Source organism: Camellia sinensis, chromosome 9 (genome assembly GCF_055761805.1).
Source record: "Camellia sinensis isolate YWXY chromosome 9, ASM5576180v1, whole genome shotgun sequence".
In the NCBI taxonomy this organism is placed as follows: Eukaryota; Viridiplantae; Streptophyta; class Magnoliopsida; order Ericales; family Theaceae; genus Camellia; species Camellia sinensis.
In genome coordinates, this window is record NC_138969.1 from 91,361,669 (window position 1) to 91,433,757 (window position 72,089).

The window sequence follows — 72,089 nt, forward strand, 5'->3', positions numbered from 1 at the left end:
AGAGAGAGAATTGAGCTTTTGGATTTTTTTCTAACCTAAAAACATAAGGTATGGTCCTCTATATATAGAAGAACTGGTTGTTATCTCGAAAATATCTATATTGAGCCAGTTTGTGAAGTCCATGCGCATGGGGGTGTAGCTGGCAACAAATATCTGTTCAACCAGAAGACTTGGCCGGCCGGCCAGGTGGGGAACGGCCGTCCACTAATTTCTGGCCAACTGGCTAGTAGCCTCTAGATGGTCAGGCTTGGAGAAAAAAAAAAAAGGTTTTGGTCTAAAGGTGGTTTAAGATTCTAGGCTCTGAAACTCGAGAATCGAGGCTTCTTGCTGAGAAAATTGAGCGTATGTACAACATAGTATTTCATCATCGGGTGATCAACCTGAGGCACCCAAGTCTTAAGGGTAGTAAAAAATGGGGTGTCTACACTGTGCCACTTCCAGTGCCGGGGTGTCAGACTAGTGATTGTACTATTGCATTGACCAAGGAATTCAAGAAGATGAAACCGCCCTTGTTTTATAGGGGGATGGAACCACTTAAAGCTGAAGCCTGAGTACTTAGAATATAAAAACTATTTGAGATGTTTCCTTATATTAAGACTTAGAAAGTCTTGTAGCTGCATTCACCGTAGAAGATGAAGCAAGGTGTTGGTGGATGTTAGTGCGTGAAGAAAATAGAGATATCAGTTGGGCTTGATTCCTAGAAATTTTCTACGAGAAGTACTTTCCTCAGTGTGTCAGAGATAAAAAAAGTGTCGGAGTTTGAAAAGTTAAAGCAAGGAAACAAGTCAGTGGCTGAGTATGAGGCCCAATTCTCAGCCCAATTTATAGAATTGGCCCGTTTTACACCACATATGATGGACACCGACTACAAAAAAGGCAAGGAAGTTTGAGGGAGGCCTATGTGATTCAATCCGGGAGAGGGTTAATGTGCTCAAATTGCCAAATTATGTGGATGTACTAGATAGGGCATTGATGTCAGAAGTAAACATGGCCAACCATAATCAGAAGTTTGAATGGTGAGGCAAAAGACAGAATTTTAATAAGGGAACAACGTCAACATACAAGAAGTCAAAGTCTGGGGCTTCTACTAACTTTGGGTCAAACCAAAGTGGCAACTCAATACCTACTTGTGCCATGTACGGGAAGAAGCACCAAGGTATTTGTTATCATACTACAGAGGCCTGCTATCAATGTGGAAAGTTCAGGCATATAACAAAAGATTGTACACAGCCACATCAGGGTAGTAACTAAGGTGCTACTAGTTTCACCGAGTCCATTCCAACAGAGAAACCAGCTGCAACACTTCCCACAACAAGAAATGATTTAAGACAAGGAAAAGTTTTTGATCTTGTACTGGAGGATGCTCAAAACACAGAGGCAGTAATGTCAGGTACAATTTCTGTTTGTGATCAGCCTATATATGTCTTAATTGGTTCAGGGTCTTCACGTTTGTTTGTTTCTATGGTGTTTGCTGAAACTCTAAATAGACCTACGGAAACATTGAGATATTTATTGTGTTGCATCACCTATTGGGGGATTTATGTTATGTTCATCTGTACATGCTACATGTGAATTATTACTCAGGAATGCTGTTTTGTATGCTGATTTAATACTTTTAGACGTGAGACAATTTGATGTTATATTGGGTATGGATTGGCTATGTAAATACCATGCACACATTGATTGTGTTTTTAAAATGAGTGATATTCCGACCTCTCAAACAAGATGAATTTTATTTTGAGGGGAAAGGGTGTAGTTCCACAACCATATCTTCTATTTGCTATAAAAGCTCAAAAATTTATTAGTAAGGGTTGTCAAGGGTATTTATGTAGTGTAACGATTCAACAAATCGTGAAAATTACCCTAGACAATATACCAGTGGTAAGAGACTTTCCTGATGTATTTCCGAATGAGTTACCCGGACAATTAGTCGATAGGGAGATTGAATTGACAATTGATGTAATAACGGGTATACAACCAATATCTAAAACTCCCTACTGCATGTCTACTACAGAAATGAAAGAATTGAAAATTCAGTTGCAGTGATTGCTTGACAAAGGATTTATTCGCCCAAGTACATCACCGTGGAGTGCACCAGTCTTTTTTGTGAAAAAGAAAGATGGTACTCTTCGTCTATGCATCGACTATCGAGAACTCAATAAGGTAACCGTGAAGAATAAATATCCATTGCCATGTATTAACAATTTATTTGATTAGTTGCAGGGGGCTTAGATATTTTCAAAAATTGACTTGAGATCGGGATATCATTAGTTGAAGGTAAGGGCTGAAGATATTGAGACGACTGTCTTTCGAACCTGGTACGAACATTATGAGTTTTTAGTCATGCCTTTTGGAGTCACAAATGCACCCGCAACATTCATGGATTTGATTAATAGAATTTTTAAACCCTTTTTAGATGAATTCATTATTGTGTTTATTGATGACATTTTGATCTGCTCAAAAAGTAGAAATGACCATGAACAACAGTTGAGAATGACTTTTCAGACACTTAAAGAAAAACAATTGTATGCGAAATTAAAAAATTGTGAATTCTAGTTAGATAAGATTGCATTTCTAGTACATGTCACTGTAGCTGGTTTTGGTGCTCCTCAAAGGGGTTTAGTCTCCTTGGATGCGATTCCCTACACTTCAAACTCCAATGGTTCTGAATATGGTTCCACAAGTGCAATGTGAAACAAAAAAACAAATGAGAGTCCAAATCCAATAAATCTTTAGAAAATCAATTAATCACAGGGGATGCCAAAAATAGTCCGCATTGTTAGATTTTAGAGTTGCCACCTAATATTTTTGGAAAAATTAGGAAACCCGTGACTCGTGCCAAAGGCCACTTGTCCGTCATAACCAAAGTGCCTCAATTTAGAAACTTAGGTATGAGAGGGAAATGTCATAAATTGAGCACCCTACTCACCCGATCAAATATTGGCCTTTACTAAATCATGACGTGAAACTTATAGACATTATATGCTCATATTGATTATTAATTTTACTAACATTACTATGTGAATCAAACAAGTATAGACCACGTCACTTATTTTGGAATGCTTTGATCTTATGAGATTTTGAAAGAGTTTAGAAATGAAAACAAAGAGCTCATATATACAACAATCAAAGTAATTTTGATTTAAGCAATATAGCCTCCATCCACAGGCATTCAAAGAGATATTTACATTTATGACATGCCTAAGCAAAAATGCTCACCTAGTACTCAATCATGGCAAGCCAAAGAAAAAAAAAGATACTTAGACAAAATGCATTATCCTAATATGCAAAATGGCTAATGCAACGCATACAAAAATCCACCTACTAGATTCGGCTACTAACATAATATGTGAATCAAGTCAAAGCATGAGGTTGTTCACATAATCAAGTAGGAAATGATAATGACATCAAGTACAATGAGCTGAATTTTAATGCATGCAAAAATGGATTCAAGGCATGGAAATGATATGAAACGAAAATATGGTGTTTTGTACAACCACGGTAAGCATATAAATAAAAGCGAGAAAGAAATGAAGATTGGAAGACACACATCAAGTGTTACAAATTTGCCCCCTTACAAGAGGGTCTGAATGCCCGAATTAACTAATTATTACTCCCACAAATCTCAAAGCGACTAATCTAAAGGAATTGAAAGACAGGCGAGGAATCGTGTGCGCACTAGCAAGAACATCCTCCGGAAACCTCTCTGATTGCTTCCAGAAATTGCCATGTTCGCAGTAAGAAAACAGTTTTGTTTTGACCTCAAGATCTACTCTGCTTTAATTTAAAGAAAAACCACCATTGTCGTACAAACAAGGTGGTCGGCCGGCTTGATGAACTGGTTGGTCGTACATGATGGAGGCAGGTTGGCCACTGCTTTTGGAGAAAGACCTGTTGCAATAGAACTAGAACAGAGGAAAACTAGAGGGTTTCCAAAGGATGTTCATCCTTCATGTTCCCTCATGTCATGAAGATTTTCAAGGAGAGAGTAGGTTTGTTTCACAAGTCATCAAACATTCTAAGGGTATTTAGATGATGATTAATGAAGCAATGAGATGGAAATCAATGAATACAAAGCCAAGGAAAATTAAAAAGAGGAAGCATTCAATGAGATGGCATGAAACTTACTCTATTTCATGGAAAATAAGAGTAAGTAAGTACTCAAATTTAAAGAGAATAGGTTTAGCCATTCTTGAAAACAAAGCTTACAAACAAGAGATTCCATCATTAAGGAAAGCAAAGAGACTCTTTTTCCTACTCATGGAAGATGGATTGAAATCCATTTCCATGCGTCAGAAAGGAACTAGAAGAGAGTCTCTATTCTTCTGATAAAAGAGCTCTCATATGGTTTCAAAGCAAAATCAAAACAAGACTAAGCAAATGAATGAAAGCTATGAGGAGTTGTTGTATGTTTATCTTCATACCTATGGAATAAGGATGAGACATCCATTTCCATGCTTCAAAGAAGAAACTAGAAGAGAGCTTACACCAACTTTGAAGAAAGAGAGAGAATGAAGAATCAAGCTATCTATTTAAAGCTTTAAACATATATATTCAGTCCATATTCATACACTAACTAAAACAGTGCTGAAATTAATCTAAAAGTGAAGAAAAATGAGCAATAGTATTGAGAAAACAAAGAGAGCTCAACTATGGATAAGCCTATGGAAGGGTGGCTAACCCTCCCACCTTTAACAAGGTTTAAATCACACTTTTAACCCTAAAAACAACTTTAAAACAGAGGAATTACAACGGAGTAAGAGAAAAGGTAATGAAAAGTGTTCAAAGATTAACCTCTTGAAGAGAGAAAGAGCTTCTTGATTCACAAACCTCAATCCAAACACTCTCAAGTGTCTGAAATAAGTTTTAAAATTTCGGCAAAAAGCTTCAGGTTTGAGCTTTAATGGTGTATCTATATTCAAGAAGGTAGAGAATGCTTTCTATGCCTTTGGAAATGCTTGCTCACTAAGTTTTCTAACCCTAAACTCTGAGGGGAGGTGATGTATTTATAGAACTTTGTCATCTCACATCAGAAATATCTTATCTCCAAAAAAGATAGCTGGTCCAAATCCCGTGCATGGGAGTCGCCTTCTACTGTAGAAATATCTTCTACACTGAACATGGTCGGCCAGTTAAGAGGATGTACGGCTTGCCTTATAAATGTGGCTGGTCAGTCAACTTTTGGTCTTGCTGCTCTTTGAGTGGTCAGGCTAGAAAAATAGGTTTTGGTCCAAATGAGGTGCAAGGTTAAAGTTTGAAGCTCAAAACTAAATTCCTTTGCTAAAGATTTGAAAATTTGCACAACGTAATGTTTTATCATCGAGTGTTCAGAATGAAGTGCCCAAGTCTTAAGAGCGGTCAAAATGGGGTGTCCACAGTTGCCCCTCTTTGACAAAGCTCGAAGCCATTTCAGGACATGAGTGAATGTCAAAGCCTGAGGATGACCCATTTGACAAGGTCGTAAGACTTGAGCAGACAAACAAAATGCAAATGCAATGAGGGTTGCCTACATATCCCTTTGTAAGCAATCAAACCAGCGTAGTTCAGGCCCAAGATACAAACAATACACAATGTAATGAAATAATTAAACCACAAGCAGTGCCTACCACACGAATATCATAAAGGAATGGGGATGCAAAACCAAACTACGTTTTATATAAAAGAAATGGGCATGAGCCAGACGACGCCTAAAATAGGCTAAGTGCCTACACCTTCAATACTGGCCTCAGCACAGCATGGGTGCTTATACATAACAGAACCATGTTTTAACGTGAAAGGGGTGTGAGCACATACATAACTATGTCTTTCACAGAAAGAGTACAAGTGATTGGGTGGTACAATATTGGGGAGGAATGATCTGCTGGGAAATAGCAATGCAATGGGATGATAATAATCCTAAATGCATTTACACAAAAAGGATGAATGCAACAAGATGGAGTACGATGCAATGGATAAAATGGATAGGGGGCGTAGGCTGAACTATGTCTTACCTAGAAACGGCATGGACACAAAACAAGCCACATCAAACACAGAAAAGGTGCCGACACCCTCAGACCGTGATTCTTGTAGAATAGGTGCGTACACATGCAAAGCTATGTTTTAACGTGAAAAGTATGAGCACATGCCAAGCTAAGCTTAACATGGAAATGATGCAGGCAATGAGATGGTATAATGTAATGGATGTAATAGATAGTGTATTAGATGCATGCAATAGATGCTAGATCCAATGCGATAGAGGTACTAGATAACAGATATGATGTAGCAGCTAGAGAGCGGCGCCTTAGAAAGCACCTTACTGTGGTAATTGGTGATGTCTCACCTTATTCTGTTGGGGATCTTCCTCTTCTTCTTGGTTTTAAGGCTTATTCCTTCATCTTGCGCTTCTAAACAAAGAAAACAATCTGAAGGACCCAAAATGCTCAATAAAGGTAGATAAGCAAAAACCACGGGCACTACTTTTGTCCCTGGCCATGTTTGCAACTTTCCATATTCTCTAACAAGGTGACAGACTAGATTGGTTAAGTATCCAGAATTAAGGAGCCTACAAACTACCTCAACGTATGGGGCTTCCATACAGATTTCAAGCCGAGGATGTTTTGAAATAATCTCCACACCTTTGGGTATTTAAAATAGACTTTAGTCTTGGAAATTCCAAACCTTTGTGTTCTAAGCCTTGGCCATTCAAACTCTAGTTTCCACCATCTCAGTTGGTCTCCTAGGAACTCACTACAAACATAGTCAGGTGGCTACACCGGACCGCCTGAACTCGTTTGGGGACGACAAACACCAAAGGAATTGCACCTTTAGAGGATTTAAGGTCTCCTAGACCCACGCTGGGGATTAATGCTCTTCGAACATTAAAGGGAAAAATGGGTTTTTGGAACTTGGTGCTTGGAGCCATCTTGTTTTGGGGTTTGGTATCGATTAGAAATTGGACTTACGCATACCATGCTGCCAGAAAGTTTGAAAAGTGATTATGCAAATGATGATATATAGCATTATGCAATGGGGTGATGTTAGAGATACGAAGGGGGCAATATGTGGGTGGAGGTGCACAAGATAGTGTGGGTGAGGTGCATAAGATAGTACGATGCAGGGTGCACAAGATAGTGCGATCTAGATGCACAAGACGGTGTATGCGGGGTGCATGCACAAGATAATGTGATGCAGGTGCACAAGACAGTACTGTGTAAGTGCACAAGATAGTGCAATGTGGATGCACAAGACCATGCACACGGGGTGAATGCACAAGATAGTGCGATGCAGGTACACAAGATAGTGTAATGTGGATGCACAAGACAGTGCATGCGGGGTGCACAAGATAGTGCGAAGCAAGTGCACAAGACAGTGCGATACAGGGTGCACAAGATAGTGTGATGCAAGTGCACAAGACAGTGCATCATGTGAAAGATGTATGGTATGTAGAGTGAAATGAGTAGTACATAGAGTAGTGCATCATGTAACTTATGAAATGAGTGCAGGGCAACTTGCCGCAACTTATTGAAATGTAACTAAAAAAACACCAAGAGAGACAACTCCATGAAACTCTATTATTACAAGTACATAACAAAGTTAACAGCAAGTGCAACCAATCATGCAGTTCAAATCAGCCAAAGTGTATGAGCATGCATGCATAATCCAAAGCACATGTATTAATCAAAGGGAAAAGGGTAACCCCTAAGAGGGTTTTGAAATGGTGGAAGACAACTTTCGAAAGCTGAATCATATAAGAATCATCATGGGGGTGAGCTTACCCTAACCGAGGGGAAAGTGTCCAACAAATGGCTTTGAGCGGACTGAGAGAAAGGTTAGGTTTATGTCCCTTGTTCAATTGATGGCCCGATCAGATGTACTGAAAATTGCCCCTAGTGTCCAGTCACTGGCCACCTTTTTTTAACATTATGCAGGTACGTGTGATGGGGATGATTAGATCCTAGAACAGTTGCCAACCAATTAGACTCATGCTTCTCTTCTGTCCTAGCATGTTGAGAACTTCTTCCAGTCCCCTCTAAAGTAGTGATAGATTCCTCACATACACCTTGCAATGATCATGGACTCGATGCCCCTTGTATGGGCACTCTCAGCTCATTTATAAATTCCACGCATGGACTTGTTTTTGAGTTTAGAGTGAACATTCATGTATTGAATTTTGACCATGCCACTCTGTTGAACTTTGAGCGACAGACATGCTATGCTGACTCGATGAAGAGCTCAAACCGAGACAAACACTAGGCATGGCACAACAGAACTCACAACTAACCCAAAAACAGAAAAAGACTCAAGGTGATTGATCATTCAAAGTGCCCCTAGTATTACTTATGTTCCCTTTAGAACTCAATTTTACAAAACCCGAGTTTCGATTCCTTTTTTGTTGCTTAAGTTAGAGATTCCACTGACAAGTTCAAGTATTGAAAATTTCTCCACTTGTTAATTCAAACTAGTTCTTCCTTACCCAACACAAGTATGATATGCGCAGTAGTCAATGTAGCTCATGGATTTATGCAAAGCTTACAATATGAATTGAGCAAGGTTATGGGGTCGAGATGGATGAGATGGATATGGTTGAGATGAAACTTCATAATGAAGTTGCCTACGTATGCCAAGAATGGAAATCAGGCCAATGCAGTTCATAGATGAGGTTCACTCGAGTGTTGACACTCTTCTTTTGCGTTTGAACTTCTGCCAAAGTTTCCCTTTTGGGTTTTCAACCTTGTGAGCTCTATTTGTTTGATTTCTGATTTTTCATGCTCTAACTTTTGCCTAGGTCACCCTTTTGAGTTGTCGGCCTAGCGAGCATCTCAAGGATAGCGTTACAACATTTGCGGTGAATTTGATCAATAGTCATCCTTGTCCTAACACTGAAACTGGCTTCACTTTCATTTGAGCTTGGTTCTCCATTCTCTTATACATGTCTTCTTCCTTTCCTTTGCTCCATTTTCAAAGTTAGTTCTTCTGGAAATGTGGTACCTTCTCGCATTGGCTTCCCCAAATTCAAACAAAGGTTCCTTTCTTCACAGTTGATTGGATTTCATTCCAATGGATACCCCTGACTTGATGGTTGACTTCTTTTCCCTTATCTTTTTTTTTTCTTTTTCTTTTTCTTTTTGGTTTCTTTTATCCTTTTCTCTTTGAAGTAATGAAAACACCAGGGGGAGAAATTCTATGATTGTGAGGTTCAAAAGCCGTCTTGTGCTTGCCAAAATGATCGCCTAAAGGTGAAGAGAATCCCCAAGATAGTGTAGAATACCACGCATAACTCTGAATCTATCTTTGTAAGTTTTGCAAAAGAAACAGCTTAAAATTTTGAAATCATGAAGGACTTTAAGATGATAATTCAGAATCTACTTGAACCATTTGGGGGATCCTTCTCAACACTCGAGTTTATTAACGGAATCTCATTCAAAAGACAAATTCAAAACTTTTCTATTTTCAAAAGGTCACACATGAATTACTGTAGGCATAATAAAATGATCAAAAACTTGACTCTTGTTTTCTTATTGGAAAAAAACAAAGACATAAGGATACATGAGAGTGACTCAAAGCAAAAGACTCAACTGACGCAATGACGCAAGAAAAAGACAAAAAATAAAACTCACAACTCAACTATTTACATGACACAACTTAAAACAAAATTAGCATCTTTGAGTCAAAAGGGGTTTTTACTCTCCAATTCTATTGGCAGAATTCAAGAAAAACTTCAAGTAGCCCACGGGAGGGGCAAACCTACCTTCAATTCAGCAATACTAACATCCACACCCAGTAGGATTGATTTCAAACTTTCAAATTGCGTCTCGCAGATTGAGCCCCATAATTACCTTGGTAGTGTCCACACATCTGCTTGACCGTGCTGGCTAGGGTCAAGGTTGGTTGTTGGCAAGCCATGGATAGGATTTATGTTATGGAGTGGCAATCTATTGAAATCAGGGAGAGGTTCATTGACAATTTTGAGATTTTTAGGTGAGGTGATGACCTTATTGTCAATCAAGTCTTGAATTTTGTGGCGAAGGTGAAAGCAACGGTTAGTATGATGACCATGTTGTTGATGGAATGTGCAATATTAGGTAGGGTCATGTCTAAGTGGGAGAAGGTTAGGGAGAGGTCGAGGATTGGGGAGTTCGAGATATCCTTTCTCCATCAGTAGCTTCAAGGCGCTGGTTGGGCTCATATGGAGATAGGCGAAGGTTCGTTTTTGGGTGTAAGAAGCACTAGTTTTAGAAACATTGGCAAATGGGTTGGCGGATGCTGGCTGGGTATTCATGGGCTTGTAACTAGAATTAGGATGGGTATTTCTAGTAAAGCATCTCTCCTCATTGTTTGGCCTAACCTTGTTTGCCAACCTATGATTCAAAGTACTCGAAACTTGGTTTTTCTCATTGAATTTATCCATAGTAACCCCCACTTGAGCATTGGTGTGTTGAGTGGCGAACGTTTCATCCATAACCTATTTAATAATTGCAAGGACCTGCCATTTGTTCAAGGCTTTGGTCTTTAGAGCTTCAACAACCCATCGAAGATGTACACAAGGGTCAATAGTCTACCAGACTCATTCTTGTTACTTGCTTTAACCCTGTCAAAGAGTTGGATGGCTCTATCTGGGTTGAACATTGTGTCTAATTGGGCTACCCTTCTATTATCACTACTAGTCTTCACCTTAATTTCAATTTTGGGTTAGCCCATTCCTCTTTTAGCTTGTCCAAAGATTGGAGAATTCTTCGGTACAAAATCCCCATCATGAGGTGTGGTAAATAACGGGGTCGAAACCCTAAAGGTTAAATCTTCCACCATTCCTTGAAGGTCTTCAATCATTCTCAACATCTCAGTAATAGTGGGTTCGGCCATTTGGCGCTCTTGGTGTATCCGAACTGGATTGGGTGTATCCATCATACATAAATTGGTGTTTTTGAAAATGAACACCTCTAGCATTGGTAGATGGGATGGAGTGATATATATACTAGGGTCGAATATAGGTGGCAGTGTATAAATTAGGTTAAGGTGAGGTGGAGGTACTTGGTTATGGATGGGAAGTGGATTAGTGGTAACATTGGGTTCTTGAGGTGGAGCTGTTGTTTGGTTGTCTATGAGATTCTGAACCTCATGACGAATGCGGTAGCAACGATTGGTTTCATGACCATACTGCTGATGGTACGCACAGTATTTGGTGGGGTTATGTCTAGCAGAGAGTGGGTCAGGAAGAGGTTTGGGATCTAGAGATTTGACATACCCACTTTCTATCAAAACTTTTAGTGCGCAGGTTAGGCTCATATGGAGGGAGTTGAAGGTTCTGCCTTAAGCTCGGGTCAGGTCGATTGTTTTTGGGCTGTTATTGGCAAAGGGGTTGGTTATTTTGGTATTGGTGGCGACGGTATTGATTTCAGTGGGTTTTGGAATAGTGCTGCTGCTAGCATTGGTACTTCTGGAAAACACCCTCCTTGTCGATTCGCTCATTCTAGGTATAATCCCTTTGTTATATGCGCTCTCAATCTGAACCCCCAATTCATGCAAATCTTGAATGTGAACAGTGGAGCAACTATTAACTTTTGTAACATATCAGGCTTAAGGTTTTGTACCACTATTTGAACTTGGTCCCTCTCAGAAGGTCGATCTGTCATTTGTGTTGCCTTTGCTCTCCACCTTGCAACAAATTCCACAAAAAGCATTCTGGTGGGTTGATTCAAGTTCTCAGGTCGTCATTTCAATTTGTGTGTTGTAAGAATGCTGATTGACAAATACCACAGCCAAGTCTTCCCAGTTCTACTTCACTTTATCCTCCAACTTGGCGTACCAAGTGGCCGCTATACCCAACAAGGTTCTTCCATACAGAGAGTTTCTGAGGCCTAGTTAGACCCATCGGTTTCAAGACGTCTGAGAAAAGCCAGATATGTACCATAGGATCTCCAGACCTGTCAAAACGGTCAATGTGTGGCATTTTGAATCTGTCTGGGAGCTTTACGGCAGCCTCTATGTACCCATCCTCAACGTCCAGAATGGAGTTGATCCCCTATGTCTTTTTGAACTACTTCTTAAGTTTGGCAATTTTTAGCAAGGCCGGGTCAAGATTATTTATATCAAGGGGAAAAAGTCCCTCGTTAGGCTACACTGGGAGTCTGAAAAACCAAGCTTAAGCCAACCCTTCTAGAGGATTTGGACCCTGCAAATCTTCAGCTGGCAGAGGTGGGTCAAAGTTTGGCTGGGGTCCCGAGATGGGATGGACAGTAGATGTCCTAGATGGGTGGTACAATTTAGCAATGCTCTCCTCCTGAGTAGTGATTCTATTGTTCAGCGTATCCATGGGCTTTTGAAATGCTGTCATCATGGCCACAACTTCTTCTAGACTCTGTGCCATCACGGGTCTGTTGAGTTTGGAAATTGGGGAAATGGATGGGTGTAACTTGAGAGCTGAATAAAAAGGATTTTTGAACCAGTTATGTTTGATATATCTGAACTGGATTAGTCTAGACGGATTTGACTGAATTGGACCTTTCAGAATGGATATTTTGGGATTGGATGGACCTTTCTAAGATGGTTTTAGATGGGCTGGACCTTTGTTGGGTGGGTTTTTTGGGGATTGGATGGACTGTGATAGGTTTAAGTTCTTCCATGTTGGATTAGGCTGGGCCTTTACTGAATTGGGTGCTGCATCTTCTTGGTGACCCACCAAAATATATAGGATCAAACTCTTTCGGCTCAGACAAACCTAGCATTAAAAACAAATGCTCCATCAGATCAGGGTACTGGGTATGCCGGTCAAAACAAAGCAAGATACAATTTTTTGCCCTGATTCTGATCTTGCTAAAAATTTACCCATTCAGATACAATCCCCAAATCCTGATATTTTTCCCACCATATCAAATGTAAACCCCTGGATTTTGATCCAAATTCTGAATCTGATATGACCTTTTAGTTTGAAAGGAATCTCCTCAAGATTAAAACACTCCAAGGATTACATCACACATTTTCAAAGATTTCATATCTTTGCATAAAAGCATTCAAAACACCCCTATGAGAGGTTAGGGTTTCCGTATCCTAGCTTTGGAGTGATCTACAGCTCTACTATTCAAAACAAGCGGTATCACAACATCTTAAATATGGGAGAGCATCCTATCCTAATTTGAAAGGTCACTAGAGATTTACTATATGCACTAGGTCAATTGGACAAAAAAAGGGTACCTCAGCAAGATTACCTAATATACCTCTCACACCTAACATTGAAAAGTGAAAGGAGGATCAAACGGTACTGCAGTAACCTAGATCCAAGGGTTGTGTTCCCAATATGACATTGCCTACATCCGACTAGCCTTTTGGCAAGCCTCTAGCAAGCCGTCCAGGATATCAAATAGTAAACACAATGACTTAAGAGCACCATGCAAATGCAATGCAAAGAACATATATATGTAGATAAAAGTTCACATCATGAAATTCAAGTCAAGTTCTCTGATATCCCCAGCAGAGTCGCTAGAAACTGTAGATGGTTTTTTGCACTCCTCAAAGGGGTGTAGTCTCCTCGAATGCGATTCCCTACAGTTCGGACTCCCATGGTTTTGAATTTGGTTCCACAAGTGCAATATGAAATAGAAAAAAGAATGAAAGTTCAGATCCAACAAATCTTTAGAATATGCATTAATCACAAAAGATGCCAAAAATGGACTGCATTGCCAGATTTCAGAGTCGCCACCTAATATTTTTGAGAAAATTAGAAACCTGTGACTCGTGCCAAAGGCCATTTGTCCGTCATAACCAAAGTGTCTCGGTTTAGAAACTTACGTATGATAGGGAAAGTCATGAATTGAGCACCCCACTCACTCGATCAAAGATCGACCTCTACTAAATCATGATGTGAATCTTATAGACATTATATGCTCATATTCTAAGTATTAAATATACTAACATTATTATTTGAAGCAAACAAGTATAGACCGCGTCACTTATTTTGGAATGCTTTGATCTTATGCGATTTTGAAAGAGTTTAAAAATGAAAAAAGAGCTCATATATACAACAATCTAAGTCATTCCAATTTAAGCAATATAGCCTCCATCCATAAGCATTCAAAGAGATATTTTAACTAAGCAAGTAGCGTCATGGTAGTATGCTCGACACGGTAACACAAACACATATATGATATGCTTAAGAAAAAATCCTCACCTACTACTCAACCGTGGCAAGCCAAAGAAAAGAAGATAGTTAAAGAAAATGGATTATCCTAATATGCAAAATGGCTAATGCAACGCATATCAAAATGCAACTACTAGATTCGACTATTAACATGATATGTAAATCAACTCAAAGCATGGGGTTGCCCACATAATCAAGTAGGAAATGATAGCAACTTCAAGTATGATGAGCCGAATCTTAATGCATGCAAAAATGGATACAAGCCATGGAAATGATACGAATTGAAAACATGATATTTTGTACAACCACGGCAAGCATATAAATGAATTCGAGAAAGAAATAGAGGTTAGAAGACATACATCAAGTGTTACAAATTCGCTCTCTTACAAGATGGTCCGAATGCCCTAATTAACTAATTATTAGAAACACAAATTTGAAAATGACTAATCTAAAGGAATTGAATGAGAGACGAGGAATCGTTCTGAAAACCTCTCTACATCTTGTCAGAAATTGCCCTGGTTGCTATCAGAAAACAGTTCTGTTTTGACCTCAGGATTTGCTCTGCTTTAACTAGAAAGAACAGAAAAAAAAAAACCACCACTGTAGTAAAAACAAGGTTCAGTTGGCCTAATGAACTGGTCGGCCGTACAAGATGGTGGCTGGCCGGCCACTGCTTCTAAAGAAAGACCTGTTGCAACAGAACTGGAACAAAGCAAAAACAGAGGGTTTCCAAATGATGTTCATCCTTTCTATTCACTCATGTCATGAAGATTTTCAAGGAGAGTAGGTTTGCTTCACAAATCATCAAACATCCCAAGGGTATTTAGATAATGATTAATGAAGCAACATGATGGAAATCAATGAACACAAAGCTAAGGCAAATTAAGAAGAGGAAGCATTCAATGAAATGGCATGAAACTTACTCTATCTCATGGAAAATAAGAGTAAGTGAGTACTCAAATTTAGAGACAATAGGATTAGCCATTCTTGAAAACAAAGCTTACAAACAAGAGATTACATCATTGAGGAAAACAAAGAGACTCTTTTTCCTACTCATGGAAGATGGATTGAAATCCATTTCTATGCTTCAGAAAGGAACAAGAAGAGAGTCTCTATACTTCCGATGAAAGAGCTCTTATATGGCTTCAAAGCAAAATCAAAACAAGACTAAGCAAATGAATGAAACCTATAAGAAGTTGTTGTATGCTCATCTTCCTACTCATATAATAAGGATGAGACATCTATTTCCATGCTTCAAAGATGGAATTAGAAGAGAGCCTACGATAACTTTGAAGAAAAGAGAGAGAATCAATAATCAAGCTATCTATTTAAAGCTTTAAACACATATTCAACCATATTCATACAAAAAACTAACTAAAACAGTGCCGAAATCAATCTAAAAGTGAAGAAAAATGAGCAAAAGTATAAAGAAAACAAAGAGAACACAACTATGGATAAGCTTATGGAACGGTGGCTAACCCTTCCACCTTCAACAAGGTTTAAATCACATTTTTAAGCCTAAAAACAACTCTGAAAATCAGTAAACAAAGGATGAAGAACAAAGGAGTAAGAGAAAAGGTAATGAAAAATGTTCAAAGATTAACCTCTTAAAGAGATAAAGAGCTTCTTGATTCACAAACCTCAATCCAAACACTCTCAAGTATCTGAAAAAAGGTTTAAAACTTCGGCAAAAAGCCTCAAGTTTGAGCTTCAATGGTGTATCTATAGTGAATGCTTTGTATGCCTTTGGAAATGCTTGCTCACTAAGTTTTCTAATCCTAAACTTTGAGGGGAGGTGCTGTATTTATAGGAGCAGTTTGCTGCTACAGTCTGATGCTGCAGAAATATCTTCTGCGCTGAACATGGCCGGCCTACCAGTCGACTTTTGGTCTTGCTGCTCTTTGAGTAGTCAGGCTAAAAAAGTAGGTTTTGGTCCAAATGGGGTGCAAGGGTTGGGTTTGAAGCTTAAAATTGAATTCCTTTGCTGAAGTTTCGAAAATTACATAGCACAATGTTTCATTATCAAGTGTTCGGAATGATGCACTCAAGTCTTATGGGCGGTCAAAATGGGGTGTCTACAGTCATCGATAAAGATGGTATCTCTGTTGACCCTCAAAAGATAGAAGAAATTATTGATTGGCCTACCCCGACTAACGTGACCGAGGTCCGCAATTTTATGGGATTTGCAGGTTATTATTAGAGATTTGTTAAAAACTTCTCATAAATTATTGTACCGTTGACGTAATTGACTCAAAGAGGGGAACCATTTGTGTGGATAGAACACAGGGAATCGACTTTTCAAGAACTGAAAACAAGATTGACCACAACTTCAATCCTTACTATACCCTCAGGTACCGAAGGATTTGTAATTTATAGAGATGCATCTTACAAGGGTTTGGGTTGTGTTTTAATGCAAAATGGCGCAATGATTGCATATGCCTCTCGACAGTTGAGACCATATGAGAAGAATTACTCAACATATGACTTAGAGCTTCCCACAGTTGTGTTTGCATTGAAAATGTGGCAACATTACTTGTTTGGGGTTAAATGTGAAGGTACATAGATCATAAAAGCTTGAAGTACTTTTTCAAGCAGAAGGAATTAAAAATGCGATAGAGGTGATGGCTTGAATTGATCAAGGACTATGATTCATTACCACCCAGGCAAGGCTAATACCATGATAGATGCACTTAGCAGAAAGAATCTGGGAGGTTTAGCCTGTTTGCTTACAGATCAGAAAGAGCTTCTACAAGAATTTGAAAAGTTTGAAATAGAAGTGGTGTCTTTTGAACAAAATGGTTTGATAGCCGCAATGTCTTCACAACCAGCAATTATTGAAGGGATCAAACAAAAGCAAATGAATGATGAGTTTCTGAAGAAGATTTGTGATGAGTTTGAAGCTAAACCTAAATTGGGATTCACAATTAAAGAGTTAGTGTTAAAATTTCAGGAGAGACTTTGTGTTCCTAAGATACAGAACTAAAGATAAGAATTCTAGAAGAAGCTCATAAGTCAATGTTTGCTATGCACCCTAGGAATACCAAAATGTATCAAGATTTAAAGTTAGTGTATTGGTGGCCCAATATGAAAAGAGAGATCGCAAAATTCAACTCCAAGTGCTTATAATGTCAACAAGTAAAAGCAGAGCATCAGAAACCGATAGGCTTGCTTCAGTCCCTCCCTTTTCCGAAATGGAAATGTGAACACATAACCATGAACTTCATCGTCGGTCTACCTCGAACATCTAGAGGTATGAATGCAACTTGGGCTATAGTTGATAGGTTGACAAAATCTGCTCATTTTCTTACTATGAATACCTCATTTAATGACTATAGACTTGCCACCATTTACATTGATGAGATTATCCGTTAACATCTGGTTCCAGTGTTTATTGTATCAGATACGATCCTAAATTTGTTTCTAGGTTTTGGCATAGTCTACAGAATGCAATGGGAACAGAGTTAAGGTTCAACACATCTTTTCATCCGCAAACTGACGGACAAACATAGAGAAACTTTAGAGAACATGGTTCATATGTGTGTGTTGGAATTCCAAGGCGGCTCCATTAGCTAAATTTGTTTATAATAACAGTTTCCATGCTAGCATTAGTATGGCGCCATATGAGGCATTGAATGGTAGAAAGTATAGATCTCTAGTTTATTGGACTAAGGTTGGTGATAGGGCCATATATGGGATAGAACTTGTGCAGCAAACAACTGAAAAGATAAAGATCATTCAACAACAGCTCAAAACTACACAAAGACAATAGAAGAGTTACACGGATCAGCGAAGAAGATATTTAGAGTATGAAATGGGAGATCATGTGTTTATCAAAGTAACACCGATGAAAGGGCAGACAAGATTCGGTAGAAAAGAGAAACTGACTCCTCAATACATTGTACCATTCTAGATCCTTGAAAGAATGGGTCCTATTGCTTACCGAATTGCCTTACCATCGGGAATGCAACAGATACACAACGGATTTAATGTGCCTATGCTTCGAGGCTATCTTGGATGTTACATTTTTCTATGTATGCACCATTTTTTAATTAGATTATTAAATTCACATAAAAATTGAAAAAAAATTGTGAATAATTTGTGTAAAATTAGAGATTAGTGAAGAAAGATTTAAACAAAGAGAAGTTCATAGTGTGTGGTTTGGTTTATTTTTTCATTTTTTTTTTCATTTTTTTGGTTTTCATGTTTTTTGTCTTTGCCATTGATTTTTTTAATAACACTTTTATTTTCTTTTTAAATTCACTTAATTTAATATTTTTAATTTTTTAATTTAACTTTTAGATTGAGATTCACTTAATCTAAATACACGTAGAAATAATTTGTTGTATATTCTTTTTGGAAAAAAATTATTATTATGAAATAATAATAATAATAATAATAATAAATAGTGCATGTTTGAATTAATAAATTTACCAGTATTGTACTTTTTAACTCTATTTAGATTATTAGATATTAGATTTTTATGTAAACGTATAATTTAAATATAAAATATGAAAAAATTCTAGTACCTTTAATCACCAAAATTGAGAAAATATGAAATATCAAAAACTGAAAAACAGATTTAAAAAATAAAACTAACAAAAGTGGTTGTTATTTAAAATTTGGACATCATATCTTAGTTATTAAAGTATCATGAAAAATATTACAGTTCATAAAATATAATTTAAATAACAAAAAAAAAAGTGTGAAGGTAATCTGCGATTTTTTGAGATGCAGCACAAAAAAACGCATGCACTTTCCTTTGTCTAGATTCGAACGAATGCATACAATTTTAAAATTCAACCAAATTTCATCCATAATAGACAATTGTAAATATTATGTATATTAGTATAGAAATAGACACAGGAAATAAAAAAAGAGTAATTATTTTTTGTTCTTCAATCATCATCAATGTAAAAAAATAGGGTGATGTTTTTTTTTTTTTTTCCGATTAGAAGGGAGATGATTTGTTATATTGATATAGGACTTTTGGAAGCAGATGTATCATTTTGAATATTTAACTCCAAAAATAAATAGATAGTTGATTTATATAGGACTCTTTATGATTTTTAAAAAAATATAATAGATTTGAGAGAATAAAATTGAGATTTAAAAAAAAATAAATTAAAAGGCATGACAGGCTTTTCACATTTTTATAATAGTAGTGGATAGGAATAATTTCATTTTTGAGAATAAACAGTCGGTTGTTGAGGTTGCATCTTTTGCTGTAAAGTATATCCAGGAGTTTGTTCAGGCCTAGACCTCAAGTCAAATTCATGTGATGCCCGCTCGACAAAAGAGATGGCTTGTACCCCAACAAGGTGTGTATAAGCTGAATTTTGATGGTTCGGTACGTAAGGATCAGGTAGTTGTTGGTATTGGGGTCCTTGTCAGGGATTTTAATGGGGGCGGTAATTGCATCCATGGTTGATCAGATTCATTATGTTTCTGATGTTGATTGTGTTGAAGCTCTTGGTGTAGTTAAAGCTTTTCAATTTGGACGGGATCTAGCGATTGGGGATATTTAGCTTAAGGGGGCTCCTTTAATGTCATTTCTGTCATTCTGGGAATGATGGAGAATTTATCTTGTTGCGAACACCCACTACAAGGATTTACACATTTGGCGACCACTTTTGCCGACTAAAAAAATTTTGGTCGCAAAAAAATGGCATTTGGCGACCAAATATTAATTAGTCGCGAATGATCATTATTTTTGGCGACCAAATATTATTGGTCGCAAAAGAATATATTTTGGCGACCAAAAAATAAGTTGGTCGCAGAAAGTGGTATGCTTTTGCCGACCAACTATAAATTTGGTCGCGAAAGGCCACATTTTTTTTGGCGACCAAAATTTTGGTCGCCAAAAACTTATTTTCAGCAACAAAAAAAAATTAGTCACCAAATTAGCACTTTTAGCGACTAATATTTTAGTCGCCGTTGATTGAGATTTGGCAACTAAAAAAATTTGTCGGCAAAGGGTACATTTTCTACGACTAATCTGATATTTTGGTCGCCAAAAATTTGGAAAGGAATTTTGAAACGTGGGGCGGGTATTTTGGTCACACTTTCTCATTTTCTCCTCTTTCATCTCTCTTTGAAACAGGTGCGAGACAAGCGAACAAACAACACCGAACCACTCTCTCTCTCTCGTCTTTGCGTTCGATTCGAACCCTAGGCACATTGAATCAATCATTCGGAGTCTCTCTTGGATCTACATGGTGATCACCTCCCCCTTTCTCTTCTCTCACGCCTCACGCCTCACGCCTCTGTGTCTCTTCTCTCTCACGCCTCACGCTGCCCTCCTCTCTGTTACTGGAGCATCACCGCAAGGGTTAGACGAGCACACTGTAAGGGTTAGCACTACCATCGCTTTGTCTCGGGTAGGTATGTCCTTTATTTCAACCTCTCTCTCTTTCTCTCTGTGTGTGTGGGTGTGTGTCTCTGTCTTCCTCTCTATGTCTCCTTCGATTTGGGGCTAATTATTTTCTTCATTTTGCTCACTATTTGAAGAAAATTAAAGAAAATTAAAGAAAATCAGAGAAGAACTTGAATGTATTTGCAATCTGATGCTTGAATGGATAATGATGCTTAACCGAAGCATGAACTCTTAGATATTGCATCTCGTCTGTAGCATATAGTTAGTTATATTCAGTAATGGCAATGTAGAGATTTGGAACAATACAGGCCAAACCCTCTGGTTTTCCCCTTCTGTTCCAATCCAATACCAATTTAGGTTTAAATATTTCCCCAAAATGATGCATTGGCATGGGGTGGGATTGGATGAGATAATGAAATAAGTATTGTTCTGTACCTAATATGGAGACAAACATATATAATTAATATCAGGCAAATAAATGAGGATAAAATAAACTTGCACCTGGTTATGTAAGGCTCAAACATATCCCAAGGGCTGGAGCATGAAACAATTGACTCATTCTGTTGCCGTCTCTACTCATACAACCATTTTTTCTGTTACTCTCAAGATTTCTCAGGTAAGGACTGCTGTCTTTTTTAATTTTTATTATTGAATTGCCCCCCAGTGCCAAAGTTGTGTGGTATAAACTGGATTACTATGTCTGAGTTGGATTATTAATTGAGAACATATAAGTTTGATAGTAATCCAGCAAAACAGAATATTTCATTCTAGGTAATTTGTGTTAACAACATGGTTTCTTTCACATGCTCTAACCTTTAAACTGTAATTTGCGTGAGCCTGTGGAAAGCCTTCGACCAGATATGTCTTCATTCCTAAATGGTTTAATTTTAGTCTGTACTGTGATTACGTAATTATTCCTTTAATTTGATTCTCATTACCTGCTTTGTCTTCTCTGTTTTTTAATCTTTGGCAGTTTATATTTGATGCTGCTGCAAAGTTCTGTGTTGATATTGCAACTCATCAGCATGGATGTTGTGTTCTGAATCGATGCATTGATAAGTCAGTTGGGAAATATCAGGAAAAGTTGGTTGCAGCAATTGCTGCTTATGGGCTTCTTCTTGCTCAAGATGCTTTTGGGTAATTTTTTTTGAAAAGTTTGGATGATATCTTTGATTGAATATTTTTTATGTACTATGTATGCATGCTTATGGCTGTATTTTGATAGAATGATCCACATAGAAATATATCCAACAAATGAGTATTTTTGCTCACTAAAAAGTAATCATTTTCATGCTGTGATACGGTTTGTTTGCATTCTTGTTAGGAATTATTGATTTCTCTGTAATTCTATTATTTGTTACTCAAAATCTTGCTTTTGAATATCACTACATTTAGTAATATGGTAACGGAAAAAAAAAAAAAAACAAACAAAGCACTGCCTTAACATCTTTGTCTCCTTCAAGTTGATCATTAATGTGAGAGGTTCCTTCTGGTTAGAGAATCATGCTAAAGTGGCTCTCCCATCAATAGCTTGCTCAACCTACCAATCACTAGATACATAAATTGTTGACTGTTGTGTTTTATCATCAGATGTGGAGATTATTCTTCGTAATTGTTCTTTAAACTGTAATTGCTAAACAATGCTTCATCTTGAAAACCCTGGGCAGACTTTTCGTGCTCCACTGGCCTTCTTACTTAGCATTAGCTCATTTCATTGTGACTAGTTCACCCTTTGTAGTTTGTACTTAGCTAGGCCATGATTTATGTTACATTGCTAAAAAAGTATTGAGCATTGAGATCTGACACACTAATGTAACGGATAGAGTTCACAATTTATTGACCTGGCCTGTGGAATCTTCCATTGATTTTAATGGTTGTTTTGATCAGACAGTGATTTTAAGGGTTTGAGTTTGGTTGGGTTTCTTTTTCATGTTATAAATGGGTTTGTTTGATTAAGCCCATTCCAACTCATTTCTAAGTAGGCAGGAAATGCTACAATGTGCACTTGCACATTGTAAGAAAAATTACGATTTTGTGATAGAAGTCATGAATTTTTGTGATGGAAGTTATGATTTTTGTAATGAAAGCAATAAATGGTGAAGTTATGATGTGCACCCTAAAAGTTAAAGTTATGTCTTTGTGATTTAAGTTCTACTTTTTGCGAGAAGCAAAAAGTTACAATTTTTGTGAAGAAAAAAGTTATACTTTTTGTGATAAAAGTTATACATTTTATGATAAAAGTTGCACTTTTTACATCAGGCGCATACCATATGCACCCTTTCTGGGGTGCACATGGTAGCCTTTCCCGTATGGGTTTTGGCCGCGGTGATCCATTTATTGAAGGGCTTTAGACTAGGTTCAGAGTATGAGCAATATTACATGTGGTTTTCCCAACTTAAACCGGCCCCACTTTCCCTAGTTTCAGACTGGAGAATTGAAATAAATAAGATCTAGCAACAAGGTTGATTGAGTTGGAGGCCAAACGATTTTATTGATGGTTTGATGGGAGGCTCTGGGTTAAACAGCATAACTGATAGCTTCTTACTGCCTCCATTCAATTTGCTCTCTCCTCCTAGTTAGCTCTATATTAATTGAATTCACACTAATTGGTATAATGGTCATAAAACAAATTATACAATCAACTCTAATTGAAGTCCTCTCTTCTGTTGTCTTCCTTTCTCACAGCCATAACCCATGTTTGTTTAGCATCCTGTTCCCTCCTTTCTCCTTTCATTTTTGTCGTCATCATCATCATCATCATCATCAAATCATCATAATGATCATCTTTTTCACATTTCTTAAAGTGGTGAAATGCCATGTGTTAATGCATTTATCTTTGATTATGATCCAAACGACCTTTTGACTTACAGCAATTAACTGCAGCTTTTCCAAGTTACACTGGCTGATCTCAGTTGATGTGTTGTTATTTGTCCATATCTCGACTTACAGCAATCATAATACTTAAAGTCACCAGAAGATGCATGGAAGTTCCAAGCTTCCTTGCTTATTACACACTAATATTTCCTATAATATGCTACACATGTTACCTCGACCTAGATTTGATTTATCACTGGATAATTTTTTTTTTTTTGCCTATTATGCAGATCGGCACAACAAACACCATGTACACACCATATTTAAAAAAATATATGCTAATGATCACCCAATGATTAGTATTAGTATTGATATACGTGCTAAATATGTATCAAAATATGTAAAAAGTGCATAGTATTCTAACTATTTTGGTATTACCTCCCCTTAAAGACAGACCATAAGTTGTCATTAGCATGATCCGTTGAAAAATAATAGTGGATCTTATTATTTTATAGATATGATAGGTCCTATATTTATACATATGGTTCGTACGTAGGAGGTAAAAAGAAAGGGGGGTAAATATTCATGTATCATTTTCTTATTCATCAAACCAAGACATACTCTCTGAGGATGAACTGTCTAGTACAAAATCTGACTCCATTTTCATTTGGCAGACTTAGCTCGAACAGCATTACACTCTGGTAGGGGCCTCCCCATCAACCATAACTCAGTTGTACCAAATTTGCAGTCATGTGTGAAGAAATTGTTTCTCTAGTCGATGATAAACGTACCTAATTGCCTTAAAATAGCAAGAACATCAAGTACCCAAGACAAAATAGAAACTTGGTTGCAAGGTGGTAGGGGCCGCCCCATCGATCACTCTTGGTGAAGAAAGACTATTGACTAGTTATATACCAAAACACAGAAAAAAAATCTAGACTACACATTAATTTTTTTTCTGCCTCATTATCTAATTGCATTGAAATCTATTAATTGGGCAGTTTTTGCAGTCTTGGCTTCTTTTACCTTTGGGTAATTTTGCATACTTGGTATTTTACAGTGTTCCACATGCATGCTTAAGCTTCTCACACGTGGTTATGTAATGCATTCTATTTTTAAAATGTTGACTTACATATGATCGAAACTCATTAAAATTTTCTGCAAAATAAATTAATGGAAGTCCATCAGCCTTTATTTTAGAGTTGAATATGGTTGGATCTCTTCTAGTTTTTTTCTCTGATTTTAAGAGACTTCTTGTAGGATACTTTTCGCGGAAGAGTGTGTGAATGTCCTATTGTGCAAGGTTTAAACTTTGTTGGTGATGGTTATACTCATTGTGAAGGTATGTGTTTATTCAAATTATGAGTGTAAGTTTTGCTCCTTTTGGTATATTGCTCAAGAGACAATAGACCAACAAATCTAGCTAGGAAAATCATTTCTTGAAAAGTTGTGGCAGTAGTTTCCCCCTTTTTTTAGTTAAATCAAGTAAAAATGCCCCCTTTTTAGTTTCACCCTTTTTTTTTTCAGTGCCATCAGCATAAAAAAATTATCACCATGCCTGATATCTCACAGGATACTCCATTAAGGAATTTTGATTTTCATGTCTTCTCACTTTTGATGAAACAAGAGAATATTTGGCTGAAAATTTCTAGCAAAATAGATTTGATTGTTAAGTTGCTGATTTTTGTGATTGTGCTGTTACAAACAGATCTCGTAACATCAGTTTGATTCATTGTGGTTCTGATGTCATTAATAACAATGTAACTCTTAAATTTTTGTGGCAACCTTTTTTTTTTTTTTTCCTTTTTTGATTGAATTGAAATCTCAACTTACACTTACAGCCAGTAAATAGTATGCTGGCTGCAGGGGTGTACCCATAGGATATTGAAATCATAAGATACAAGGACTTGGTCGAATTCTTTAAATGCGTAGTTTTTCTATTTTTATATCTAAAATAAGTATCAAATAGATAAGATACCGTCTCCAGCGTGATTCATAGTCTTACTTTGAAATATTGTAACTAGGTGTTCATCTTCCTTTATTGTATTGGAACCTTAAGGCTGTGTTTGGATTATGGATTTGAATAGGGATTTGGAAAGGGAAAGGAAGAAGGTGAAGGAAATGTGAATGGAAATATAAGCTAAATTTGTTCTCCATTTCCCCCGCCTTTTCCTTTTCCTTTCCCTTTCCAAATTCTTACCCATTCCATGATCCTAACACAACTTAATGGTCTCTTCCAATAGACATGTTTAACTAATATCCTGCAGCCGCACACAAAGTGCCATTAGCTTAGAAAGATGATGTTAACTCTGATCAAGCGGGCATCTTACACTTTGAACAAGCTGTTGAACTTATACACACAGTATTCAGAAATTTATATTTACATCATATTTTGGCATATTTGGTTTAACAGCTTCAGGTGCTTTAAGGTGTGAATTAAATAATGGAGGCAGTTGGAAGAAGACCCAGGAAGGCAGGACCTATTCTGCTTGCATTGTAAGTGGTTCAAACTCAACTCATCTGTTAGAGTTGATTATTATGACACTTTCTCAGTTCTTTTTAACTGCCCACTGACTATTGAGCGGTTCTTGACGAACTTTTAGGATAACCATACAAAAGGCTGCAAGTGTCCACCAGGATTCGAGGGTGATGGAGTGCACACTTGTGAATGTAATGTATTTCCACTTCTTGGTTTTACTGATTAATGTCGTGGAACATTACAAAGATGACTGGGATTTACAAGGCTTGTTGGACCCATTATTTTGCTATGGCTATATCAAATTAGGCGATGACTCTTTTCAAGCATACTGTCTTTAAACATTTAGTAGGTTTGTAGGCTGATACCCTGTAGATTTCAGTCTCTTTCTATTGACCATTCTGTCTTCCAGATATTGACGAATGCAAAGAAAGGTCAGCCTGCCAATGCCCGCAGTGCAAATGCAAGAATACCTGGGGTAGTTATGAGTGCCGCTGCGGCAGCAATTTATTATACATGCGAGAACATGACACGTGCATAAGTGAGTATGAGCATGTCTATGACTATTTGCTGAAATGAAAGAACTAGTAATTAATTTATTTTCATTGTGTTGGCCCATAGTTATACAGCTGACCATATTAATTTTAGTTGAACATGGACTGTTTGGTTGTTTTGTGTTGCTGAAGTTGTTTCTGTTCTGCTTTGAAGTTGTTCTGTTTGGCCTACTGTTCGAAGCTATTTTTGTTGTGATGATGTAATTTTCAAATTTAGCTGCTGAATTCAAATGGGTGCTCATCAAGTGCTCGAAAAACAAAATCAAATTGGGTAATGATTTCCACAATAGTAGGTTGTTTGGCACAAAAAAGTTATCTCATATTAAAAAATATTACACAGAGAGAGAGAGAGAGAGAGCATCATTTAGGGTTGTCCCAGTGCTGGGATCTAAGACTCCAAAGGCAATCTAGTTGATAGGTTAGACTTTTTTTTTAGTGTTTCCCCCATTCAAACTGTCATCTCTATGTCCACTTCCCTACCCTTCCTCTGAGCCTCTTTCCCACACAAAACCTAACCCTCCCAGGCCCCTACAGACCCCAATACCATTACCAACAGAAGATACTATCAAAAAATCATAATACTCAAAGTCACCAGAAGATGCATGGAAGTTCCAAGCTTCCTTGCTTATTACACACTAATATTTCCTATAATATGCTACACATGTTATCTCGACCTAGATTTGATTTATCACTGGATAATTTTTTTATTTTTTTGCCTATTATGCAGATCGGCACAACAAACACCATGTACACACCATATTTAAAAAAATGTATGCTAATGATCACCCAATGATTAGTATTAGTATTGATATACGTGCTAAATATGTATCAAAATATGTAAAAAGTGCTTAGTATTCTAACTATTTTGGTATTACCTCCCCTTAAAGACAGACCAGAAGTTGTCATTAGCATGATCCGTTGAAAAATAATAGTGGATCTTATTATTTTATAGATATGATAGGTCCTATATTTATACATATGGTTCATACGTAGGAGGTAAAAAGAAAGGGGGGTAAATATTCATGTATCATTTTCTTAGTCATCAAACCAAGACATACTCTCTGAGGATGAACTGTCTAGTACAAATCTAGTACAAAATCTGACTCCATTTTCATTTGGCAGACTTATCTCGAACAGCATTACACTCTGGTAGGGGCCTCCCCATCAACCATAACTCAGTTGTACCAAATTTGCAGTCATGTGTGAAGAAATTGTTTCTCTAGTCGATGATAAACGTACCTAATTGCCTTAAAACAGCAAGAAATTGTTAGCAAGTTCTAAAATTCCTAATTTTTACTTAGTGTCTTATGGATATCAAAGATCTGAATTAGCTCCAACACTTTTTATTCATTCAGTTGTCATGTACCATTGATTATTTTACAAAATTTTCAATCATGAGAAGTTGATCATTTCACAATCTCTCCTTTTACACTAGTGTGTGCATTTTTCCATATAGGGTAGCAACTTTGATGGTGGTTTTTTTCTTTTTTTTTTTTCAATTGGCAGGTGATTTTTTATATTTATGAAGATAATTATATTAAATTGAACAATCATAATTTATAAATAATAGACCAAAAAATGTTTTGCAATGAGTGCTTGGTTGATGTGGAATATCATTAGTAGCATGTGAAGATAAACATTTAGTGTTCTTGACATTGGGCCTTGGAACTGTTTTGCAATGAGTGCAAGACAGGTGTTTACTCACCTACCTTCTATAGAAATACCCCCTCTTCTCATTCTTTAGGGCTTATCGTGCACTTCGTCTTGGGCTCTCAAACTAAGCTTATGTGGATTAAATACTCTAAAATAGTGCAGCAGACTGGGTTGTTTGAGGTTGACCACCAATTTTATATTTGGACTTTGGCATGCATTTCAGGTATGGATTTGAATCAAGATGTCCCATAATTTGAGGCAATGTTTGGTAAAGACATTCATATTTTCTCTTATTTATATTCTAAGGTAGAACAAAGTTTCTACATAAGCAGGAAGTCTAACACAGCAGTTCATTGATATGGTTGTAACATAGAAATAGAGAAGAAATACTTCAGCATGCTTGGCAATTATTGTCACTCAAGCATCAAACCTGAATAAGTGTGGGCTATTGTTCTGTATGGTTGAAAATCCTTCCTTGCCACAGGATTAGTTATTGATTGAGTTGCTTCTAGGACAATAATGCATTTGGTAATGAAAGTTGCTTGTATCTCTGTCAAGGGAAAACCAGCTCAAAAAAAAATGTAATTCATCCAGCGAGAGAGATTACATCTTTGCATGGGGGATCAAGCAAGTTTGATCCTGTGAGACATTTAATTGTCGAGCTTTGCCTTCTGATGAGAAGTGCAAGAATCAATTTTGATTTTCGAGCGCCGGATGAGAAATATAATTCTCTCAAGTATATTTTGTTATGACAAGATGGATCAATTTCAGTTGCCATGTTTGGTTTCTGCTGTGTGGCACCATATTGGATCTGGAATTGTGGCTCATCCAATTTATTCTATAGACATAAGAATGCTATTGTTTTATTTACAATTTGATAATGGTAGTCATTTTAATTTGCTAATGTGACCTTTGCTTTTCATGGACATTTTTCATTATTTGTCCAATTTTAACTGACATTATTTCTCTTTTTCTTTGGTACAGATGGATGAACTCGTGCACAAAGCTAAATTGTACAGGACAAATTGGCACTTTTTTGTATTTTTGGAAGGATTATATATTTTTGTATAGATGTATATGGAAAATATTAGGGTAGACTAGTAGTTATATTTTTGGATACACTACTAGTTATATTTTTGGATGAGTGTGTATAGAAAATATTTGGTAGACTACTAGTTATATTTTTGGGTTGATGTACATGGATAAAAATTTAAAACATAATAACAAGTACTTGTTATGTGTTTAATTTTTATGCTAGATGAAATATGTAGTTTCGAATTATTTGCGGATGTAAATTTATAGTAGTTGCTGATTTTAATTAAACAGGTTCAGAAATTGTTGATATATGTATTTTGTTGAATGTTGATGATTCAATTTATTTGTTGGTTTGAATGATTTCTTATTTTTACAGATTATATTGAATAAATTGGATGAATTATTTTAAATTGCAGGTTTATTTTGTTGGGTATTGGCGACCAAAATTTGGTTTTGTTTTTATAGTTTTGGCGACCAATTGATTGGTCGCAAAATGTCACAATTGGCGACCAAAAAAATTTTGGTCGCAGAATGTCACAATTGGCGACCATAATTTTTTGGTCGCGAAATGTTCCAATTGGCGACCAAACAAATTTTCGTCGCAGAATGTTACAATTGGCGACCAATTGATTAGTCGCGAAATGTCACAATTGGCGACTAAAAAAATATTGGTCGCAGAATGTCACAATTGGCGACCAAATTTTTGGGTCGCAAAATGTCACAATTGGCGACCAAACAAATTTTGGTCGCGGAATGTCACAATTGGCGACCAAATTTTTTGGTTGCAGAATGTCACGATTGGCGACCAAACTTTTTGGTTGGGAAAATATCACTTTTCGCGACCAAAGTGTTTTGGCGACAAAATAAATTAGTCGCGGTAATTAAACATTTAGCGACTAAAAATTTAGTCGCGAAATCCAACTTTTGCCGACCAACCACAATTTTGGTCGCGAATTACTTTTGCCGACCATCAATTGGCGACCAAAGTAGCGACCAAAAAAATTGGTCGCGGATAACTTTTGCCGACCAAAAATTGACTTTTAGCGACCAATTTTTTTGTTGCCAAAAGTGTTAATTCTTGTAGTGACCTAGTGTGGGTTGCTCAAGAAAGTCTCATGCTCTTTCAGACTACGTCTGTGTTGTATGTGTGTAGGGAGGGAAATTATGTGGCTCATTACTTGTGTAGGTTAGCCTTTGATTTTGACTCCCCATGAGTTTGGATTGAGAAAGTTCCTTCATCCGTATTGGCTTTGGTGGCTTCTGAGGTTCCGTATTTTGTGTAATCGTCTCGCCCATCTTAAAAAAAAAAGAAAGAAAAGTTCTCTCCAATTCAATTCAACCTATTATGAGTCCACTATTTGAATCACATTTATCTTTAAAATATGGATCATTTATCTATTTATTGTCAATTTTTTGAAAGTAAAAAATGATCCAAACAATTGTATCAATATCTAATTAACCTAATTTTTTGTATAAATGATCTACTTAAAAACTTTAAAAAAATATGCAATTTGAATCAAGAAAATAGACTTAATATGAACTTATAATGAATTGAACTGGAGAGAAATAACATTATTTATATTATGGGCCTTTGCAATATGAAAGTTCTGAGGAAGTGGATTTGGAAATACTCCTTCGGTCTAGGCAAGCCCTCGAGATCTTTGCAATGACATCTGAAATAGAGAAATAGCTTCGGACGGTGGTGCTGGAATTAACACTCCGATGGACAAGTTAGTTCTTCTTCAGATTGTTGATATTTTTTTATTTCTTAGAGCACAAGTTCTTTTACATATCCCTTTCCTCAGCCTCCTTCCCTTTTCATAGAGTCTTTCTCTGGTCCCACTTTCTTATCATGCTTTTTTGGGATGGGACAACATAGTTTTGTCTAACGGCACCCTTCCGACTACCTTGGACTACTCGACCTCAGCATATGGAATGAATATCCCTAATTTGGCATTTAATACAATTCTTAATGCTTATTCGGCAATGATCCATAGCCCAAGGGGCTTTGGCCTCACATGGCCTAGTTGACAGGTCCAATTTGTAATTGATTATTTTTATTCGGCTCCCACAATTGCCCCCCAAGTATTTGACTGTCTTAGATAGTCAGCATTCTCGGCCACTAAGTATGAGTTTCGTTCGGCTAAAATTGCCTAGACGTCTTGAAATTTGAGAATACGGCGTATGAGCCTCTTTTGTTGCTGACACATCAGATGAGACGTGATATGAAATGATTGCGGCTTCCCGCCCCTTCGTACTTGTCCTTCATTTAATGTGATTTGAAAACTCTCCGCCTTTCCTTTCCTCTTTTTTTTTGAAAGATTTTTATCCTTGGTCCATCTCATGCAACTCTTAATCTTCAAGACTCTGTGCATTTATTCCGCTTTTTCTGTAGCTCGTGTCTCTTCCTTTTCAATTTCTAAGTCTTCCAAGCCTCTTCTTTTATTTTTCTCGCATAGCTTTAGTCCGGCCTTCTTTTATTTCTTCTTGCTTCTGATCTGGTCTTCCCATTCCATTGCCATGGCGAACCATTTAAAAGCTCTCCTCTTTGAGGATCGAGTTACCGCCTTTCGTTGCCACTTTTCGATCCCAAACGACATTCGACTGACCCTCGTTAGGGATAATGTGGTTGATGTGGAAATGGCTGACGTAAACATAATCATCTTCCCTTTGCTGTCAATTGCTGAGGGTGGAGTCCGTTTTCTCCTCCATCCTTTTCTCGGATCCATTATTCGTTATTGGGGTTTGATCCTTTCCCAGCCTAATGTAAACTTCTACCGAATAATAATAGGTATAATTGAACCAAACCATCGACTTTGACTCAACCTAGGAATTCCTGCAATTCGACATTGCTATATCCTAGCTAAATCGTCTGGTCGGCAAGGCCAATATTTTTTAAGAGCCAAGGACATAGACCACCATTTGGTAACTATGCTTGCTAACTCTAGCAAGAGGGTTGATGATGTTATGTTTGCTGTCCAAGGTAATTAGGAATTCGGCGAAGGAGAAGATCACTTGGACCTAGTGCCTAGATGGAAAGGTGAACTAGGTGGCCGAATAGATCTTTTAGCAGTTTGATTTTTATTTGAGTTGAGATCTGTATATTGATTGTTTCTTCCCTGTGCAGGCAAGGACCTCAAAAAATCCCTCACTTCAGCGGACGAATCTATGCTTGCTCAAGTGAAGGCCGCCCTTGATTTTGCAGGTCATTCCAATCTTGAAGGACAAGGACGCGCCGCCCACATACTGTTAAGATATGACCCCGCACATTCAACCTTCTCAGCATCAGATCATATTCTAGTTCTAAGAGGCAGACGGCAACTCACAACTCTAATATTCGCTAGCTTCACCAATCTAAGGGATATTGGACTTGAAGAGTCTCCAGCTAGTGAGTAGAGATGAGACATCAGCAATCAAGTTGGACAAGATGCCGAACAGGGTGTTGAGGAAGTTCAACCGGATCTTGCCGATTTGAACGTTTCTGCTAAATTGGATGTCCGTTTGATAGAGGAGCAAGAACTTGATAGAGAAGTTGCTCTAGATTTTGACCAAATCGACCTCGACGAAAGAACTGGAAGTAGCCCACCTTCTTTTGGTCGAGCATATTAGAGCTCCCTCAAAGAGGACATCTTCATCGATTTGGAAGACTGGCTTGCGACAGGATCTAAAAATATGGCCAGCGAATCGCTTACCTAGTTTGCGAAGAAGAGGACTACCAAAAAGATGGCAGCAAGGAAGAGAGTATAACACCCCCAAAATAATACAATGAAGTCAACCCATTAGCAGAAAATAATATAAATAATATACTTTCATTCATCAGAGTCTGTATACAAAAGATAACATATGCGATATACATTCACAAACTGTTCATCCTGAATCTACAACATGTGTTATAATGATAAAAGAACTGAAAATTAAACAGATAATCATATGCCCTATAGGCTTACATCTGTCCAAGTCATTGCTTGGTTACAACAAAAGTGAGCCTAGCTCAATACAATTAAAGCCCTTGGCTAGACAAAAAGAATACAAAAAAAAAAAAGATGTTGCTCCCAAAAATCCCTCCAAGCTATTGCCTTGGCCAAGGTATATCACCAACACCTGAAAATGGTTTTTCCCAAATAGGGTGAGCCAAAGCCCAATATAAACAATCTAACACAGTATATGAATTTTAACAAAGATATAAGTACAATGTAAATATAGAATGCCTGTGACAAAACATCCAGACTCTACAAGACCATAAAGTACCAACTTTCATATCTCCATCCATTTTCCTTCAATTCATTTCAGGTTAATTCATTTCATCTCCATTCATAAGCCAATTTCATTGTCTTCCAGACAACCCAATTGAGATTACAACTCAGTGGTTCTCAAATCAACACAACTACTATACAAACACTTCAAGTTGCCATTTTACAAAAATTTCGTCTGCGGGAATTGGCACCTACGTATATGCACGGTTTTGAAACTTTCACCCTGGACACTCCGGCCAACTTAATTTCAATGGAGTCCATCCCCTATCTCCTCTCAAAACATGGAGTACACCCCTTTTCTCCTTCTAAACATTATGTATACAATGTATTTAAAACATAGTCATATTCAATGACAACCAACAAGAGATTAGTTTTAATTCACCTAATCCTCATGCAATTTCTACAACAATCATAGCTATTCTCCATCAATAGCCCAATACAGATATTTCTAAACAGATATTCAATCTCAAGACAGATAACTTATTCAAATTTCCATGGGTGTAAGGTGATATATACCTCCAACTCCACAATTTATTTCAATATTCACCCAATTTCATCTTTATAACACCAACTCCATTTTTTTATACAAAATAAATATTTATACCATTTTAGGACAAACTCCATTTTCCCAAATATCAACCGAAAGGCCAAAATCAACTATTTTGTAACCATACAACCTTATATTTAACCTCATAACCATTTCCACAACATACACATGAAAACCCCTTTCCTTTTTATTTCACACCCAAACCCTAGGTTTGTCTATAATACACCCAAAGCCCACCATTGTTACACAATCACCAGATAACTAAGTTAAAAATCATATGAAAGTGTAGAAAATTCCAACCTCAAGCTTAGAAGACCATAGCAACAATGGAGGAACTTCAAAGATGTCGAAATGAACTTCTACTACGATCAAAACGGAGCTCTTGAGGCACTCTACCTTTTTCTCAAAGGCTCTAGGGTGAAGAACCCAATGGATCTATGTGAAATAGTAGAGAGAATATGAGTTTTAGAGAGAGAAACTCGAGATCTAGGGTTTTGGAGAGTTTTAGAGAGAGAGAGGGATGAAAAAGTGATGTAAAATGAGGCTGTTATGAACTGATATACGCATAGCCCGCTCGAGCGAAAGAAGTGATGCTCGAGCATCAGACACAATAAGTTATTCCGCTCGAGCGCAAAAAATTTCTGCTCGAGCACATGATACACACATTCAGTAGTTTTACAGACATAAGAACATCGCTCAAACACACACCCGCTTGAGCTTAAGAAACGCCGCTCGAGTGTATAATACACTCTTCTAGTATTTTGCAGACCTGCAAAAGTACTGAGAGTTTGTAAAGCCCGCTCGAGCACAAGAAGTGCCGCTCGAGTGAAAGAGCAAAATTCTAGCAACAAGAGTTGGGAAAAAGAACACCCAATCTGTTCCAAATACAACCACAACAATCCCAAAGCCAAGTTTAAGGGAAAAGAAGATAAGCAAGATATATTCAATAGTACGAAACCAAAAAAATCGTATCCAGCTTACAACAAGGGTTGGGTCAAAACGGGAATCGCTATAGAGAACGGAAGGTACTGGGGAAAGCCAAGAAGTTCCTCTGCCGGTGGTGGTTTAGACAGAGGTGGTCACCAAAACCACTCCTGAAGAATTGGCCCAACAAGTTCGGGAGTCAGCAAACGAAGAAACGGTGGCTGAACATAGTGGGGAGAAGCGCCCCACCAAATCCTCTGAGGTTGCCGCCGAGTTAGTGGAGCAGCCAATTGATAAACGGCCAAGAGTTTCACCTTCTCTTGATCTTGCTGTGCAATTTACAATCCAGCCAAAGAGAAAAGGGTGTCTAGTCCCAACTGGTGCTTCAGCAGTCAAAGAGCCTGTTGTGGCGCTAAGTGTGGCTTCAGTGATTGCTTTCCCTATAGACAAGGCAACATTTCGCGCTAAACAGGACGTAGTTTCAATCACCCTAGTTGCTCAATTGACTATTTTGGTGAGTTCAGCATTTGTCTAAGTGTTATTGCCTCTTACCTAAGTATATTACATTACCTGTTTTTATTATATATATATATATATATATATTATTATTTTTAGGCGGCAAAGCAGATCGTTGAAATTGGCTGCTGTCATCACGATGCTTTGGAACTAATTGGCTCACTCAAAGTTGAGGCCAGGGTGAGGAGGGTTGAAGAAGAGCATGCAAAGGCCGCTACTAAAGAAGAGAAGACAAAATATGTTGATTTGCTTCAGAAGGCCGCTGAAGAAAGGGCTAGTATTATTGACACCATCTAGCAACAACGAAAGAGGAGATAGTAAAACTTAGGGCTGATCTCTAAGAGGCTAAGAAGGCAAAGAAACAAATGGAATCAGAGTCATCCAAAGCGTTTGAAGCTAAAGAGACATCGGCCATGGAGAAATATGCTGATGAAGCCTTGAAATTTGAAAACTGAGTCCTCAAATAAGGCTAGCTCAAAGCTTTGGCAACTGTGAATATGACACTTGACATGCCGATTCTGTATGAGCAAAAAGAAGTAGAGCTGCTAGAATCAAACCCTGAGGAACCCCAAAGCCGAATGGAGCGATGAGCGTAACTGGAATTATCCCTGTTTTGTGGTTAATCAGCATTTTGTTTCTTTTGTTTTTTTTATTGTTTTTATTTTTGTAACAAGTGCAATAATAAGTCTATTTTCATGTATAAGTTGAAACACTTGTACCCGTTCAGTTTATAAATGAAAATATTCCTATCAATGTCTATTGTGTATCAAAGTGGATTTATTTATTTTTAATAGTGTCCAAATATTGGTAACCTGACGGCATGCTCCATATAATCGACAGTTGTGTAATGGAGTGAACATAATGTAATCGGCAATTGGTACACGGTTTCGTGCTTTAAGTCGATAGAAAATGAAGGCACCGCTTTCTCAAGTGGGGTATAATGTGGCAATTCAGCATCTCATTGATTGTCCATAATTGATGACGTCGAATAGATTCATATATTTGCCTCTGCCCCGGTTGAGACCCGGATTGACTACACCGAATACATCATAAGAGTAGGCACCACTGCTAAGTTCTCAAGTGGGGTATAATGTGGTAATTCAGCATCTCATTGATTGTCCATAATTGATGATGCCGAATAGATTCATATATCTGCCCTTGCCCTAGTTGAGACGTGGATGGACTACATCGAATACACCACAGAGAGTAGGCACCACTGCTAAGTTCCCAAGTGGGGTATAATGTGGCAATTTGGCATCTCATTGATTGTCCATAATTGATGACATCGAATAGATTCATATATCTGCCCCTACTCCAGTTAAGACGCACCACTGCTAAGTTCTCAAGTGGGGTATAATGTGGCAATTCGGTATCTCATTGATTGTCCATAGCTGATGACGCCGAATAGATTCATATATCTGCCCCTGCCCTAGTTGAGACATGTATAGACAATGCTAATAAGGAAATTCAGAATCGGTGGTACATCCAATGAATGGTGCATTCATAATTAAGGAATAACCCTACCACATTCGTAATTAATGGTTGTAGACACTCCATTTTTGACCAACCTTAAGATTCAGACGTCATCGATTGAGCGCTCGGTGATAGTGCATGTTGTGCTCGTTCGAGTTTCCGGAGATTTTGGCTGAGTGCCTTGCCTCTGGGCCTCTGAACTTTTTGTGCTTTGGCTCGGTTTGTGGACCAAGCCTTGTTTCTCTTCCCTGGAGGGAGGGAGAGGTCTTGTAGACCACCTCTTTGTGGTCATAGACCACTTTTCCTGCTTGGAGACTAGTTTCTGATTTTAGAACCTTTGGCCGCGCGCCTTGTCTCGGGATCGCTTAACGTTCTCCGTTTGGCTTGGTTTTCGGACCATGCCTTGTTGCCTCTTCCTAGAGGGACACTGTGGTCCAAGAGACCACTTTTGATGCTCGCAGACTAGTTTTCGAGGCTCCCGGACGCGCGCCTTGCCTCCCGAACTCTTGTCTTGCATCCTTTTTGGTTTGTTTTTGGTACAAACCTTGTTTTCCCTGTTTGGAAGGTGGTACAAGGGTGGGAGACTAGTTCTTCCCCTTGGAGACCACTTTCCTCCCCGCTAGCCAGTTTTCTGGTCAGCCAATTGGTGTTCTTGGTCTTTGGGCCACCTTTTCTGGTCGGCCACCACACCACTGCCTTGCTTTCATGCTGCTGGCCATCTCCCACCATGGCCGACCACTTTTTTCCCTGGGAGACCACTTCCACTGGTCGGCTGACCAGTACAAGTAGCTGGCTGACCACTTCAAGTGGTTGGCAGCCTTTCATCACCTTTTTGGAGCCAGCTGTGTCAGCTGGAGGGCACAAAAGCCATCCTCCATACACGTGTATGGAGGGATGGCTTTAAGCCTAAAGCTTGTCCAACAAGCTTGAGCCTTGGTTCTCTATATAAGAGAGAACCTCCCCCCTCCTCCTCCAGGTTCAGATTTTTGTGGCTTGAGAGTTATAGATACACATTTGTCTCTATCTTGCCTTTTGCTTCATATTTGTGCTTCAAAAGTGTAGTTTTATCACACTTTAACACACAAACACACAGTCAAACACCATCCTTTTGTTGCTGAGGCACTTTGAGGTTTGTTTTGGAGTTTTTGGACTAGTTTGAGCTCAAAGAAGTTGTTGGAGTTGCAGCTTTGAAGGTGTTCTTCAAGGGTGAGCTTCTAACCCTTTAAACCCTTATCTTTGCTTAAGCTTTTGGACTTATTTGCATGCATATTTAAGCTTAACTTTTAACTACAAAAATTTCTATTTTTACATGCTTAAAATGTTTGTTTAAGGTCACTTTTGTGTTGGGGGTGGTCTACCTCCTCTTAGGCCTTGTTAGGCCTTGTTTTGAGCAAATCCTTTTTGGCTCTTGTTTTAGCCTTTGCATGACCTTTCTACCACTGAATTCCAGAGGAATTTCAGTGATGGAAAGGGCGTTTTGAGGTCCCAAATAAAAGAGGGTCATCCCCTCTCCTTGTGTCTTGTATGCTTGCTTCATTTGCCTCATGTTTGAGCATGTTTGTTAAGCTTGTGTTGGCCACATCTCAGCCTATTTTAGGCCTTATTTCAACATGGCATACCACTTTTTTGACTTGGTTTTGTCATCCCTCTCATGCATAATACACTTGTAGTGTAATCCTTATAAACTAGCTTTGTATGCTTCATGAAGTAGCATGTCATTCTAGTTTGTTTTGAGTCCATCTCAGCATGTTCTTGGTGTTGTATTGCCATCATATACCTCTATTAAGATTTGGTTTGATGGCCTCATGCATGTTGTATGCACTTATAGTGCAATTCCATGAACTAGCCTAATGCACATCATGCTTTTGATCATCATTCTAGCATGATTTTGGCTTAACTCTAAGAAGCTTTTGTCCATGTTTTACCATGCTCTAGCTCTGATTTGTGTTGTTTTGGTCATGCATGCCATGCTTTGTATAGCTATAATGCATTCTAGCTTGTTAGCTTTGTTTATCAAGTCCACTAGCATGCATTACTTGGCCTATTTGAATGATTTGGCATCATTTGTTATGAGATTTTAGTGCATGTTTCATGGTCATACACTTGCATTTGCCACTCTTTCAATGCGTTGGAGGGTTTGGCCTTTATGCCTTAAACATGAATCATTGCATATGCCTTCATGCCTAAGCTTGCGAGCTATCATTTCAATATGTTTTTGGGGTTATTTTGCCATGATATAAATCTAATTTTTGTTGGCGAAGCCATCTCATGCTTGGTCTTGATAGGTGTAGTGTAATCCACCTTATTTGCCTTGCATACATCATACCTTATGCCCATCATGCAAGCTTATTTTGGCTTCCTTTCATAGATGTTTTAGACTCATTTTGACGTGTTCTAGGATTGTTTTGGGTTGCCTTGACCATATGCTTCATGTTTTGCATAGTTGTAGTACAAATGCCTATGCTAGCTTAAAGCTTTGGGTACCATAGCATGCTTCATTTGTGTTGTGTACATGATTTGGCATCCTTTAACATGACATTTTAGAGCATATAGACTTTCCATGTTCCTATTTCTTTCACTCTTTAAGTGCCTTTGAGTGTTGTGCATTTGTTGCCTTGTTTGTGGCCTAGCATGTATGCCATCTTGCCTAGGCCTTTGAGCTCTCATCTCAGCATATTTTGGTCTTTGTTTAGACCCATTTGAGCTCTGTCCATGATTGGTTCATGCATTTGTGCCATGTATTGCATGTCTCTAGAGTAGTCCTCTTCGCTAACTTTAATGCTTAAGGACCCTTGCATGCTTTACTTGTGTTGTTTGAATGATTTGGCATCATTTCATACCTTAGTTCAGTGCACTTAGTGTTGTTACACTTCCACATTTGTCACTGTTTGAGCACTCTTGAGGTTGTGCTCTTGGGCCTAGTTGATGGGTCAATGCATGTGCATGCTTGTATGTGCTTTCGTGCTTTCATTTCTTAGCATTATGGCCACTGATTTGGGCATGACTGAGGTCTGTCCATTTTGGTTTAAGTCCATCGAGCATGTTATGTGAATGTTGTTACATTGTATCATGTTGCTGCATGCTTATGTTGCCTTACATTTTGTATGCATGCATTAGCACTGTTTGCATGCCATTAGCTTTGTTAAGTTGATCATGTCACATTGCATTGGGTATTGCCATGTTGTTTTTTGCATTGTGCATGCCATGTCATTCTTTGCATTGTGTATGCCATGTAGTTGCATTGTGTTTTGCATGCCTTGCATTGCATGTTTGCATGCTTAAGTTGCATTGTATGTTTGCATGCTTGAGTTGCTTTGCATTTGTTTGGATTAAGTGCTAGTCCAAACACAAGAAGCGAGGGACATTTTATACTTCAAGTGATGAAATATGCCTCAATTCTCGGTCGCCGACGCTCTTGATCATACATGATAGAGTTCAAGGCTTTATGTGTTTATGCGTGCATTCATTTTACATTGAATTGTGCAATTTGGCTTCTCGGCCATCATGCATTGAGATGCGTGATTGGTGGCCCGAGGGTCGAGAACCACACTCTCTTGAGCTTATGAAATGATAAGGAGGGTGGTTGTGCACACATATCTTGCAAATACTTTGCCATGTCCTTTTTTGCTCTCTGTTGCAGCAAACTGGAGAAGTGCAGCAACAAGTGGTCAGCAGACCAGAAAAACTAGCTGGCCGATCACTTTTTCTAGTCTACAGCAATGGTAACTGGTCGGCCAGTGGCTGGCAACACCCCTAGGTGGTCGGCTATGCTCCTACAAGTCCCCAAGGTGAGTTGGAAGCTATCTGGAGCTTGGTGCAAAGTTCTGAGAACAATTGCAAACAGAGACAAGTTGGGGCATCGTGACGGATTTCCGAACGAGGCGACCAAGCATGCATGCATTCTTCTCCCTCTGAGGACATTTCTTTACTGCTTTACTTAGCTAATTTGCTTAGCTAGTTTACGCTTTGGTTTTGTACTTAATTAGCTAATGTGCTTAGCTATTCAATTTGTGTTGTAATAATTAGTTATAGCTAGTTATTCAATTTTGTGATGTAACAAGTAGTTTAATTAGCTTAGATTAGCTAGTTAGCTTCTTATTCAAACCCTCCGTCGAGAGGGCTAACTGTTGTAATAAGCAAGTGTGCGTGTGTGTGATGCATGTCTTCCAACTCCCATTTCTTTCTCCCTTTTACTTAACCGCTTACGATGGTTAGTTTTAGGGCATATTTCGATTATCATACCTTATGCTTGCATGCGTGCATCCATTCATCTGTTTTGCATGCACTAGGCTCGGCGCATCATACTAACTGCATTATATTTCAATTCCAAGTTGAATACATGTATTGAATTGTCGCATTCATATGCCATTTTAGATAGCCGAGCCAATCTTAGTTGCATTTTTGCATGTGTTGCATTAGCCATCTTAACATGAACTAGGATCATGCATGATTTCTAACTAGTTCTTAGTTTTGGCTTGGAGTACACTGCGAGTGCTTACGCTTTAGCATACTGTATGTGTGTTAATGTTGCCATGAAAACATGCTTGCCATGAGGCTAACTGATTATTTGATATAACTGCCTGAATGCCTGTGGGTGAAGGTTGGATTGCTTGAATTGGAACAATTCATCAAAATCCTCGACTTAGCTTACTTGCGAGTAGCAATTCTAAACCATTTTCAAACAAACAAACATGAAATGTTTTGTTCCAACTCAGGCAATCTAGTCTATACTTGTATGCTGTGCGCATCACGTAGTAATTCTAGGTTAATAACCAGAATAAGAACACATGTGTTTTCAAAAACAATATATCATGCTTAGTAAAGGTCGATCTTTTGATCGGGCGAGCGGGGGTGCTCATTTCATAACCTTCCCCTCCCGTACCCAAGTTCTCGAGCCGAGGCAACTTTGGTCATGATGGACACGTGCCCTTAGGCACGAGTCAGGGTTTCCTAAATTTTTCCAAAATAAAACATTTAGGTGGCGACTCTGTATCTGGCAAAGCAGTCCATGTTTGGCACTTCTTTATAAAATCAGTTTTCCAAAATGATTTGCCGGGTTTTGGACTCTTTGGTGATTTATCGATTTCACATTGCACTTTGTGAGATTAGATTTAGAACCGTGACATTGAGTCTGAACTGTAGTAGCTCAGAACAAAACGAATTCGCGCCCCTCACGGCGTGGAGAGCGGGAGTTCTCGAGGGCGGTCTACAATGGCCTAGTTTCTTTAAATAGATTATGCACACACAATGAAGAGGCAACGCTTGCAAAAAATTCACTTGAGTAATTAGTGAGTTGTGAGGCTCTCATCTTCATCGAGGTGAACAAGTTCGCATGTCTGGTAGGCTGTTCTTCAACAGCAGGAGAGAAGGGAAAAGTTCAGTAGAGCTAGATGTAGAGATGCACCATAGAGTTGGTGGCGATCCTATACGAATGAGAAACACGGGGTCTGAGGAGCGAGAAAAATGTTGATAACCTAGGTGTTAAAGTAGATAACCAAGAAAGGATGAGGCAAATAAATATCCCAGAAATGGGATCAGGATCCAAAAAAGGGGGAAGCACACGAGATGCTAGTGTTCAGGCTCCTGTTCGAAATGAACCAAACAGACTGCGACGTCCCTTGAGTTTTTCTATTTTTATTGGGAACAAACCTATGACCAAAGCCAACTCGATTGTTCATGACCCGAATGTGGCAGTTGAGTTTACTCTGCAAATTTTTCCTCCTGAAGTATAGTAGTCGATGACCAACCTAGGCGACTATGAAGTCTTCTGAGAGAGAGTCCACGGGGCAATTAGAGGGCTTTATAGTTCATATGAAATCGGCATGTGCCTGCATGCCACCCAAAAAGAAATTGATCACAAAGATGGGCAGATTCAAAATTTAGAATGTCTACAAGAGAAAGCGAAGGAGTAGGCGGAAAACGGGGCTCACAAAGCAAAGATGGCCGAATTCAAAGCGGCAGGGTCAACCTTGACAGATACAGTTTCAAAGCCTCTGATGGACCATGCGATTGCTGACTGCGATAAGGCCAACATCTTTGCGAGGGAGGCCATAGAAACCCGAGCCTATAACAAGGGCTTTTTTGACGGGAGGAATATTGGTACTGACAAGACAATGGAGAAGCTAGCTGACGACGTGTGCTGATGTGAAAATCGTGGCTTCAAACACAGATGGATCAAGGAACTTTAGGCAGCGGGGGTGGATTCGACTTCACCGTTGTACCAAAGTTATGTAATGTCGTGTGAGGCTTATGATGCTGAGAAGTCGAATGATGAGGGGGAGACTAATAATCCTCCAAATGTACAGTCGGCGGAGTAATTCGATTTGATCTTTAAGTTGTTGTAACTAGGGCGCCAATCGGCTATAGATTAAATGTATCTGAATTGAATGTTAATAAATATTGAATTACCCTTATTGGCATTCACAATATAAATTGTGTTTTCTCATTATGCTGATTTGAATGTTTTAAATGGCGTTCTAAATTTGGTGGCTTGTGGGCCAATCGTGCCAAGCACGAAGAGCTCTTCGAATTCGAAGGCTTTTTCGATGGCCAATCATACCGAGCACGAAGGTCGCTCCTAATTCAGATGCTTTTTCATTGGCCAGTCATGCCGAGTATGAAAGGCGCTCCGAATTTGGAGGCTTTTTCAGATAAGGTGATTAAAGAAAAGAGATAAATAATCGGAAATGAAATAATGAATTACATCATTGGATAATTATATATATACAAAGTGAGGTAGTAAACTGAAGCACAAAACTGCGCAAATAAGGTAAAAACAAAAATAGCTAGAGATATTAATGATAAAATTTGTGCAAATGAGTCAAATTTCAGGGTTGAAGTAATTTCTTTCCGTTCATATCCGAGAGTCGATATGCCCTTGCGCCAGTAATTGAATCAACCTGGTAGGGGTCATCCCAATTAGGGCCAAGTTTTCTATCCACAGGATTTTTTGCAGCCGACAGCATTTTTTTCAAGACCAACTCTCCAGGGGTGTATCAACTTAAATGCACTCTCTGATTATACGACTTGGCAAGTTGTTGCTGATATAACCCATATTCATGAGGGCCCAGTCTCGGCCTTTTTCAAGTAGATTCAGGTCCAAGGCTAGCATCATATCATTTCAGCCTATGTTGAAAGCTTTTGATCTGAGGGTTGGCAAGCCAATCTCGAGGGGGATGATAGCTTCTGTTCCAAAACACAAGGCGAATGGTGTTTCCCTAGTGGATCTCTAAAGTGTGGTGCGATGAGCCCATAATACGCTTGGGAATTCCTCAACCCACTTCCTTTTGGCCTTCTCTAATCACTTTTTAATGTCGTCTAAGACTACTTTTCTCCAAGCCTCTACCTAGCCATTACTTTGCAGATAGGCTAGCGAACAAAAATAAGGCCGAATCCCATATATGTCACATAAGTCCCAATAAACACCACAATCAAACTGAGTGTCGTTATCAAAAATAAGTACTCTTGGTATGCCAAATTGAGTAATAATATTCTTTCAGACAAAATGCTTGATGTTCGCATCCCGTATATGTGCTAATGGTTACGCTTCGACCCACTTTGTGAAATAATCTGGCGCAAGAACCGTTTATTTCCTTGAGCCCTTGGCAGCGGTGCAACTATGTCCAGGCCTCATTGGGTAAAACGACAAGGACTGGTGACTGAATTCAGTTCTCCAGTAGGCAGATGAGTAAGGGAAGAAAACTTTTAAGATTGTTTACATTTTTGCACGTAGCCCTTAGCGTCATTACACATAGTTGGCCACTAGTACCCCTGAGTGACTGCTCGATGGGCCAATAACCGTCATCCGGAATGGGCGTCACAACTGCTTTCGTGTATTTCAGCTAGAAAATCTTTGACTTGGTCTGGATGGACACATTCCAAGTAAGCCCCAGAGAGAGATTTCTTATAAAGTTTTCCGTGGGGGTCCAGATATTATCGTAGAGCTTTATCTTGTTGTTTTTGGGCTTCCTTCTTATCCTCTGGTAGCTGTTCTAAAGAAAGAAATACATCAATGAAATCCATCCAACTCGACCTTCTTTTGATAGTAACTACGACAAGGAGATCAAGGATACTAATACTTGGCTCTAGAATGAAACCCATTTCGATGGTTTGCTTAAATTCTAAATTTACGGCAAAAATCAAACAAGCGAGGGCATCGGTACGTGCATTCTGATCGCGAGTAATCTAATTCAATTCATGGTGGTCAAATTTCGTGACCATGGAACTGGTCGTTTTCATGTAAGCTGTCATACGGTCATTCTTAGCTGCATATTCCCCCTTTAATTAATTGATGACCAATTTTGAGTCGCAAAAAACCTACAAGCATCTGGCTTTCAAATGAAGGGCATTTTGGAGGCTGACTAACAAAGCTTCATACTCGGCCTTGTTATTTGAGGCATAAAAGCCTAATTTGGCTGATTGCTCAATTATTGCTCCTTTAGGGGTCATGATTACTACTTCCGCCCAATTGTCGCGCTGATTAGATGACTCGTCAGAATACATCTGCCAAATATCCTTGTATACATTCTCCATTCCAGCTGAGGCTTAGGGTTCAACTGGTTGGGGCTTAAATCTTCAAGACTCCCCATGAATTTAGCGACAAAGTCGGCCAAAACTTTCCCTTTGATAGTTGTTCTTGGTGAAAATTAGAGGTCATACTGGCCAAGTTTCAATGCCCACTTTGAGACTCGCCTTGATGATTCTGTGTTATGGAGTACCGAACGGAGAGGATAATCCGTTAGCACCTTAATGGTGTGAGCTTGAAAGTAACGTATCAGTTTTCTGGCAGCCACTACGAGAGCCAAGATAAGCTTTTCTAGAGGTAGATATCGGGTTTCGACATCCACCATTGCTTTACTAACATAAAAGATAGGCTTCTGCTCACCGACTTCTTCCTTCAACAATACAACTCTTACCACTCGATCGGGCACTACCAGATATAGGATGAGTACATTGCTTGGAGATAGGGTTGTCAAAAGAGGGACGAAGCTGAGGTATGTTTTCAGCCCATTTAGAGCGGTCTGACATTCGGGGGTCTAGTTAAATGCTTTTCCCTACCGAAGTGTTTGAAAAAATAGTTTGCACCAGTCTGAAGAACGACTGATAAATGTATTACGGGCTGCAACTATCCCTATCAATTTTTGTACCTTCTTAGTTGATCCCGGTGAGGTGAGTTCTAGGATGGCCTTTATTTGCTTTGGATTAGCCTATATCCCATGATGATTTACGATGTAGTCGAGAAACTTGCCAGATCTGATGCCAGATGTACATTTCGAGGCATTGAGCTTCATCTTGTATTTTCGGAGAATGTTGAAGATTGTAGCTAAGCCGGCTAAGTGAGCATTCTTTTGTTTGGATTTCACCACCATATTGTCAATGTACACATCCATGGTTTGGCCGATTTGTTCTTTGAACATGGTAGTGACCAGTCTTTGATATGTCGCCCCAGCATTTTTCAGTCTAAAGGGTATAACCTTGTAACAATAGGTTTCCCTTAGAGTGAGCAATTCTGTTTTATCCTGGTCAACTGGATCCACGTAGATCTGGTGATAGCCCCTATAAGCATCTAGAAAGCTTAGGCACTGATGTTGAGTAGTTGTATCCACGAGTTGATCAATTCGGGGTGAACGAAAGCAGTTCTTAGGGCAGGTTTTGTTCAAATCAGTGAAGTCCACGCAAACATGCCATGATCAATTTTTCTTCTTTACGACCACGGTATTGTATAACCACATGGGGTAAGTTACTTCCTGAATTGCCCTTAACTTCCAAGAGTTTGTCGACTTTGTCAACTATGGCCAAAGCATGCTCGGCGGCTAATCGACAGCTCTTCTGAACGATTGGCTTGGCTTTAGGGTCAATATTCAAGCTATGCATGGCTACGTTAGGGTCCACACATGGCATCTCATAAGGTGTCCATGTAAAAACATCAATGTTGCCAAGTAAAAAGGAAACCAACGCTTGTCGCTTGACTACACTAAAATAGCTGTCAACCAAGAAGAACTTTTCTGGATCATCATTGTTTTCTACTCAACCCAGATCCTCAGTGACCTTTTCAGTTGGGGTTTTACCGACATCCTCTAGGCTCTCCCTACCTGAGACTTCAATTGAGTTTACTTCCAATTCCCTGGGTTTCTTCACCGAAGCGATGAGATAACAATCCTTCGTTGACTTCTGAGAGCCCCAGATCTGTTCGATGCCATATTGAGTTGGGAAATGAAGAAGTCAATGATAGGTGCTTGGTACGGCCTGCATCGTGTGCAACCATGTTCGTCCCATGGTCATGTTGTAAGGTGATGGAAGCTTGACAATTAGGAATTCCACATCAAGTGTTTTGGTGCCTGCGCGCACTGGTAATGTAAGGGGTACTCTGGATTGGCGTTGAAGTTGAATAGAGGATAATCAACCGGCAGAAGATCCGAATCATTGAGGTCGAGTTTAAAGAACGTCTTGTAATACATTATCTCAGAGGTGTTCCCATGATCAATTAGGACACATTTGATGGCGAATTTATTCACCCGCAATTTGATCACAAGGACATCATCGTGCAGGAGGGTCATTCCTTCGAGATCAGCATTAGAGAAATTAATCTCGTTCGACAAACGGGGCCGTTTGGCTAGCGTATATGGCTTAGATGGGATTGATTGTTGTGGCTTGATTTTATTTACTCTGTTTGGAGGCAGCAAGCTATATATCATATGAATTATGCTGAGTCGAGGTGAATCTGGGCGTAGAGCCACTACGTTTGGCGAACTACTACTCTTGAGGAGATATTCAGATAGTCGGCCATCCTGGACCAATTCCTCTAGATGATCCGTCAAAGCACAACATTTATTGGTCTCATGTCCATGGTCTTTGTGATATTCACATCTTTGATCTCTTCGTCTCGTGTCAGGGAGTCCGATCATCTTAGCCAGCCATTTAAAGAATGGTGGGTGACGGATTTAGGCAGGATCTTATTGATCAGCTTGGACAACTATGCATATTTCTTGTCTGACCGCCTTGGGCGCCTACTTTCCACTTGATACTATTCACTCGGCCGATGTGACTTTTGGTAATTTTTTTGTTCTTGACTGGCCTCTCGGCTCTAGACTTCTTATTCTTCCTGGTGGTGCGGTGCTTAATGGTTGTACCAGGATAGGTGTTGCCATTTCTATAGCTTGCTGGTTGGTCTTTATTCAGATTGCATCATTTACCTTGCAGTACTTTTCAACTTTCTTCATCAAGGCCTAGACTGTCTTGGGAGGCCTTCTAGTCAGTGAACTTCTAAGCGGGCTGTTAGGCTACAATCCCATCTTAAAAGCGGTAATGGACATGGAATCGTTGCATTCATCCTCAACAAGATTAAAGCACTCCGAATAGCGCGCTGAGTATTCTTGCAAAGTTTTATCCGGTTTGATTTTCATTGCCCACAATGAGTCTGTTTGCTTTGGTTGAGTCTCATTGGTGATGAATCTCCCCCTGAAAGATTTTTGGAGCTGATGGAAACTCTGGATTGAAGCCGCTCAAGTTTCTAATCCCACCTGACGGTTAGTGGTCCCAAGCTACTGGGAAATATCCGATGCATGAGTTCTTCATCGTCTGCATGTAATGTCATTGCCTGTTTGTAATGATGAATATGATCTGTAGGGTTCGACTTGCCATCATACAAAGTAAACGTTGGTGACTTGAACTTCTTAGGTAAAATGTCTTTGACAATACACGAAGGGATCATGCTTGTCTTCTAAATCCAAATCATCATCTCCTTTCTTACGCCGTTGTACATGCAGACTTCCTTCAGATGAGCTTGAAGTGTTCACTCGACTCCTCTTTCTGGGCTCTTTGGATGATGAATATGATGTATTGTTATTATCATCATGACTCCAATGCCGGCGTTGTTACTTAACTCTCCTCTCTGGCGATCGGCCCCGATCGCTGTGCGGTGCATTCTATTGGGACGTTGCCAACTGTTGGCACATATGCTCATTATCAGCTGCCATGTCCTCCAGCCGCTGTTCATTTCATTTTGGTCGGCCTATCAAAGTCTGCATGGTATTTTCCACTGAGGTTGAAGGCAAAGAAGGAGTTATTACGTCAAAATTCAAAGATCTTTATGCGGGAGTATTTTCCAGACCAAATACTATTCCTGTATAATATTGTCTCCAATGAGTGAAGGATCTTGCATTGGGTCTGCAATGGTTGAGTTTGAGTATTCCCACAGACAGTGCCAATTATAACGAAGTGGATTTGTAAATACTCCTCGAGTCCAAGCACGTCCTTGTGATCTTTGCAACGTCACCTGAAATAGATAAACAGCTCTGGACGGTGGTGCCAGAATTAGCACCTCGATGAACAAGTCAGTTCTTCTTCGAATAGTTGATATTTTCTATTTCTTACAGCACAAGTTGCTTTTACATACCTCTTTCCTCAGCCTCATTCCCTCTTTTATAGGGTCTTTCTCTGGTCCCACTTTCTTATCATGTTTTTTTGGGATGGAACATCATAGTTTTGTACGACGGGACCCTTCTGACTACCCTGGACTGCTCGACTTCAATATATTACATGAATATCCCTAGTTCGGCATATAATATGATTCTTAATATGATTCTGCAATGATATCCATAGTCCAATGGGCTTTGGCCTCATATGGCCCAATTGACAGGTCCAGTTCGTAATTGATTATTTTTATTCGACTCCCTCAAAAGTTGAGGGCCAATTTTTTATTACAAAATACAACCCTTATAATATTTTTGGTATTTGATCAAAGCACAATGTTAACCAAATCCTGTAAGTATTTACTTGTGTTGACTTTGAACCAACATCAAAAAGGAAATCAAGAGTACCTATTCCACTCGTGCTCTTTTTCTTTTCTTTTTCCCTTCAATTTTTTTGATTTATTATATTATATTAATTAATATTGATATAAGATGCTCACACTATAATACAATGCGACCACACATAGGATCGTGTTCCATGGTTGGTAATGAAAAGCCTTCCCTTTTATATGAGTTGAATTCAAGCTCTCATACCAAAGAGTAAAAAATGGCTCCCTTTTATATTATTATTATTTTTATATTCTTTTATATTTTATTTTGTGAGCATCACAATAAGTTTACAACAATGATCCAAACCTCTCATCTCTTAAATTTTGTGATGAGGATTATTTGTACAAAAAATTAGATTTATCGAATATCAATGAATAGATAAACAAATCGTATTTTATTTTATAAAATAGATGATTTTAAGTTTTTTTTTATTGGTCAATAAAAAAGAACTTTATTGATGGAAATCATCGAATCAAGAAGATATATAATACATCAATAAAGTAAAAGAAGTGGTGACTGCAAAATGCATCATAACGAGACAGAACGATCCTAACTAGGTTTTTACCAAAAAGCAAACACAATCATGTATAATATAACAAATCCATTAACATTATTCCTTTTCATAACAAAAGTGCGAAAGCTATAACCTTAATCTGACTAAACAATAGTCATTCTCTCTCGTTTACATGATAGTTCATTAATTACAATACATTTAAAAATGCCCTTAGGCTTACATAAACCTGAATAAAAGAGGTGTAACTGTCATTTGAAAAATATATTAGTCATTCTAAAAATAAAAGGCCATGTGGCCGAAATGAAGAAATGGAGCTTCTCTAACTCAAATACAATTTTCTACACTTATACATAAAAAATGTTAAACAATGTGGAATGAACATATTGCCCAGTAGAAATCCTTTACATGTATATGATCATGATACTCCACATAATACGTATATATACAATTCTCTTTTGTTATCCAAAAATATATATACATAAGTATACATTTTTTTCTTGAAAACTCCATTTGTTAACATTTCATTTCAACTTTGCTATTTAAAAGGTTTCAAAAGTTTTGTATAACCAAAATAAATTCCAAATGTAACATTTATTGGTTCACAATAAGAAGTAAATCAAAAGAAATCTCAAACAACTATTTGACCATTCAACTATCTACTATGGATTATAATCCGAAGATAACCTCAACGAACTATTTACTAATCCACGAATAAGACTAACGCCAATTCCACATTTTCCTCGCTATAAGCCTAGAAGGACAATTAATTGTGTCTTTTACATCTCCACCATGTTTCCATACCTCAACACAATTACAGTTATACAAAATAAAATAAAGTAAAATATCACAATCACACGCATCAATTTTGGGCTTCATTAAGCCATTACAACACAGTTTATCGGGCACTAACCGAAAGAAAACTGGAACCTATCTCAATATGCCACGCTTTACCCGTTGCCGGTTGGAAGAAAACGGAACCTCCATATAGCCCAACGATACACACAATTTACTAGTGCTAACTAGAAGGAAACTAGAACTTATCTCAACGCGCCACACTTTGCCGGTTGCTAGCAAGAAGGAAACAGAACATCTGTATAGCTCAACATTATATACGCTTTGCCAAGCTCCAACCGAAAGGAAACAAAACCTATCTCAATGCGTTACGCTTTACCAGGGGCTAGTTGAAATGAAAAGGATTTTCCATATAGCACTTTCATCACAGATATCAACATCAATCAAACATTTCCATATTTTCAAATAAACCCGCAATGGTACATAACACATAAGGTTGGATACATTTAAACCAAGCTTTACCAACAATTGTTTCTAAATGCACAATAAGTATAAAACATAACTTCCCGAACCAAACATCATTTCCGTTCTTTCTCATACAATCATTCAATTACACAATTTCATTATTCAAGTATCATTATTACCACATTAATTCTCCATCTCATTACTCAATCATAAATGGTTTCAATTCACCCTAAGTTAATACATTCTCCATAACAATGCCATTCTTCATAATTGGCAATAACAATTATCCCTATCCAAGATTTCAATTAGGCAAAATTTGTGTTTAACTAATAACAATGTACATAATCATTCTAAATGAACACAATAATATATATATATATATATAATGTGACATTTTTAATTTATCAATAATCTCAATCAAATTGCTTAAAACACATGCTCTCAATTCTTATCCTTTTCTTTAATTAATAATATTAAATTCAACTTTGCCAAAATGATCAAAATCTCCAATTCGTCCAAATCACTTGATGTTAAGAAAATTAGGGTTTACCTTGAATAATTAGTGCTTTTTCATCTCAAACTTTTCATACACTTCAATACCACCCAAATTCAATTTAGATAGAGAAATTGTCAAGAAATATCTAGCACAATGCAAACCCTAGTGTAGACACCCCATTTTGACATCAGGCACCTCACTCTAGTTGCCCAATGATGAAAATTGGAACACGTAAGATTTTGATACCTTCAGCAAAAAGCCATATCAAAAAGCGCATCCCAACATTACACCCATTTTGGCCAACTATTTTTAGACCCTTAAAACCATTTTCAAAATATTTTTAGGCATGTAAAGTCCAATCACTCTATGATGTTCAAAGCTCACTTTTTAATAAAAAATATTGTACTTTTTGAGAAGTAAAAGTGAATGGAAAAGGAGGAGAATCCTTTACAAAAACCCTATTTCACTTCATTTCTTCCCTGACTATACAAAATATGCCTAGCCAGACATATTTGTTGCACGCTCGTACAAGTTTAAAATGGTTGTATGACAAATGTTTCGCTGGATATGTTTTGTCTGGCCAGACAACTTAACAGAGCAATTTCTAGAAGATGGTCTCCCATGCATGTGGAAATGTGCCACCTTCGCAATTCTCGTTGGAATTGTGAAGCAAGGCACCTCCTGGCCTATAAATACACCCTTCGATCAGTAGAATAGGAGGTTGGGAGAATTACAAGATTGTAGAGACACCCATTTGTTCTTAAAGCTTTTGAATTCTCAAATTCTCTCTCTCTCTCTCTCTCTCTCTCTCTCTCTCTATACTTATATCTATACATACAACTACATTGAAGCTTGAGGATTTAAGCTTTTTGCTAGAGATTGAAGATTGAATTCCGAGTCTTAAGGGTGCCTTGAGTGAGGATTGCCAATCAAGGAGCTCTTTCTCCTTTCCTTGAGGTAACCTCATGAAACTTTCTCATCACTTTCTCTGCTACTTGCTTTCTTTTCTCCCTTTCCAAACACTATATAATTATGAATTCTATTGTTTAAGATGTGATTGGGCCTGCGGATAATGGAGGGGATTTGCACTCCTCCATAAGAATTAATTGAATTACTTGAATTCTTATTTTTTTTTTTACACTTTCTCTCTCATTTTCTCACCTCCCAAACACATTGGGCTTGTTTGGTTTGTTTTTGGGAGAGTTGATTTTGAATTTTTTTTTTCAAAATTTTGTTTGCTTGTGGTTTTTCTAAAAAATTTCCAAAATTACTTTCTCTCTCTTACATATCAATCAATTACTTTTTCTCTCTCCTCTCTCATTCTCAATCACTTTCTCTCTCACACATATCTACTCAATTATCACAGAATATCAAATCATCCCAAACTCCAAAACTACTTTCAAAATATATAACCAAACAAACCAAAAAAAATTTTAAACTCTTTTCCCAAATTTTTTTTTTGAAAATCACTCTCTCAAAAAACAAACCAAACACACCCTTTATTTCCTGAGTTTCTTTGATTATTTAGATTGATTATAGACTTGTATAGAGGGTATTAGTCTTACCCTATGCTTTGTTTTGATAATTGCCATGTTTTCTTTCATTTTTCTCTTGTTTTTTTGCATTTTTTCACTAATTTTCTCACCATCCAAACATATTTAACTCTCATAACTCAGTCATTTTTCATAATTTGATGAGTTATTGTGATTGTTTTGTGAGGTTAATTGAATAATTTATGAATTTAATTGGTTGATTAGAGAGTTTCTACTTCTATTTTCTTTCATTTTCTATTTCTTTCTTCTCTACTTTCCGGGAAGCCAAACATGGTTTCCACTTAGAAATAGCTTGCAATCTAATCTCTAAAATCATGTTTACATAGATTTGAGTATCTATTTACTCTTTTCCATGAATAGAGGTTTGGATTCTTTATTATTTCTTTGATTTCAATTTCATTTTTGTAAGCTACTTCTATGATCATCATATGATCTTCTATATCTTTGATGATCAAAGAAGTCTATCATCTCATCCTCTTCTCCATGATGAGTATGGTAGTTCTTGTCTTAGTTTGTTTCTTTATTTGCTTCTATGATCATCATATGACCATTCATGTCATTTGATGATCAAAGAAGTCCATCTTCTTATGACTAGTCCACGGTGAAAATGATGGATTATTGTTTATTTTGGTTATTACCTTCATTACTTGATTGCTTCTGTAATCATCATATGATAAGTCATATTGTTTGATGATTAAGAAAGCCAATCTATCTCCTCCTTGATTATTTCCGTGATAGAAGGGATAGATTACATTCATTTCATTATTTGCTACTCTTTCTTTCAACCTTTGGTGATTAAGATTGAGTCTCTATCATGTTCATTATGAAGCTTCTATGACTGAGATGGATTAAATTATCTCACTATTCATGATGTTTGAGGATGAATTTATCATGTCTAGTTTCTAGTAGGCTTTTTATGAGGATTAGTACTTCTCTTTTGCATTCCTATGCTAGAGAGACACTTTGGCTTATTTTCTTATCTATTATTTTGCTTCTTAGCTTCCTTTACTTAGTAGTTTCTTCATTTTCATTTAGTAGCCTTTGTTAGTGTATTTAACTTCCATTACTTTTGTCATTTTGCTTCTTTTAGTTTAAATGTATGTATATTCATCTTTCTCTTCAATTTTTCTCTATCCCTTTTATTCGGAGCTTTACATATTTTAGCATCTTATTTTCTTTATTCATCATTTTTCCATGTTTTGAATCGACTTTTCATGTATAAGGCTTGGTTCATTTTACTTATTATTTTCTCTATCTCTTATATGATTATGTGCACAATCCCATAGTTTGATATGGTTCATATATCATATGTTAGTAGCCAAGTGTTCAGTTGCATTCTAGTGTATGTATTGCATTAGTTTATTTGAATATAGGATCATGCATATTTTCTAGCCCTTTGCGCTTGGTTTGGTGTGGATGAGCACTAGGTGAGTTCCTTTCATCTTTACATCCCCATTTGCACATGTTTTTCTTACTATGTTTAGCATATTACCATGTGGCTACTTGCTTACTTGAGATATCTCTTTGATTGCCCGTAGATGAAGGTTATTTCACTTAAGTTGAGATGATCTTGATTTCTATGCATGTGAACTCATCTTTTTCTTTGAGTTGCACATTTTCAAACTCTTTTCTAAACGCATGAGATCAAAGTATTCCAAGATAAGTGAGTTAGTCTATACATGTTTGCTTCACATAGTAATTTTAGCATTAATAATCGGAACATGAGTATTGTAACAATCTGTTCTGGTAGATCGCTCGAGCGGTGGTGAGAATCTCCCAGTATCTTGTTTGTTTACAGGCATGACTACTCGAATGGTATATGTGGTCGCTCGAGCGTAGAAATGAGGCTTCCAGTATTTTCACTGTAGCTCTGCAAAACTTCTGAGAGCTTGTGTTTACTGCTTGAGTGGTGTAAAGTTTGTTCGAGTGGTCTCTTTATTTTTGAGCACTTCGTTCAAGTGGTGGAAAATTTGCTCAAGCAGTCAGCTCGAGACAACAATTTTAAAACTTGATCTAAACACTTTTTGGGTTCACTTTTTCACACCTTTTCTCTCTCTAACACCTATTTCAAAAAACCCTAGCATCAAAGCACTAGATTTCACCAATTTTTAGCAAGAATCCATCATTGTCCTTTTATCAAAGCTGTTAATCTTTCCATAAGCTACACAATGAATCGATTGGATCATGTTATTTCACAAGCTCACTCCTTGGGTCTTCGTCTCTTCTCTCTCTCAATCTTTGAGTTAGGAATATTTTTACCCATGTATATCTATATTTTGGTTTGAATATGTATTAATCTCATGACATGAAGGTGTGACTTGGAATAGGTGATATATATATACACTAATGGTGATAATAAGTTTTGTCCTAAGATTTGTGGGAGATTTGGTCATTTCTTAATTAAAAATAATGTATACATAAATAATCTTGGAAAACTAAGGAATGCAAAGAAAAGCCCTAAATTTCTTATGAAATCTGAATTGTTGTTCATGGGTCTTGGTGGGTAATAGGGGAGGAATTAATGGGTAAATTGGATATGTATTGAGATCCCTTGTGTTGAGATGAAATTTGAGTTTTTGGATTCTAGGTTATTGTGTGATATTATTTTACCCGCGTGGGGAAATTGAGGTGCCCACTTGCCCGGTTGTGTAAGGACGGAAAATGTGGGAATGTTTGAGGTGTCCATGTGCCCGATCGTATGAGGACGATAAATGTGGAAGATTTGAGGAGCCCACTGGCCATCCGTGTGAGGACGGAAAAATGTGGAGTTAAGTGGAATGATGTGTATTGGGTTATGAGATTGGGAAATTAATGTCCATAAGTAAAGGAGCATGGTTATGCCCAATTTAAATCAAATGTTTATATATGTGGTTAAACATATTCTCTATCGGGCAATTGCTCATTCCTATGTAACCAAATTTCAAGACTTGGTGAACCACAACTACCCCAATGAAGAAAAAGTTGACCAAGTCTTTTGTTTAAAAGTCAATGATATTTTGAATTTGTAATGTAATTGTTGAACTATTATATAGTTTTGAGATCAAGGGCCTTTTTTTTTCATTGAAGGCCATGTATTTAATATTGTAAGCCATGGGGCATTTGTTTAATTTTCTCTATCTTCTTGAATTGTGAAAGCTTGAATATGTATTTTGTAACCTTGAAATCATAGTTCAATGAGAAAGAGAGATTTTGGGGATTTGTTGTGAATTTGAGTTGAATATTATATGTACATTTCCACTATGTTGGATAGTTTATAGTTTCAAATTTGGGGGCATTACAAACATATCTTGGTAATGAATATTATATTGTGAATTAGTAGAGGTCGATCTTTGATTGAGTGAGTGGAGTGCTCAATTCATGACCTTTCCCCCTCATACCTAAGTTCTTGAGTCGAGACACTTTTGGTTATGGCGTACAGTGACCTTTGACACGAGTCATGGGTGTCCTAGTTTTTCCAAAAGATTGGGTGGCGACTCTATGTTTGGCGATGTAGTCTGTTTTTGACATTTATTGATGTTAGTGGATTTTGTACAGATTTTCTAGATTTGAAATCTCATTTTGTTTCACAATGCACACTTGTGAAACTAGACGGGGGTTTGAACTGTAGGGCGAGCTCAGATACCCTTTCAGGAGATCCACACCTAGTTTTTCATACCATATGCTTTGAAAATTTTACAATAATTCTAAACTTTATGTAATAAAATACCGCATAGCCATCTACAAGAACTATATTGAAAGAAATTATAGGAATCCCTACCTTTTGGAGAGGAGGAGAACCAAGAAGAAAAATCCCTTTATTTGACAACGTCAGAAATTGATCTCCACTGGTCAAAATGTAGCCCTTGAGATGCTATCGTTTTGGTTTAAAGAACTAATATCAAAATGTTGATGGATTTGTTTGGATGGAGATATTTGTGTTTTGGGGAATGCTTAGAGAGCATGGAGAGAGTTAGAGAGAGAGAGAGAGCAAGGAGAAATTAGAGAAAAAGATAAGGAGCATTAGATATGAGAGTCTAGGCATGAAAATTGAGGCAAAAACAAGTCTGGATGCACTTGCGGTGGCCCCTTCTGCATGTTCGATGGCCCTTCATCACATATGCGATTTCTCATAGTGTGAAATACCCTTGATGCTCCATTTTATCGCACGTGCGAGCCCAGCTTGCCGCATGTGCGGCTTCATGCCTAGAACCCAAATCTTCCTCTGCGCCAATCCGCATGTGCAGGCCTACCAGCCACACATGTGGCAACATTTGCTCAAGCCTAGACCTTGCCAAGGTGATTCCATGTTTTCATTTTTCATCTTTATGCCTGAAACTCGAAAAGTTTCCAACTCGTAGAGCACTAAGAAGGGCTAGACACAGTTCGATTTGCAAGCAACAACACATCACGTAACGCCCCCAAAAAATGTGAAACCCAACTCAATGGATTTACCCTCATCCATTAATCAATTCTAGTTATAGAATACAACATACATATGAAAGCTATAATCGGTAACAATAGTCTAATGTTCAATTCATATTAATATCCCTATAATTCAGTCATGGATTTCTTATAGAGGTTTACCAAATAAGATCACATGCACTCATACATTCATAATCCCTAATATATGAATCTATAATATGTGATTCATGAGAGTTTAAGCTAAACAAGTAAAATTTTATGCCATAATGGCTACAATTTCCAAGGCATTTCCCGGCTACATAAAAAATGGGTCTTAAGCCCAATACAAATATGCCTTTGGCTATACAAAACAACAAAATAAAAATAAGCCTTGTACTCCAAAATCCTTTTATGGTTATCACTTCAGTGGAGGCACACCATCAGCACATGAAAATGGTTTTCCACAAAGGGATGAGCATAAAGCCCAACAAAGATAATCTAAATAAAGTGCATAAAGTTTAACAATATCATAAGGTGAATGCACATGAAATGTCATGCCCACGTATAAGCCTTTCATTTAGAAAATCTCATGCCATACACTTGTTCAAAGCTGTAACCAATCAATCATTTATTTTGATAAAATAAGGGGTGGTAAATACAACACCGGTAATTCCTAGACTAGTGTCTGCAAGCCGTCTCACTGAGCACTACCAAAACCACTCGGCTCTTAACCGAAAGGAAATTGGGACTTACTCTGTGCATGTTTTTGGAGTTTCACCATGGACCTAAAGCCAACTTAATTCTCAACAATCTACACCCTCTACCCAGATTCACTAAGGTATTTACCCCATTAACTCAACACATTTCAATCGTTCTTAATAAACCGATTTTTTGAAATCAATTCTCAAATGCAATATGGTAATAAAGTCAATAAAGTGTGAAATGATTAATGTCATGCATGATGTGACGCATCAAAAAATAATGAACTCTGATTAATCAAGATTAACAAACCTACACGGTGTAATTCCCTACAATTCCGTTATTAACATGCTAAAATGATAGATATTCTTGATTATCTAACAATCATTATCCATGTTAAATCTCCATATTCTATTCATTTCATTCATATACATGGTCTAATTCCCTACAGTTCCAAGTCTTTGCCTAATTACATAATGTGGTTCTCAAACCCATATATAGATAGCCCTTGGCTTGCAAAAAAATAAAAAATGAGCCTTGTGCTCCAAAGGATTTTCCACGCCTTTACTTCAGTGGAAGCACACCGCAATCACCTGAAAATGATTTTCATTAAGGGATGAGCATAAAGCCCAATAGAGATAATCTAAATAAAGTGTATGCAACTTAACAATACCATGATGTGCAATGCATATGAAATGCTTATGGCAAAAATATAACTTTTTCTTATTTCGAGACTTTTCCATGCCATGCACTTGTTCAAAAACGTAATAAACTCAATCATTTGATGAAAAAGAGCAGTAAATATGACATTGGTAATCCCTAGGCAAGGTGTCTGCAAGTAGGCCCTCAAGGCACTACCAAAACCACTTTACCGGCTCCTAACCGGAAGAAACTTGATACCTATTTCGCGCGTATTTTCGAACTTTCACCATTGACCTTAAGCCAACTTAATTCTCAATTCTACACCCCCTACTAGATTTACTAAGATATTTACCCCATAACTCAACACATTTCAAACATTTCCATTGGATCAATTTTGAAAGCCAATTTCTCAAATCCAATGCAAAACTTAAATCATGAAATGATGCAATGATCAATGTTATGTATGAAGTTGTAAATATTTCAATTTACCTAATCTACATGCAAATTCTACAACAATCCATAAAACCTTCCATCGGTTGCCAAAACAATTATCTTTATTCAAAACACATATTCCAAGAGACAATAAATAATGCATGGATCTCGTATCTTTAATAAATTCAATATAGGAGTAACAATCATATGTTCAATCTCCTCTTTATCAACTCAACGAAGAACCATCATGTTTTTTCCAAAATTTTCATCGATTTTCTCTTTTGTTCAAATTCAAGAATTCACCAAGGATTTCCACATTGTAAAAAATTAACATATATATATATATATATATATCAATATTTCACAATAGTTCAACACTTCCCAAAAGTTTCATGAAGTTTCAATAACACAATGAATTTCTCAATCTCAACACATTCTAGGGTTTTGACAAAAAGAAATGGGGATTTCCCATTTGAAAACAACATTTAGTCTCAAATTTTAACACAACTCATTATATTTAACATCAATAGAAATTTCAAGAAGAAGTTTGAGAAATTCCCCCTTTTTTGTGCAATAGATATAAAATAATGAAACCTTAACCTCATGATAGTTCCCAACTCTCAAAATTGAAAATAATAAAGTTAAATCACATACACTATGTGTAGAAAGTCTCTACCTCAAGCTTAGGAGAGGAAATGAGAGAAAGCCCTTAAATCCAATGAAGTAGGAATCCGATCTGCACCGCACGAAATGCTCCTCTCGAGATGGTTGACAAAATGACCTCAGGAACATGGGTCTAAATATCAATGGATTTTGGTAGATGAGAGAATTTATCAAAGTTGGTGAGTGTTTTCTAGAAAGGGATGAAAGAAAAGAGAAAAAGATGAAGTGTAGATAGATAAAGAGATAAATATATATATATAGAGAGAGAGAGATGAAAAAGTGAAGAAAATGGGGGGTTTTGGATTCAGATTAATGAGATTGGGCATGAAAATCAAGTTTGGGACGCCCTTGGCCTCGCGTGCAATTCCTCTGAGATGGGTTTTCAACTTCAGTTCTCATTTCTGCATGTGCGGACACCACCACTATATGTGTGGAAAACTTTCCAGAATTCAATTTGTCGTTAGAACAATCCACACATGTGGTAATGACTAAAGTTCAATAAAAATGACTATGGCATTTCTACACTCTTCGGCCTCGTTCTCATGCTCGAAAATTGAATTTGCTAACCTAGAAAAAGTTTTAAAACATATAATGAGCTTGGAAACAATAGTTAGAGACGTTACACAATCCTCAAAGTTTTTTTGGAAACAAAATAATTGTTCGGAATTGAAATAATAAACTTGAAATGAACAAAATTAAGTTGGTTTAAAGACCTGGGACATCACACATGAATTTGTAAATGTTTCAATTTCTCTAGTTCATATGTAGTTGTACAACAATCAATACAACCCTCTACCAATTGCCAAACAATTATATCTAAAATGAACAATATATACAAAGAGAATAATCCAACATGTTCTCAACTTTTTTCCAAAAACTCATATCAACCCAATACTCATGTCCAATATTCTAGTTTCACAATGAATTCCATCAATTCCATTTCAATTTTAGTAATCTTAACTCCTAGGGATATTGGAAAATTAGGGGTTTCCTCCCTAAAAATATACATTTCACAAATTTATCATTTTATTCAATTCACAAGAGAGCTAATTTGAAGAACAACAAATATTTTAGAGTTCCCACTTATTTTATGCACTAATACACATATAATCAAAACCCTAATCTTCCAATTGATTCTAACTATCAAAATAACAAATAATAAAGTTAAATTACATACACAGTGTTTAGAAAATCCCTACCTCAAAAGCTAGAAGAGAAAATGAGAAAAACTCCAAATCTCGAGGTTACCAGATTTTGATCTCCACCAATCAAAATGTTCCCTCTCGAGATGCTCCTCATAATGGCCTTAAGAACTATGGTAAGATTTTGCTATAATTATGCAAGATTGAAAGGTTTTGTTTGGAGTTGAGAGAGAGAGAGTGAGTGCCAAGGCAGAAGCTCTCTGCAATGAAGAATAAGAAGAAAAGAAATGAAGAAAGGAAATTTGAGTGAGATGTGGGCAGCCACGTGCTTGCTTCCTTATCCTTTTGTTTTGTTATATTATTTTATTTACTTATTTTACAAATATCTAGATATCTATATACACATATATGATTATAGGGTGAAGTACCTATAAATCCCAAAATGTGATCTTGTGAAATATTTAGTCCTTCCTTTTTTCTTATGAACCCAAAGGTCCCATTAAAGTAAAATTACATAAAAAGGTAGTCACTTTCATGTTTGAATTTAATTTTTTAGGGATAAAAGTTGTTTCTCAAAATGTAAAATTACACATTTGGGAAATTTGCACTATAGAAGTTTTGAATCTTCCCTCACTCTAGAACAAATTCCACATTATGAACAAAAACTTAACACTCTAATGTAACACTCCAATAACGTTACACTTCAATATAACACACTAAAAAACTCTTGAGTGTACTTTTCCTAAACGTAACAACATAATACTTAAAAAAAAACGCTTTGGTATACTTTTCCAAAACGTAACGCTCCAATGTAACACACACACACACACAAAAAAAAAATCCTTATAGTACTTTTCCCAAACGTAACATTCTAATCAGTGTAATCCCAAATGTAACACTCCAATGTAACACACAAAAACATGAAAAAAAACTCATTTGTGTAGTTTTTCCAAACATAAAACTCACAGTTTGAAATTATACATTTGCCCAAAATTTACTAAGGAATATTTGTACTCCTTTTAGAATGGTTTGAAGAATCTCACATTTTTTTATTTATTTTTATTTTTTTTATTGTTACGTTAGAGTGTTACGTTTAGAAAAAGTACACTACGAAGGGTTTTTTTTTTTTTTTTTTTTTTTTTTTTTTTTTACATTGGAGTGTTAAGTTTGGGAAAAGTATACCAAAGAGTTTTTTTGTGTGTTACATTAAAGTGTTAAGCTAAGGAATTTTTTTGGAGTGTTATTTTGAAGTGTTAAGTTTGGAAAAAGTATGCTAAAGAGTTTTTTGTGTATGTTATATTAGAATGTTACACTGAGAAGTTTTTGTGTGTTATATTAGAGTGTTACACTAAGGAGTTTTTTTCCGAGTATTATATTAGAGTTTTACATTTGGAAAAAGTACATTAAGAAGTTTTTTTTGTATATTACCTTAGAGTGTTACACTAAGGAGTTTTTGTGTGTGTTACATTAGAGTGTTACACTAAGGATTTTTTTTAGAGTGTTATATTAGAGTGTTACGTTTGGGAAAAATACACTAAGGAGGTTTTTTGTGTGTTATATTAAAGGGTTACAATAAGGAATTTTTTTGTTTGTTACATTAGAGCGTTATACTAAAGAGTTTTTTGGAGTATTATGTTTGGGAAAAGTACAGTAAGAAGTTTTTTATGTGTTACATTAGAGTATTACACTATGATTTTTTTTTTTTTTTTTTTTTTTTTAAGTGTTACATTGGAGTGCTACGTTTGAGTATTACATTAGAGAATTACAGTTTGTATAGTGATCCTGGTTTAGACCTGACCCTTTTGATATTTTGGATCCGAGTTTCATTGTCTTATATAGTTGTTCATCTCTTGTTTCCACTTATTTCTCTTTTAGTTCGGATATTGGGACGTGTTGGTTGCATTTGGAATAGGTTGGTAGCTTGTTTTTCAAATTGTTGCGGCCCAGAATTTTACTTCTTCACTCAAGTGATACTTCTTTCGATCTAGCAATCTTTGTGAATTTCCAGTACTTTTGCAGATCAGCAGAGATACTGGGAGTTGGCTTCTTTCGCTCGAGTAGTATTTCTTCCGCTCGAGCGATGTTCGCTCGAGTGAGCTTTCTTATGCTCGAGCAGTAGTTCTTTGTCTGTAAACCTTTTGGGAGTTGGTATTCTTCGCTCGAGCCAAGCTTCTTGTGCTCGAGCGCTGCTACTTATTATGTCTCGTCGTTCGAGTGAAACTTCTTGCACTTGAGCCGTCTGTGCGTATATCAGTTCGTAAAGTCACCTTTCAAAGTCACTTTTCCACCTCTCTCTCTCTCTCTCTCTGTGTAAACATTTCAGAACCCTATTTTCTCTGACTCTCTCTCTAAAACTCATCTATTTCACTCAAATACGCCTCGATCCATCGACCTTTTCACCCGTGTCTCTTTGTTAAAAAGGTAGAACTCGACGAAGGCTTCTTTCTAATCGGAGCAAAGTTGATTTTCGGCATCTATGAGTTTCCTTCACTCTATCTCTTGTCTTCAAAGCTTGAGGTAGGGATTCTTTACACTTTCTATGAATATTAACTTTGTTATTTGCTATTTCAAAACAATATTTTGATTTTGGAGATTTTTTAAACAAATCTAAGGTTTTGGGTTAAAGATCAAAAGAGGGGTTTTCAAATCGATTCTTGGCAATGATTGTGGTGTTAAAAATAAAATTGAGTTATGATGAAGTGGTTGAATTTTGATACTTGGGATTGATTTTGGAAGAAAAGGGGATTTTGCCCTAAATGTCTCAAATGTTGATTTTATATAAATAGTGAATTGATGTTGGAAATGTGGAATTGGGTTGATATTGATGAGGATGGTGGAGTTGGATATGTATCGCATCTTGGAATTTGGAAAGTTTATCTTTATTAAAAATTCTTTATTTGTTTGGAAATATCTGTTTTAGGCTATCAGTGGAGGATAGCTATTATTGTTGTAGAAATTGCATGAGAATTAGGAGAATTGAAACTATTCTCTCATTCATTTGCATTGAGCATTATTTCATTTTTTTACTTTAGAAATGTTTATCATTTGGGGAAAAATTGGTGAATCTAGGAAGTATGTATTGTCTCGTTGAAATAAGTTGACCTGAGTGCCCATGATGAAAGTCATAAAAACCGCACATATACATGGGTGTTGATCCCGCGGATGAAATTTCTGTGAAATGGCAATAGTAGTGCTTGTAGAGCCTACGTTTACATGGGTGCTGGTTTACAGTTTCCCACAGATGAAATTTCTGTGAAAGGTTAGAATTGTTTTGAGATTCCCGAGGTGTGATTCCCTACCCTATTTTATATTGTAAGGGAAGTGATTTATGATTCTGATATTAACCTGGCATTTCATGGTTTTGAAAAGATATAAAATGTTTTGGCACGAGCATTGCATTTGCATTCACTTTATGTCCTTGTTAAGATTGATATATTGTGTTGGATTATTTTTACTGGGCTTTGGCATACTATGACAACCCTCACCTCTGATTAGTGCTTACCTCTGATTAAGCATGACAAGTAATGGATCATACTAAAATTCTGAACTGATTACATGAGTGTATTGTTTTAAATGCATTTCTATCTGTTTGTCATTTCATTGATCTGTTCATGTTTTAAGTTTCGAACTGTAAATTGAAGGCCTTATCGGCGGCCGAATTTGAAATTGATTAGTGTTTTGTGCTAATTAGAATTTATGTGATTTTATGGTAGATTTAATTTAATTTTGATTTGGAATGATTAAGTTAGATTAAATAATGTTAAATCGCATTAGTTCAAGTTATTTACCAAATTACCATTGAGTGGGCCACTTTGTTATTACATGTTTGGAGCCTTGTTCATATTTGTTACACCATTTCTCCATCTCCTAGAGCAAAACGTGGGAGAGAGAGAGAGAGAGAGAGAGAGAGAGAGAGAGAGAGTGATTTGAGAGAACATTGGTTTCATTGAGGATTTAGCTTGGAGACTTAGAAGAATTGAAGGAAATTTTCATATTTGAGCTTCCACATCTAGAATTCAAGACATAAGGTAGAGAATTCATCTTCTTATTTGTAAATTTGAGTTGTTCTTGCTTGGTTCATGGGATTATTGGAGGTTAGAGTCAAATTATGGTTTAGAGGGTTGAATTGTGAGCGAATTCATGTATGTATGTCCTCATATTGAAGTCTTGAGGTTGTTTTCATGGAAATTCCTACATGCATGTTTACATTTTGGTTGAAGTCCATGGATTCATCATGTTTTTCCACCAAATTGCCAACTTAATCTTGATTTGAAGTGTTGGAATTTAAAGGAGATCTTGCATGTCATGTTTATGTTTTGTTCTTGGCATTTGGGTTGAAATTGTATTCAATTGTCTCACTTTTGGGCCTTGATTTTATCAATTGATCTTCAAAACATGCCATATTGTTGGTTTTCAAGTGTTTTCCAGAAAATGGGCCCAAGAGGTTGAGTTTTCAGGTGTTCAATTCTTGGTTTGAGCTTTGGAGGCAAATCTAGAAAACCCAGATTTTGCCTTCCACGCTCGAGCGACCATCCCTTGTTCAGAGGTCCGCTCGAGCGACAGAATGCTAACTCAAGCATAGATTGCAAGCTCTCAGGTTTTTGGTGCATGCGGATGCACGCTCGAGCGAGAGAACCTACGCTCGAGCGAGGACTATGTCTCACACTCGAGCGAGCGTCGAGCGAAGATTTTCAACATCCAGCACTTTTTGCATTTATACAGACCGCCCGATCGAGGAAGTCCACGCTCGAGCGACCCCACTGTTTTGACAAGCTCGCTCGAGCGAAGAAAGCCACGCTCGAGCGAGATCCCTGTTTTCTGAAAATTTTGAAAAGTGTTTTAAAGTACATCTTTGCATCCACATTTCATCATAGGCATTCCTAGGCCTAGGCATCTTAATGAGGATATTGATGTAGGACCACACCAAGTCAAGTTAAGGGGCTAGTTTGTCTATCCCAAGTGTGTAACTTAGTGTGTGTTCATTCTGTAATTGTGTAGGGTTGGCATCCGTGGACGCTCATTAGCTTGTCTATAGCCCAGAACTCTGTGAGTAACAATGTTGTAAAGATATATTCAATTATGATTATTTTCTGAATGATCAACTGTTCTGCGTACTGAAACATTATTGTTTAATGAATGAATGTTTGTCCTATTTGTAAACTGTATTCGTGGCATCCATAGCAATTTACTGTTACTGTACTATCACTGTTACTGTCACAGAGATCTCTGTCGGTTCCAATACTTGGAACCAATACTGTATACTGTTATGATGGCCATCAACTGACTGTTCGATCTGTTAAGACCTACTGTACTGTTTGCTATTGGATGTACCACATATAACTGCTATGGTTTCTAAATGACTGATATGACTGCTTAATGACTGAAAGGACATTCATTCTTAATCTCTTTACGCATTTGTTATTCACTGAGCTTTAGCTTACTGTTTATATTTATATGTAGGTGTTCAGGCACCAAATCAATGCTAGGAGCGTCGAGTTAGCCCTCGTTTTGTCAAGCCAACCATTGTGCCTTACTGTGAGGTTTCAAGTCGTCTCAAGCTAAGGCTGCTTTGGGGTGTCTCAGTTTCACCCTTCTGTCTCTGTTTGTAATAAACGTTGTGGACTTGTAGTGTGCAGTTATGGTGAAGGGATTAGGTCTCTAACCTGAATGTTATTATGTATCTGATTGTATATATGTTTTTGATTATGAATGTGGCTTGTTTACAAAAGTCTTTTCACATTCAGATTGTCACAGCTCATTGGACATCTTTTATTTACTGTTTTGGCTTCCGCCAGGCCCTTACTTTGTATTTCTGCCATTACTGTTAAGCAGACCTTTGGTAATCACAGATTACTGGCCGGTTGCGATGCTTAAACCCATATGGGCGGTTTTGGGTCGTGACAGAGTGGTATCAGCGATATCAAACCACGAGTTATACCATACACACGCGTCCAAATGAGCTATAGGATGTCCTAGAAAGTGATTAGGGCGTTGCATGAGCATGAGAAAGTGTGTGTGGCCATGACATGAATATATGTGCTAATGTGCTAATGTGTTTAAGTAAGCAATTCCTATGTTTATTATTACTGTATTGCATATAGTGATATGGACAATGCAAGGAATACCGATGAAACGAAATCGTCTGATGCCAGAATGGCAAGATTAGAAAGGACAGTTGAACTATTGACTGAGGCCTTGAGGCTACAACAGAACCAACAGCCCCCACCTCCTCCAGTACAACCCGAATAGAATGTTAATGATGACATAATCGCTTTGACGCAGAAGTTCAGTAAAATGAAACCACCATCCTTTCAGGGAGGCCTTGAATCATTAAAGGCCAAAGCATGGGTTCTAGAAACAGAGAAACTATTTGAAGTGTTTCCGTGTTCTGAATCACACAAGGTATTTTTGGCTACCTTTACTTTACAAGAAGAGGCCAGAAGGTGGTGGATGCTTGTTTGTGACACCAATACTGCTTTGACTTGGGCTCAATTTAAAGAAGCCTTCTTTGAAAAATACTTTCCTCAATGTGTCAGGGATCGCAAAGTGACTAAGTTTGAACAGTTGAAACAAGGTACTATGTCAGTGGCATAATATGAATCAAAGTTTACTGAACTCCTCAGATGCGCGCCACACATGGTGGACACTGATTACAAAAAGGCCAGGAAGTTTGAAAGCGGCCTTAATGTAGAGATACTTGACAGAATTAATGTGCTAAAGTTACTGAAATATGTGGATGTTCTTGACCGGGCGATAATAGTTGAGTCGAACATCGAGGCATTAAAACAGACCGAAACAGTAGCGACTGAATGACATGGTAAGAGACGAGGTAATTAGTTTAGGAAAGGCCGAAGCAGTCCATTGAACAAAAAGCAAAATATAGGGTCAACAACCAGTTCTAGTCAGGGAAACAATTCCATACCACCCTGCTCTGAATGTGGGAAAAGGCACAAGGGGGTTTGCTATAAAATCTCAGGTGCTTGTTATAGGTGTGGCAAAGTGGGTCACATGGTTAAAGATTGCCCTTCCACTTCTCAAGGCAATAGTAAAGCTGCAGCTAGCGCAGCAGCATTAACTGTTGCACCGAAACCCAACCCCAAAGCTACTGGAAAGGAGCCCCTAAGGCAAGGCCGAGTGTTTGCACTTGTACCTGGAGATGTGCAGAATATCGAGACCATTGTGTCAGGTATACTCTCAATTTGTGCTCAAAATGTTTATGTTCTGATTGATTCGGGGTCTACGCATTCATATGTCTCGCATGCTTTTTCACGAAAATTGAATAGACCACTGGAACCCATGAACTATTTGTTAGCTGTATCTTCACCTGTTGGGGGATCCATGACATGTGCTTATATGTATCCTACATGTGAGATTGTTGTTGGGGATGTACATCTATATATTGATTTACTGCCATTGAACATTGACCACTTTGATGTAATTTTTGGGAATAGACTGGTTAACAAAATATCATGCTACCATAGACTGTGTAACAAAATAAGTTGTTTTCCGTCCACCTGGTTTACCTAAATTTGTGTTTAGCGGAGTTGGAGTAGTACCTCCCCCATACCTGATTTCATCCATGAAAGCATTTAAACTGATTAAAAAGGGGTGTAAAGGGTATCTACGGTGCATATTGACTGTACCTACTGATGTTAAAACTAATGTGGACAGTATTCCTATAGTTAGAGAATTCCCAGATGTTTTTCTAGATGATTTGCCAGGGGATTTGATTCATAAGGAAATAGAGTTCACTGTTGAAGTGTTACCGGGTACACAACCAGCTTCTAATGCTCCTTACAGAATGGCACCTACTGAATTCAAAGAACTGAAAGTTCAGCTATAGGAACTGTTAGATAAGAAGTTCATCAGGCCTAGTACTTCACCGTGGGGCGCATCAGTTTTGTTTGTGAAAAAGAAAGACGGCTCACTGAGACTCTACATTGATTACCGTGAATTGAACAAGGTAACAGTGAAAAACAAATACCCATTACCTCGTATTGATGATTTATTTGACCAGTTACAGGGTGCCCAGGTTTTCTCCAAAATTGACCTTAGATTTGGATATCACCAGCTGAAAGTCAAACCTGAGCACATTAAAAAGATTGTCTTTCGAACGAGGTACAGACATTATGAATTTCTTGTTATGCCTTTCGGAGTTACTAATGCACTTGCTGCATTTATGGACCTTATGAACAGAATTTTTAAACCGTTCCTCGATGAATTTGTAGTTGTGTTCATAGATGACATTCTAATTTATTCCAAAAGTAGAGAAGAACGTGAACACCATTTGAGAATTGCCTTACAGACCCTAAGAGAGCAGGAACTGTATGCAAAACTGACAAAGTGTGAACTTTGGCTCGATAATGTAATGTTTTTAGGACATGTGATTAGTAAGCATGGCATTACAGTTGACCCACAGAAAATTGAAGCAGTGGTGAATTGGCCTAGATCGACTAATGTTACTGAAGTTCGAAGCTTCCTAGGCTTATCCGGGTACTACAAAAGGTTTGTAAAAGACTTCTCCGAAATTGCCCTACCATTGACTCAGTTGACTGAAAAGGGAAAACCATTTGACTGGACCGATCTAAGGAAATCAGCATTCCAAGAATTGAAGACTCGACTGGTGACTACACTGATTCTCACCCTACCCTCAAGTACGGATGGATTTACTGCTTTTAGTGATGCTTCTTACAAGGGTTTGGGATGTGTCTTAATGCAGAGTGGTAAAGTTATCTCATATGCTTCTCGACAACTGAGACCGCATGAGAAAAATTATCCGACCCACAACTTAGAGCTTGCTACAGTAGTGTTTGCATTGAAAATTTGGTGTCACTATCTTTATGGGGCAACATGTGAGGTGTACACAAACCACAAGAGTTTGAAATACTTCTTCACACAGAAAGAATTGAACATGAGGTAGCGAAGATGGTTAGAAATGATAAAAGATTATGACTTGCAAATTTTGTACCATCCGGGGAAAGCTAACACCGTTGCCGATGCACTGAGTCGGAAATCAATTGGAAATTTAGCCTGTTTACTCATCGGGCAGAAAGAATTGCTATGTGACCTTGAAAAATTTGAAGTTGAGATTGTTTTGCGTGAACAAGGTTGAACCTTAGCCGTTATTTCTGCTAAACCGGTACTTATTGAAGAGATCAAAGAGAAACAACAGCAAGATGACCTTCTGAAAAAAATCATTGATGAACGGGAATCCAAACCAAGGCCGGACTTTAAATTTGTGAACAATGTGTTGAAATTTTAGGGGAGATTGTGTGTACCGAATGATTCTGAACTGAAAAGACGAATTTTACAGGAAGGCCACAATTCGAAACTTTCCATCCATCCAGGAAATACAAAAATGTATCAAGACTTGAAACTGAATTTCTGGTGGCCGGGAATGAAGAAAGAAATTGCCGAGTTTGTATCAAAATGCTTACATTGCCAACTAGTCAAGGCTGAACATCAACGACTAGCAGGCTTACTGCAACCCTTACCAATACCGGAGTGGAAATGGGAACATATCACTATGGATTTCATTGTTGGTTTACCTCGCTCCAGTAAAGGTATGGACTTAATTTGGGTTATTGTTGATAGATTGACTAAATCTTCTCACTTCTTACCTATCAAAACAATTTACAATGCGGACAAATTGGCTATAATTTATATTGATGAGATTGTTAGATTGCATGGAGTGCCTGTGTCCATTGTTTCTGATAGGGACTTGAAGTTTACATCGAGATTTTGGCAAAGCCTACAGACAGCATTGGGTACTGAACTGAGATTGAGTAGTGCATACCATCCTCAGATAGATGGCCAGTCAGAAAGAACCATTCTGGAAGACTTACTACGGATGTGTGTTCTTGATTTCCAAGGAAATTGGGAAATTCATCTACCTTCAGCTGAATTTTCCTACAACAACAGCTTTCACTTAAGTATTGGTATGGTGCCTTTCGAGGCTTTGTATGGCAGAAAATGTCGATCTCCCATCTGCTGGGCAGAAGTTAGAGATGGGCCTTTACTTGGGCCCGAAATTGTACATGAGACTACGGAAAATGTAAAATTGATTCAACAAAGATTGAAAACCACACTAAGCCGACAGAAAAGTTATGCGGATGTCCGAAGATGAGACAGGGAATATGAAGTGGGTGATCATGTTTTTGTTAAAGTGACACCAATGAAGGGTCAGACTCGTTTTGGAGTTAAGGATAAGCTAGCGTTGAGGTATGTCGGATCGTATGAAATCATCGAAAAGATTAATCCGGTGGTGTATCAAGTAGCGCTTCCTCCTGAAATGGAGCATATGCATAATGTCTTCCATATTTCAGTGTTGAGGGATTATCTTCGAGATCCCTTCCATGTTATTGAGCCTACCCGTGTAGTGCTAATTGATGACTACACTTACGAAGAACGGCTTATTCAGGTTGTAAACCGATGAATCAAAAAGTTGAGAAACAAAGAAATTTCGTTAGTAAAAGTGGACTAGCAAAACCATGGTGGCATTTATGCCACTTGGGAAAGGGAAGACGATATATTAAAGAGATATCCTGAACTGTTCCCCCTGGATCCAGTATTCTACCAAAATGAAGGTAATCTGAGTTTGGAGGACCAAACTCTTCTTAAGGAGGGAAGACTGTGACAACCCTCGTCTCTGATTAGTGCTACCTCTGATTAAGCATGATAGTAATGGATCATATTGAAATTCTAAACTGATTGCATGAGTGTATTGTTTTAAATGCATTTGTATCTGTTTGTCATTTGATTGATCTGTTCATGTTTTAAGTTT

The 72,089-nt window shown here is 37.6% G+C and overlaps 1 protein-coding gene and 2 long non-coding RNA genes across 3 annotated transcripts; all 3 read left to right on the forward strand.

Annotated features, from left to right (window-relative positions):
- Positions 1 to 16,535: 16,535 nt before the first annotated feature.
- On the forward strand, positions 16,536 to 17,093 carry LOC145799610 (uncharacterized). Its single transcript, XM_082889213.1, has 2 exons — positions 16,536 to 16,665; positions 16,774 to 17,093. Exons 1-2 carry the CDS (start codon positions 16,536 to 16,538, stop codon positions 17,091 to 17,093), a joined length of 450 nt encoding a protein of 149 aa, XP_082745339.1.
- A 3,126-nt stretch (positions 17,094 to 20,219) lies between these two features.
- On the forward strand, positions 20,220 to 25,973 carry LOC145798683 (uncharacterized). The gene is made up of 5 exons (XR_014340084.1): positions 20,220 to 20,491; positions 21,457 to 21,620; positions 24,558 to 24,639; positions 25,711 to 25,793; positions 25,901 to 25,973. It is a non-coding gene; the product is annotated as an uncharacterized LOC145798683 (long non-coding RNA).
- Positions 25,974 to 26,182: 209 nt separating this feature from the next.
- LOC145798684 (uncharacterized) lies at positions 26,183 to 29,269 on the forward strand. The gene is made up of 2 exons (XR_014340085.1): positions 26,183 to 26,314; positions 28,965 to 29,269. It is a non-coding gene; the product is annotated as an uncharacterized LOC145798684 (long non-coding RNA).
- Positions 29,270 to 72,089: the final 42,820 nt, after the last annotated feature.

Bases quoted from the DNA above. Each gene is read 5' to 3' on its own strand.
- LOC145799610 (XM_082889213.1), top strand. From the start codon at position 16,536: ATGATTGCATATGCCTCTCGACAGTTGAGACCATATGAGAAGAATTAC. The intron at 16,666-16,773 runs GTACATAGATCA...ATTACCACCCAG, and splicing joins GTTTGGGGTTAAATGTGAAG to GCAAGGCTAATACCATGATA.